This window comes from Tasmannia lanceolata, unplaced genomic scaffold, assembly GCF_043159265.1.
Source record: "Tasmannia lanceolata isolate RefF3 unplaced genomic scaffold, GAP_Taslan_0.1 ptg000013l, whole genome shotgun sequence".
In the NCBI taxonomy this organism is placed as follows: domain Eukaryota; kingdom Viridiplantae; phylum Streptophyta; class Magnoliopsida; order Canellales; family Winteraceae; genus Tasmannia; species Tasmannia lanceolata.
Window position 1 is genome coordinate 17137385 of NW_027518690.1, and position 54257 is coordinate 17191641.

A 54257-nucleotide genomic window follows, 5' to 3' on the forward strand; every position below is an offset into this window, starting at 1 on the left:
TTTCGTCACAAAAAATTCATCATGGACATCAATTCCTAAATAGACATGAAAATGCATGTAAAGAAGCAATTTCAAAACCAAAAGCTTTAAAGACCCTTCTAATCCAATGAAGTAATGTGCTCTATACCACACCCCATTCTCTCAGCTGATCCATAACCAAGAATATCCTCCCTCTTAAAATGCAAACAGTAAAAAAAACGAAAAAACTACACTACAAAAAAGACTTTAAGAGAGGAGGGCACTTCGGTCCAATAAGTACTGCAACTAAAAAAAAATTGTATGGAGAAAAAAGAATACACTGGGAAACTACTTGCAAACAAGAGATAGGTCTAATGTACAATACAGTCAACCGGCATCCATCTATAATGGTTAGATATGCCCCTGCTCCCTAACAATCTAACTTCTATGTGAAATTAATAAGCCTATTTTACAGATGAGTTAGTGGGAGACTGAGAAACATACCATCCATTTGCCACACCAATGAGTAAGCCAGTGTGTATTTTCCAAACAATTTGGACAAGTTAGGCATCATCATCATTGTCCGGCTCCTCTGCACCTTCATCCCCTTCCTCTGCATCATCTTCTTCACCTTCATCTCCATCCTCTTCATCATCAGTCATATCGTTTATCACTTCTTCAATTATTTCCTTCACTTCTGCTTTTTTATGCATCAGATCCATCTTGAAGTGCACCCCTAAACAAGAGTAGACTCCAATGTTAAATCTAGAGCTATCCATAATCGAAAATAAATGCTAAGCATGTTTCTTTCCGTTGTCATTCGTTTTTTTCAAGAAAAAATTTTATTTGAAAACATTTTCTTTATACCTCGTGGGGCCCACTATTTTACACCTCATGCCATGATGGTGAGGCCCACCAATTTACATCTCTAACCAATGCATTAGTGTGGGGTCTACCATTTTGCACCTCATGTTGTTGATGGATGGGGCCACCAATGTTTTATAGGATGGGGGGCCTATCATTTTACACCTCATGATTTGTTGGTGTGTGGCCCACCTTTTACACACATGTTTTGATGTTGTGGGGCCCACCATTTTACACCCATGCATAGCATGGACTTGGGGATACTAGTAACAGTAGATAATCATAATGGACAAAAGCAATGCCTTGACATCAGGAATACCAGCCAAAATAAATATTAATGGGTAGCACATTAAATCTTTTCAAACACAGGAAAGAAATATTTCAGAACAGGCTTTAAGAGTGGGCACACCATACCTAGTTGCTTGAGAATATCAGACAAGGTTGCCTGCATTTCAAACAGCAAAGAAGTTTCAGTGAAAAACCAAAAAAACAACTGAAATAGAAAACACCCATAAAAACTATATTGTGTTGGAATTACTCACAGTATTGAAGTCCACTTCTTTCAAAATATCAGCGACTGCAGCATGCATCTCTTCCCTGCTGGGTTCTGCCTTGGCCTTTCTGCTAGCCTTGCCTTTTCCTGATGCCACAATAAAAAGTTTTTGCTTTATTGGTTACAGTTTATTATATTATTAATTAAAACTTTGTTGCTCTTGCTACAGTGTAATATAATTTAAGAACTAGTCTTTGTTAAGAAAAATTTTCTCCAATTATTGTTTATAGTCAATGCAATTTCAGAAACACCGGACCAAAGACATCTATGGATTAAATTCCGGCTAGGGTTTTATAAGTAAACTGCTTGAATTACTGTAAATTGGACACTTGATTTTTTACATAAATATGTGAGCCTTCCCAACGGTTTCCACATGCTTACTTGAGTTAAAACCCTAAAACCCCAAGGGAAACTTTACGTCCTTTTTGCATAGCTTTAGAAATTATATGCATATCTTTTTTTCTTTGAAAATTGGCATTTATTATTCCAAAAAGCTCCAAATAAGGGATAAGTTATCCCCTACAGGCTACAACAATATCGCCCCCTACATACAATAGAAGTAGCTTACATATCCAATTGCCTACTTGTATCGAATCCCAAAAAAGTGCCATATTTGTGGGCCCCATCAAGTCATGATACGTGTCCACCATGCCACAAAGACTTCTCCACCAGCTACAGATTTCGATTTTCAAAAATCCCGTTCGAAGACCTAGAGCTATTGAGAGCCCCTAACCGTGCACGATAGCCATCTTCACCACCCGATCTCTGGCGGCCTCCACCCCGCACCACCGCCGAGCTCCTACGGACCCCATTAAATTCGGCACCAAATCTGTTTCTTCCATCCTCCTCTTCATTGCTATATCCAGCAACCCACGGGCTTCTCACTACCTCCATGGCCTCCCACGACCTCCCCAACCTCTACGGCCTCAACATCCTTCCAGCTCCGGCCTCTAGGGCCCCCACGACCTCTAAATCCATCCTCCGGCCAAAAGCCAAAGCTTCTGAGTCATAGCTTTGGATCAAGCAGGACCTCCGGTCAGATCCAGCCTCCCAAAGGCCTTCCAAAGGCCTCCACCAGCCAAATTCGGTCTCCCCGGCGATGTTTTGGTTCTCACTATGGTCTCTTCCTCAAAAAACTCTGAATCTGACGACCTCCATTGCCGCTAGCCACGAAACCCTAACCTCAAGCCACCAAGCCCCTCCATTAAAACCAGCACAATCATCTCCATTTTCATCCACAGGAATCCGAAATGAGGGTTTCAAGATGAGAAAAACAAAGAAAGAAGGGAAAAAAGCAAGGGAAGATCCGACATTTGGCCGTAGTCCGGTGACCTTCGCAAACCGCGGTCTCCTTACCCGCCGCCACAACCCTCTCTGTAACCACCACGCATCCAAGACTCCAACATTCTTCTCTCCTTCTCACTCACAAACCCAGATCTGTTCTTTTTCCCCATTGTCCACCCACCCACGCACCCACCCAGCCTCCATCATCCCCTAAGCTTAATCTATGTGTAAGTGAGAAGAGGTTTTCATCTTGGGATATAAAGGTCTACAAAAGGAAAATCCGATTTAGGGTTTGTGCAGTTAGAAGAGAAGAACCCTAGAAGGAAGAAGCAAGTGAAAAAGGAGGAACGAAAGCAGAAAGGAGGCCTGCAGACGGCCGATCTCTCTCTCTCTCTCTCTCTCTCTCTCTCTCTCTCTCTCTAGAAATTATATGCATATCTTATATGCTATTTAGCTTTGAAGTTTAATACGAATAATTGTGAATAAGGGTTGAGATGGTTTTACAAATGAAACGGTTCATGGCTTCCAAAGAGACATTAATGACCCATTTGGAAATAAGTTTAATTAAAATAATTGCAGAAGCAAATAAGAACCAATTTTCAATTTTCAGAATGTAAGATCAAGATATTGAATGCAACGAATTTGGAAGAGCAGTAACAATTTATCCATTCTCAGCCATGACATTTAAATGAGCATGGGTTGCAAAATCTTAGTTATCCATACTACAGGGCCAACAGGATTGTCTTTTATCCAATGAGAAGGAATATCCAGAAGCTTGGAACTACTGTTCCTGGAATTATTAGAATAAGAATGCTCAGATGACACTAGAAACAGGTAAAGGCTAAAAAAACTGCATGTATAGGTTATTCTAAATAAGTGTAATTCAAAAGCCAATACAGTACCAGAATGTGCATGCACTGCGTTTAAGATAGCCATGAAATAGGAAGGTACCACACCTTTCTCCTTTCCAGAAACTATTGCCGTAGACTTGCTCGACTTTTTATCCTTGGCAGATTTACTCGGACTCTCGCGGCTTCCCTTTTTATCCTCCTCTTGAGTTTTACTTGGCAAGCCCTTGGATTTGGAAGATGCAGCTGGGGAAGAAGTGCTAGCGCCAACTGGCTTACCTTTTGAAACAGATTTACGAGAGGTTCTAATGGCTTTTGCAGGTGGGGCCTTTTTTACAGGAATAGCTTTTTCCTTAGTCTTGGCCGCTGAGGCTTTCTCTTCCTCTTCACCTGATTCACTGGCCACGGAGTCACTCTCTTCTTCCTTCACTGCGTCACTATCATCTCTATCAGAAGGAGCACTTCCCTTAGAAGCAGATTTAGGACTTTTCACAGGTTTTGCTGGGGAACTCTTTTTGACTGGTGTCACCTTTTCCTTTGTCTTGCCCCTGGATCCCTTCTTACTTTGCTGCTTAGCAGAACCTTTTTTGGTTTCGACATTCACATTTAGATTCTCTTCCTCTTCCTCTTCCTCTTCCTCCTCTTTATCACTATCATCTTCATCAGAAGAGACGCTTTCCTTTGAAGTAGATTTAGAACTTTTCAGAGGTTTTGCAGGGGAACTCTTTTTGACTGGCGTCACTTTTTCCTTTGGCTTGGCCTTGGACCCCTTCTTCATTTGTTTCTTGTCAGAACCTTTACTGCTCTCCACATGCTGCTTGGATTCATCTTCCTCTTCCTCTGATTCGCACTCCACACGGTCACTCTCTTCTTCCTGGATTGTGTCATCGTCGTCTTCATTAGAAGCATCACTTTTGGTGCTTGCAGGCTCACCTTCATCTTCATAAACAACTTTTCTCTTGGCTCTGGAATAGTCTTTTCCTGTCTTTTTAGCCTCAACAATGTCATGGCTCCTTTTTTGTTTCTGAAGGTAGGATGTGTTCACCCAAGACAAAAATAAATAAACAAGCAAAATGGTGAATATAATGGTTGAGCAGGCATAGGAGATAATTTGATGGCACTACAAAAACACTAAAATGGTTGTAATGCAAGTAACATGTTTCATATCGGAACTCACCACACAAAAAAAAAAAAGAAGTTAAAAACGGAGGAACTCACTCCCAAAAAAAATTGTCAAAAACGGAGGCCAGTACACACAAGCATAAGCAGATGCCTGTCATTGAGGGGGAAAATTCAAAACCTAAAATCACTAATTATCAAACATAAAACTCCCATCTCACCTCTCCCCCTAAGGTAATTACTTTCTACTTGCATCTTCTAATAATTTCAACATGGGATTTTATTTCCAGTTTGTATAAATAACTCTAAATTGTGTTGATAATTTTTTTGAAATGGAAAAATAAGATAATACAAATGTGTTGATAATTTGATTTTCAATAATCACAGCTAACTTTTTTAATAAAATTATGTACATTTTTATAGTTAAATTCTCTATAAGTAAATACGCTTTCAAACATGTTGACTAAAAAGTTACAAATTTTACTTCAGACTCAATACTTCTCAATTTCATTGGAATTCAAGGCATACAAGTACCCGCATAGCGCAACTAAGCAGTGCTAAAGTGTTGGTCAGCAGTTAAGGTTTAAGGAGGAATTGAGCATGAAAATTTTGAGTGTTTGCAATTCTGAACTTCCCATATTTTAGAAAGATGAATCCATGTAGAATGGCATCACTCATCCCTCAAATGAATAAATTGTTAAAATACAACAGGAGCACCAAGTGAAAGGTAGGCTAAATAAGAATAGGTGTATATGAGCTAAGCATTTCTACTCTATGATATTAACTTCTCTTTTTTCCTTTTTCTTTTCTTTTTGACACAAGTGAGAAATCTAATTGCTAAATGATAATTCCACACTAGAAATTCCTAGTTGAATACTAAATGAAATGGATAGACTTAACAAGGACTGGTCATAGATGGGAAACACGTTTGGCACTCCTTCAAAATGAAGAGGTGGCTAGCAGCAAGCAAAACCTCCCATTGGATTTGTACTAGTTAATCATTTTGTCAATTTCTTTACCATCCATAACCATCACAATGTTGAATGCTCACAAGTAGGGTGTCATCTCTAGTCATTGAAAATCTTTCCGTAACATTGTACAAATTCACAAGTCTCATGGGGCTCCAAATCATTTCATATACATTCATCCTTGTATGCTAATGTAAAAGTAAATATAGCAATCTCAAATTCTCAAATACTCATGAGATCATTAGAAAAGCATGGTGATTATATTGTGTTATTCTTGTATGCATAAGTGCAATAGAAGACACCCAATGAAAAATACACCTCACTACACTAGAGGAGACAAAAGCAAGATGCACAAGCTTGGAATTGAAGGAGACAATGACCTTAGCTGATACTTTGGTAGTGTCCCCGGCAGATATCGTTTCTTTGGTCCCTTTGGCTCTCCTCTTACGTTTTTTACTTTTACGTGACTGAGAAAAGTAATAAATCACATCAGATAGCTACCAACATAACAACTTAACCTCAATAAATACATTAGTAAATATAAAACCTGCTCCTTCTCAGCAAGTGAAACTTCTGTGGTAGCATGTGGTGATTCCAAAAATTCTAATAATCTTGTAGAGAGCTCTTCCTGAAAATGAAAACAATGTGATAAAATAATTCTTCATAGCAATAAATGGGATAGACACCAGAGAGCATAATGTATGATGGACCGACCTTCTTTGTAGTAGTCTTATTAACAGGGATATCAAGCACATCACAAAAATCCAGCAACTTATCCTTAACACACTTATCAAGTTTTTCTTTTACTTTTACTCTTTGTTTTTCCTGCCAAAAAAAAAAGGGTGAACAAGGTAATGGCAGAAACAAAGATGAGACATTCATGATGGTAGTATATGCTCAAAGTTATGCGCATGAATACTAATATGGCAAGGAAAAGGTCAAAAGGATACTTCGTTAAGATATGGGTTACAAACTTATAATACCTCATTCTCAACCCAGACAAAGCCAGAAAACTGGAATATATTTTTCTTCAAATGAAATATCTACACGAGAAAAATAAATAACATAAACAAGAATTGTACAACAAAGTCAAATCAGGCTAGCAAATATAAGAGACAAAATTAAGTCAAATAAGAAAGCATGAAAAATGGAACTTCACCTTCGATCTTTTTCCAAAAAGAATATTGTGAAGGAGCTGCAGGCTATCATCGGCTTTTCTTTTTGACAACTTGAAAGCCACTGAAACATTTCACAATGCCAGAAAAATAAGAAACATCCCAATCAGCTGTAAGAAAAGAAAAAAGAATTTAAATCGAACAAGGATAGCGAAAAAAAAATCAATATTTTGCAAAAGAAATTACTACTGGGCATGTTATCCCTGCTAAATATGAATATCATTCATGTTAGAGCAATCTTAAATGCTGCAATCCTAATTGGTGTTTTCAAAGACTAGAGCAATCTTAAATGCTGCAATCCTAATTGGTGTTTTCAAAGGCTAAGGGGTAAGCCTCGGGGCGAGGCGCTCCAAAAATGCAAAAGGTATTGTCACTGAAATGTAAGCCACAAGGGATGAAGGCATAAAAGGCGTACGGCTCCGACAAAAGGCCTTCACACATTCACAGAATAAGTGTTTTTTTACGGCCCGAAGTCCCGAACTCCTCAAATTTTAATTTTTAACCCATTTTCATTTTTTTCTTCCCCTTATCACCCATTAATACTTTAGATTAAATATGGGCTATTATGAATTTATGACCAATTTAAGGAATAAAGAAGGGTTTTAAAGAAATTTGAGAGAACTCATTTTCATTTTTTTTTTCTTCTCCTTATCACCCATTAATACTTTAGATTAAATCTGGGTTATTATGAATTTATGACCAGTTTAAGGAATAAAGAAGGGTTTTAAAGAAATTTGAGAGAGTTTGAGGGGGTTCAGGAACTTTTTTCCCTGTACTTTGTTTTTGTGAATTCTCACCAACCATTCAACGAAATCAAAATCCGGCGCATCATGTGGTTTTATTTCTTGAAAAATAAGCTTGGGGTGGAGGAATAGTATGTGATTGCGCACTTCTTCACTTGGTGATAAAAAAATTCCTAGTTTGTATGGATTTTTCCTTGTATACATCCATGCAAAGCTATTTTACATCAGTAAGGGTATGACTACATGACCGTGGGAATCTGACACTGGTATCAAGTGTCATATTTGGCAAACTACGAAAAAAAGCTCACGGATTTTCCAAAATATTTGAACCAATTCTCAATTTTTTTATTATAAGAAGCAATATATTAAAACTTTAGATAGGAAAGAAAATATAATGTTATATTTTCATATAAAAAACTTACTCTTAGGATGAATAAAACTCAAAACATATCGTAATTATAAAGTTGCAGTAGTAATATTTAGAAAAAAAATAACAAATCATAGAGACATAGATGCAAAGCTATTCTGTTCAAATAATTGAGGCTAGTGGAGAGATTTGATCTTTTTGATCTAAATGGAGGTGATCAGAAAGACTTCAAGGGAGATATGCAAAGGAAAACTAGGGGGCTGGGAAAAGAGGATATAATGAGTGGCTATTTGTGACCAAAGGTGAACATGGGGTATTAGCCGCCTCAAGAATCCTTTATAGTGAAGGCTATTGTAATGAATAAGTACAAATTATGTGACGCCGCAAAATGCCCTCCTTGACCTATTCACGGCAACAAAGGCTACTTTAATAACACTTTAAACGTTTCCCTAAGTTGATAAGGACGCCCCATGCAGGCCCCACCATCACTTACAACACTGGTGGGACACTCGCAACCTTTCCCCCACGGATGCATTTGGATTGTTGGAATCAGGCGTTGGAATCGGGATCTGATCCAATTATGCCGATTCTGCCATTTGATTAAAAAAAGAGCGGAATAAAGACGGTGTAATTGACACCAGAGCAGAATTGGAGGGAGGAAAATGCTTGAATTTGTTTCCCACCCCAGGAGGTGGTATTCTGATTCCGCCCTGAGCCGAATGAAATTTTAATAGAATTTTTTGAATTAAAATTTTATTTTAATTTTTTTTTTCATTTCATTCAAGTGAGAATCAGAATAGGAATCAGAATATTATGGCAATTCCTATTCCTGATTCCTGCAATCCAGACAAAGCCTAAGTTGATAAAGACACCACCTGATAACACATATTGGAACAACACGTGTGTAGATGTAGAAGTCTGGGAGATTTTATTGGTAATCCCTTAAGTTGATAAAGATACCCTCTCTAGGCTCGACCATTGGTTATCAGATCTCTCGATCATTAATGGTCATGCCCTGCTCTGGATGCCGAGCAAAAAGCCGACTAACAAAGTTGATTGAAAATAGAGCTTTGTCTTAATCTCTCCATTGTGAAATTTGAAAATCTATCAAGTGGGTCCCATTTATCTGAGTTCCCTCCTCTGATTTCCTCTGATTGATTAACACCCCATCAATGTGCACCACATCACATTTGTTGTCACCAACCAGCCTTGTCTGGTTTCAATTATCATCTATCTTCAAATGTGGGGGTGTTCCCCCAAGTCCATTTTATTCTCCCATGAATTTTTCTCTTTCGACCATTGGGTTGTATGGGTTTGGCCTTCTTCCATTATAACCTTCACCGAGAAGGCGATCTCCTCAACCTCTACACTAACGAAATTAGACGGTTCTCAAATCTACTGGCGATTGCACAGGGACCCTTGCAAATTCTACATGCAAAGAAACCATCCACTGTGCTTTCACCTTGCCCAAGCTAGCTCCAAGGGCCATAATCGCTTCATTACACCCAACTCTATTGAAACCAGTTACCTGCTTCAAATACCTCTCCTCTGCATCCTACCTAGAGGTCACCCATAATGGGATTAGCTTTTTCCATCTCCTAAACCGCGGAGAAAAGTGTATTTTCCATGCTTCTTGCTTTGAAGACGTCAATTTTAACCCAAATAAATGACTACCTTGATTGATGTTGCTCCTCCTGCAAGGCACCACGGGTTCTATGACTTCTATCCCTGCTTCCATGGTCATTTTCGATGGAATAAGAATTCCACCGAGAATTTACCTGATCCAAGACCATGGGATCTGCTTATTCCTATGACAAGGGCTTCATGTTAGTGGAAGTCCAATCTTGAGTCTCTTTGAGAATTATCTTTCACTTGGGATCCTAACTCTAGCAAATGGTTTCTGGTTTGAACTTTCAAGTGGTGCATGCACAATTTGCAAATCAGAGGCATCTGAAGTTAACTTTGTCACTTGTTGCAATTACTGCTAGCCCAAATTGGCATTCATCCACGATGCTCTATTAATGTGATTCTCCAAATGCCTTGTTCTTCTACCCCCATCTTATTGTTCCCCATCCGTCGGAAATGTTGCATTGCAGAGGAAGAAAGAGGAACCGGAAAAGAGTCAAGTTAGTGTGGTGACCGGCGAGCATCAGATTTCATATTCGATGTGAGCCTCCTTGATAATTGTGTTTGTTCTCAGAAAGGAGCATGCTATATAGAAAATTCAGTTCTCAGAAAAGTTTGTTACCTTATCTGTGATGGCCTGATGGGTATATGGACCATCCACACTAGTTTTCGAATGAATAAAAGTCGCAAACAGTTACAGAAGCATGGTAGTTTTAGAATGCTAGTTTTCAGATCTTTTCCCTATTTGGATGCACTATCAGAAGCATGGTAGGGGCAGTAGGCTATTACATTCACTGTAGGTGTGCTAGGTAACTTGATTGGGAAGCTCTTTGCCACCATTAGTATGAAATGCATTGAAAAATATAAGAGAGAATTAGACAAGACATACCTTACGATTGAGGCAAATGCTCAACTTGAATGGTTAGAGACAAGAACATGATCAATATACACAGAACCTTTGAGATTTCGTACATAAAGAGTGGATAGTTGTGTTTTGTTTTTTTTTTTATATTAAATTTAGGCAACCTAAAGATTTGCAACTTTCCCTCTCGAAATGGTGGCAGTTACATGTGAGATCAAGCATGAAATACTTGTGAATTGCTCGAATTTATGTCTTATTTTTTTAATCAATTGTCTTCATTGCCATCGTCAGTACCATCATCTCAACAATCTGTGAATGAAACTAATCCCTCAAATCTTGCAGAAGTAGTGTTTGGTGAGAATGTAAATGTTGAGAATGTGAATGATGATGATAATCTGCAGATTTCTGATAGTGAGAATGATACAACTCAAGATATTGACACGAATCTAGACAAAAAAGTTGAGGAAAAAAATATAATGTTTGGGTTTGTTTTGAGGATAATAAACTTACAGAGAAAGGAAAGAAGGTTATAAAACATAAATGCAAAGGTTGTAAATCAACATTTACTAAGATGAGAGGTGGTACCACATCTATGCTTAAAAGGCATATGAATTCATGTCAAGCTTTGAGTTATAAAAGACCCAATCAATCAACAATTTCTTTTCCACCTGTTGATGGTAGTGGGATTGAATTTAGAGGTTTTGCTATAGCTTCCTATGACCAAATGAAGATTAAGAAAATCATTGACAAGATGATCATTGCGCATGAGTACCCATTTAAGATGGTTGAACACACATAATTCAACATCTTATTTAAGTCTTAAATCCTAGCTATGAGAAGATGTCAAGGAACACAATTAAAGTAGAGTGCATGAAGGTTTATTAAACTGGGAAGAAGTTGAAAAAAAAAATTTCAAGGGTATTGGTAGAATTTCCCTTACATTTGATTGTTGGGCATCAAACTTCACGTCAAGCTTTGAGTTCGAAAAGACCCAAACAATCTACAATTTGCTTCTACCTACTGATGGTATTGGGATTGAATTTGAAGGCTTTACTATAATTTCCTATGACCAATGAAGATTGGGGAAATCATTGCCAAGATGATCATTGCGCATGAGTACCCATTTAAGATGGTTGAACACACATGGTTCAACATCTTATGTAAATCTTTAAATCCTAACTATGAGAAGATGTCAAGGAACACAATCAAAGTAGAGTGCATGAAGGTTTATGAACTTGGGAAGATGTTGAAAAAAAAAATTCAAAGGTGCTGGTAGAATTTCCCTTACATTTGATTGTTGAACATCAAACCAAACTATTGGTTACATGTGTTTAACTGCTCATTTTGTTGATTCGGATTGGAAGTTACATGTGTTTATCATTAGCTTTTGTGATTTGGAGCCAATCTATTTTGGAGTTGTCATAAGTGAAGCAATTTCAACATGTGCAATCCATCACATTGGATAATGCATGGAATAATAATGTTGTTGCCGATCAATTGAAGATCAATTTCCAGTCAAGGAATAAATTGCACTACAAGGGAAAGATTTTTCACATTAGATGTTGTGCCCATATTCTTAACTTAATGATGCAGGATGATGTTAAGGAAATTGATCCAATCATTCAAAAGATAAGGGAAAGTGTTAAATATTTAACGAAATCTCCATCCTGTCTTTTCAAGTTTGGGGAAATTTCAAGACAACTAAATGTTCCTATTTTTAAAGGGTTGCATATAAAGGTTCCTACTCATTGGAATTCTACTTATCTGATGCTTGACCATGCCTTCACATATAAGCATGTTTTTAGTAAATATGCTACTAAGGATGCAAATTACAAGTGCCTTCATACTCCCCTTAATTGGGACAAGGCAATAAAAATTTACAAGTTTTTTAGGGTTTTCAATGGAGTGACAAAATTATTCTCAGGAACATCTTATCCCACTGCAAATGTTTTTCTTTCTAAAGTGTGGAAAATTAAACATGAGTTGACTACGCACTTACTTTTTGATGATGAGTATATGGCAGGAATGGCAATGATTATGGGTGAAAATTTTACACGTACTGGGGTGACTGCAATTTGTTTATGGTTATTTCCAGCATCATTGATCCTAAGTACAAGATGAAACTAATTGAGTTTTGTTTCCCAGGAATCTATTCAGTCTTTGAGTGTGAAACTCACATGAAAACAATTCGGGACTCATTGTATGATATTTATATAGTCGAGTCCGAGCACCAATCTACCGTTGAGCAAAATTCACAATCATTTCAAAGTGTACAAAGAGTTGATGAATTTGAAGAATTTTGCCAATCTACTGAGATTGTTAGACTTTCCAAGTCAGAGATGGACACTTATTTGGAGGAAATTCGCTTGAAATGCGACAAAACACTTTTTGATGTTTTGACTGGTGGAAAATGAACACTCAAGTTTCCTACCCTTTCAAGAATGGCAAGGGACCTACTCACTATACCAATCACTATAGTTGCTTCTGAGTTTGCATTTAGTGCGGGAGGAGGGGTAATAGACTAGTATAGAAGTTTTCTACTTAGAAGGTCATCTCTCCCCCTTCGGTAAGTGTCATATCATAACTTACAATTTTTTTATTCCATTATTTTATATATTACTTGCTTATATAACACTAAACTTTGCAGTGTGATTATGTCAAGGAAGATACAAGAGTTGTTATTCCAGATGGTGGCGAACAGGTTGTAATATGTAGTTGGTATTTTGAACTAATAGTCATAATTTATCAAGGTCTTGTTTAATGATCATTGTGTATAACATTAAAGTTGATTTATTTTTTTCTTGATTTGTGTAAGTCTGATTATCTTTTGAAGTTTGGAATTTGCAAGAATAGCAAGCTGAATTTTCTTTGGAATGATTGTTGTAGTTTGGTAGTTCTTTGATTGTAATTTAATTTAGAACATGAGAACTTATGGTATTTAATATTTGTGTGAAATGGCAGTGCAATTTAGAAACAAGTAAAACTTTTTCTAATGTAGTTGTTGTAATTTACAGGTTATTAGAACTTATATATTGTAATTTACATTATGCATTTAGGTTGGATTGTGAGAACCTATCACATATGTCATGTGTGGTAATTTTCATGTTGTGTTGGATTTGATTCAACATCTTTAAAGGTTATGTAAATATTTAATTTGGTTGTACAGGACAGGTCCAAAAAAGCCAAAAATATGTAGGATTTTGGAGCCCAATTGGCCAATTAACGAGCTCGGTTAGGCTCGCAAGACGCTCGTGAGCCAGGCCGAGCCAAGCCCGAGCTTAGGTATTGAGCTTAACGAGTCAAGACGAGCCGAGCTTTATCGAATCGCGAGCCTTAATGGGCCAATTGGGCCTCAAAATCCTACGTATTTGAGGCTTTTTTGGACCTGTCATGTATAATCAAATTAAATAATTACATAGCCTGTAAGAATATTGAATCAAATACAAAACAACCTGAAAATTACAATACATGACATAAGTGATAGGTTCTCCCAACCCAACCCAAATGCTTAATGTAAATTACAATACATAAGTTCTCATAACCTATAAATTACAACTGCTTAGAAAAAGTTTTACTTGTTCCGAAATTGCATTGCCATCACACAAATATTAAATATTATAAGTTCTCATGTTCTAAATTAAATTACAATCAAACAACTACCAAAAAACAACAATCATTCCAAAGAAAATTCAGCTTGTCATTCTTGCCAATGTCCAAACTTTAAAAGATAATAAGACCTACAAAAATCAAGAAAAAAATAAGTTAACGTTAATGTTATACACAATGATCATTAAACAAGACATTGATAAATTGAGACTATTTGATCAAAATATTACAACTTGTTTGCCACCATCTGGAATAACAACTCTTGTATCTTCTTCCTCGACATAATCACACTGCAAAGTTTAGTATTACATAAACAAGTAATATATAAAATAATGAAAACAAAAAATTGCAAGTTATGATATAACACTTACCGAATGGGGAGAGATGGCCTTCTGAGTAACTCTAAGCAAACTACCAAAGCAAATCAAAGCATCCCCTGTCTTTGGAGCTAGAGAACTTCTATACTGGTCCAATACCCTTCCTCCCGCACTAAATGTAGACTCAGAAGCAACTATAGTGATTGATATAATGAGTATGTCCCTTACCATTCTTGAAAGGGTAGGAAACTTGATTGTATTCATTTTCCACCACTCCAAAACATCAAAAAGTGTTTTGTCACATTTAAAACGAATTTCCTCTAATTAAGTTTCCATCTCTGACTTTGAAGGTCTAACGGTCTCATCAGATTGGCAAAATTCTTCAAATTCATCAACTCTTTGTACACTTTGAAATGATTGTGAATTTTGTTGAGCGGTAGATTGGCGCTCAGACTCGACTATATAAACATCATGCAACGAGTCCCAAACTGTTTTTATGTGAGTTTCACACTCGGAGACTAAATAGATTTTGGGGAAACAAAACTCAATTAGTTTCATCTTGAACCTAGAATCAAGGATGATGGAAATAGCCATAGACATTTGCGGTGGGATAAGATGTTCCTAAGAATAATATTGTCACTCCATTGAAAACCCCCAAAAACTTATAAATTTTTTCTGCTTTTCCCAATCAAGTGGAGTGGGAAGCCACTAGTAATTTGCATCCCCGGCAGCATATTGACTAAAAACATGTTTATATGTAAAGGCATGGTCAAGCATCAGATAAGTAGAGTTCCAATGAGTAGGAACATCTAGTTGTCTTGCAATTTTCCCAAACTTGAAAAGACGAGATTGAGATTTCTTTAAATATTTAACACTTTCCCTTATCTTTTGAATGATTGAATTAATTTCCTTCAGACCATCATGCACCATTAAGTTAAGAATATGAGCACAACATCTAATGTGAAAAATCTTTCCCTTGTAGTGCACTTTATTCTTTCACTGGAAATTGATCTTCAATTGATCGGCAGCCACATCATTATTCTGTGCATTATCCAATGTGATAGATTGCACCTTATCATGAATTCCCCACTCCGTTAGACATACTGAAATGACATCACTTATGACAACTCCAAAATGAGGTAGCTTCAAATGACAAAAGCTAACGATGCGCCTCTGTAACTTACAATCCGAATCAACAAAATGAGCAGTTAAATACATATAACCAATAGTTTGGTTTGATGTCCGACAATCGGATGTAAGGGAAATTCTAAGAGCGCCCAAGAAAAAATTTTCACCGTCCTTAGTTTCATAAACCTTCATGCTCTCTACTTTAATTGTGTTCCTTGACATCTTCTCATAGCTAGGATTTAAAGACTTACATAAGATGTTGAACCATGTGTGTTCAACCATCTTAAATGGATAGTCGTGCACAATGATCATCTTGGAAATGATTTCCCCAATCTTCATTTGGTCATAGGAAGTTCTAGCAAAGCCTCCAAATTCAACCCTACTACCATCAGCAGGTGGAAAAGAAATTGTAGATTGTTTGGGTCTTTTCCAACTCATAGCTTGACATGAATTATGTCTTTTAAGCGTAGATGTGGTACCACCTCTCATCTTAGTAAATGTTGATCGGCAACCCTTGCATTTATGTTTTATAACCTTATTTCCATTCTCTGCAAGTTCTGTATCCTCAAAACAAACCCAAACATCAGATTTTTTTTTCCTCAACTTTTTGTCTATATTCGTGTCAATCTCTTGAGTCGTCTCTTTCTCACAATCAGAAATCTGCAAATTATCATCCTCTTTCACATTCTCAACATTCACATTCTCACCAGACACTACTTCTACAAGATTTTGAGGATTAGTTTCATTCACAGATTGTGGAGATGATGGTACTAACGATGGCAAAGAAGACATCTGATAAAAATAAGACATAATAAATTCGAGCAATTTACAATTATTTCATGCCTGATTTCACATGTAACTGCCACTATTTCGAGAGGGTGTAGACACCCCATTTTGACTGAACCCCAAATAACCCTTAAACATCTTGTTTGAATAAAATCCCATCAAACTAGAGAACTAGAGTCCCAAATTTTACCCTAGAGTAGGTTAGGATCCCAAATAGGTCCCTGTAAAATTTCATTAGATCTGTTAAGAATTTCCTAATAAGACGAGCATAGTTAGAATGATAGTGTAAAAGGAGAGTATTATCCTATAACCCAGTCAGCTTTTACACTTGAGCAAGGAAGGGGTTGAATTATCCATCTTAGGGGTTGCCCAGTAAGAAAAATGACAATAGACAAGGAACAAATATCTCATGCAGGGAGTCTCCAGTAACTTAAAGGGGGTAGATCATTTTAGTATAATTTTTATTAAACCTCTTTCCTATGGACCACCTCTACTCTAACAAAACCAAAGAGAAAATATAAAAATGGGGGGTGTACCAAGATAACTTACGGGGGTAATAATTTTTTGAAAAACTATAAATAAAGATCAAAGGCCTTCATTTGGGCATCTCATCTTAAAATTAGGGTTTCTAATCTCTTTTAGAGAGAGAGAGAGAGCTAGAGAGAGAAAAGAGGGTTCTTATTCATCTTCTCCGGCGAGATCTCGCCGGAATCCGGCCATCGCAAGCCATTGTCGCCTTTTCTACATCCTCTTTACTTCTACACTCATCAAAACCTTAGAGCCACACTTTAGAAACCTAGATCTGCCATTCTAAACCCTAACTTCTTCTCCGGCGAAATCTCGCCGGAATCCGACTGTCCCGTCGGAGATCCAACCGCCGGAATGCCACACATCACCACTACCTCCTTTGCTTTTGTTAATTCGCATCACCTGCAGCTCCAAACACAGATTTGACAATCTCTGCAAATCTGGCAAGATCGCCACAAAGAGAGCAAAGGATTAGAAAACATAGAGAGAAAAGAAGAGGAGATCTGGTGATTTTCTTCGTTTCTCCGCCATCTCACAATTAAAATCATGTTGAAATCATCATAAGTTGGACGATCAGGATCATCTTATAGGGAAGATTTTCCGGGTTCAAATTGAGGTGCAGTAAATGAATGAATGATCTGGATAGTTAAGTAAAGTGATCTTGCTTTTCTTGGATCGTCAAATAGTATAAATCTGTTGGGTTTCGACCTTCAAATAATATGACCTTATTCTTGGAATTTATCCCAACAATTCCTAAATGATAATATCTTTGTGATTTGGATAATATTCATATAGACCAATAGCTTTGGTGTAGGTTTTCTCTTCCAAGGGTCCCCTTGAATACTCTAATTTTTTTTATATAGAATGAAATGTCTTTCCCATTCTAAAGTAATTTGTAGTATGTCTTTGATTTGCTTCATATTACCATCACGCCAATTTTTCCTCCCTTAGTCTGCTCATCGAGGTATGATGACATCTGGACAATTTTTTTTTCCCTTTGTGATAAAGAATGAAAGAGGGGTTTGCTAATATTTTCCACTAATGCCATTTCATATAAAAGCTGTTGTATGAGGATAATTACACAAACTCATCTTGACCATAAACTCTTTGGTTGATATGTCTTTTTGGAAAAGATGGTAATATTTTGACAGCCTTTTGATGTTAAGGGGCAAGATGGATCTAGGAAACATCAAAATATGGTTGTGTTGACATAAGCTTGTTGCATAAGCTCGGCTTGCTATTTTAACTTCTTTTTGCAGCTAGTGCGAACTTCTTTTAAAACCTCAAATAATACTAGAACAAGGAAGCAGGATTCGCACCTGAAGGTGGGGATTCGCGATTCCCCGAATCGCGAATCGGAATCGTGATTCGATTCGATTCCCCGATTCTGGGGAATTCCGAATCGATTCCATCGGAATTGGGAATCGCGATTCTATTTTCACCGGAACCGTGATTCTGGAATTGTAAATACACGTTTTATGAAAATAAAATCCGCGGTTTTTATTCGTAATGATTCGGGAATCACATAAGTTAAAACTGCGATTCCCATTACATTAAATCCGTTTTTTAGTACAGGGAATCGCAAATCCCAACTTTTTGACAGGAAATTACATTTATGGCCATTTTTTAACAGTAAGGGGGGTATTTTGAGTGGGGTTTTTTTTGTAATTTCATTTTAAAAGCTAATAAAAGTCAACCCTAAAAAAAAAGGAAAAAAACCCTTTTCTTCTTCTCTTCTCCTCCTCACTGCCGCCCCTCTCACTCCCCTTCTCCTCTCTCACTACCGCCGGTCTCACCGTGATTCTCGCTGACAAGAAGAAGAAGAAGAAGAAAGAAGAAGAAAAGGTATGTATTTTATATTTTTTTCTATTTTTTTTTAAAAAACTAAAAAAGGGATGGGTTTTCTGTGTGGGAATGGTTTCTCACATAGAAACCATTCTCACACAATTTCTGTGAAATTGTCGGTTTTTTTGAATGGCACTCCTCACTTTATTAAAAAGTATGGCATGGCCCGCACCATAGGATAATCCAAACCGTCCATTAGATGGGCCACGGCCTAAAAAGGTTTTTGCCCCAAAAATCAATTCCACAGGTTGATCCTAACCCTCCGATCTATAGAGGGTTAGGATCAACCCTCAAACATTCAGATCGGAGGGTTAGGATCAATTTTATGGAAATGATTTTTGGGGCCCAACCTATTTAGGCCGTGGCCCATCTAATGGACGGTTTGGATCATCCTGTAGTGCAGGCCATAGTGTCATACCATACTTTTAAATTTTTAATAAAGTGAGGAGTGCCCGCATCAAAATACAGTAGTGCTTTTGGCTACCATGTTTGGGTTTTGGCCGTGGCCCATCAAAATACAGTAGTCCTTTTGGCCGTGGCCCATCAAAATACATTTGAGTTTGGCAGTGGCTTTTGGCTACTGATGTTAGCACTACCATGTTTTAATATTGCACAACTGACTGACTGAGTGATTTTTCAAAAGTACAGTGGAGCCCACTTGATAGGATGATCCAAACCATTCATTTGGTTTGGACTTTGGACTTTGGAACTTTGGTCTTTGGATCATCCTAAGAAGTTGCCCCTATACTTGGCTAAATAGGGGGCTGATGGATGATCTTGTTAGTGGCACTAAAGGTGTTGCAAATTGATATTCCTTATATGAGATGTGAATTTTGATTCCAAAAGTGTTTACTGATTCAAAATTACATTTAGGAATTTTAGAATTTGAGAATTGAGTTTGAGTTCAAAATTGAATATTATTTAGATTGAATGAGCTGATTGTAGCATTGTGCAAAAATATTTTTATCAAATATTGTTTATGATTGAATGCGCTGAATTGCTGATTTTTTGTCTCCGACTCAAATTTAATGTGCTGAATTGCTGATTATAGCATTGTAGTTGTACAAAGTACAAACTCAATTTGGCTCTAACTTACGATGGGCCTATCTTATTAGCTTATCTTTTGAGCTAATAAGATATATTGTTTATCATTTGTCATTTGATAATAGTATGAGACTACATACGAGCCTACGTGGGGCCTTTACGAGTGATGGCGAGTGGAATGGCTGAAGTCTCCAACAATGGTTTACTGGCATGGATCCATGGGTTGCATCAAGTGGAAGGAGTTAATCTTGGCACGGTGGGCCTATGCAGCTTACGCAATATTGCCACTATCTGTGTTGATTGGGGTTTGATTCGTGCCGCAATCAGTTGTTAGGATCTAGCTTTGCATGTGTTTCATTTTGGAATACAAGAGCTTTGTCCGACTCATGAAGATATTTGCATGATGCTCCGCATTTCTCCTGATGGTCCCATGTTCAAGCCTTCCTTTAAGGAAGGCTATGATAAGGCATTGAGCCGTCTGATTGGCGTGCCACAGAAGTCCCTAGGTCACTACCGTCAGGCAAGTAGTATCTTCGTGCATAAGCTAGTACAAGTCTTTTCACCAAGTAGAGAACTGGATATGGAGCATCGTCGTTGCCGTGGAAATGCATTAGCATTATGTGCTTATCCAATGTTTCTCTTTCCGGGCCGATTAGAGTCATCAGACTTGATTCCATTATATTTTGTAGACTTGGTTGATCAAGTTCGTCAAGGTGCAAATCTAGCTCCTACTGTCTTAGCGGAACTTTTTGATAGCCTAGATAGTGCTCGCCGATCTACTGGATCTGAGTCTGACTTCTCGGGAAGTTCCGTCATTCTTTATGTAAGTATTGGATGATTTATTAAAAATGCTTGAATGATGTACTTAGTTATGGATAATTAGTATTTCTAACTTTTTTTTATTTAGGTTTGGCAAGTGGAGAGATTACGAATTTTGGCTCCACCACCTTTGCCAAGACGAGCCTGGACGAGGAGTTTTAATACTCGGGAGGTGTTGGTTTCATTCGATGATCGCGACAGTTGGGCTATATGGCTTGAGGGTCGCGAAAGTAAGGACATTGAGTGGACTCTCCCATGGGCTCTCATTTCCTCTGCAATCCTTGAAACTTCTGATCAGAAGTGCGTTCGGATAATGGGGTTCCAAAGCACTTCCTTTTACTTGCCTCTGCGGATCCTCCGACAGTACTTTGGAGCCCAACATCACATAGCGATGATGGATGTTTCGGTACCGGACTCCATTCGCCCTCAATCCTTGAAGATGAGGACAGTGAATGCGATTGATAGAGACTGGAATCGGCGTACCATCGTTGTCGTTCAGAACAACCCCACCTCTGGAGAGGTGAACAACTATTTTTGGGAATGGTATGGGACTGGTGAGGCAAGTGGTGCTCCTGAGTCAAGTGCTGCTTCTAGGAACGGTGCAAGGGGGTGATTTATTTGTATTTTGATGATGTATTTTGTTGAACGGGTAACAGATCTATGTAATAGTTAATTAGTTGATTACTATTTTGTATTCTCAAATAGGGCTTATGTAATGGTAGTAAACTTTATTGTTCAATTATTGCTTAATGTTATTTCTTATCTTTGTAATGTTTCATGTAGTTTTATATTTTGATGAAAGACATATTATACAGTCTCTCAAGTACAACATACCTGCAAAATAGTGAATACGCTAGGGAATTCCCACGTAAGACGGTCTGTTGGATATAAATCCAATGGATTCGACACTGCGCCACGGGAAACTCAACCCTGACCTTACCCCTGAAAAATAGTGAATACCCTTGGGAATTCCCACGTAAGACGGTCTGTTGGATATAAATCCAATGGATTCGACACTGCGCCACGGGAAACCCAACCCTCACCCTACCCCTGCAAAATAGTGAATACCCTCGGGAATTCCCACGTAAAACGGTCTGTTGGATATAAATTCAATGAATTCGACACTGCGCCACGGGAAACTCAACCCTCACCCTACCCCTGCAAAATAGTGAATACCCTCGGGAATTCCCACGTAAGACGGTCTGTTGGATATAAATCCAATGGATTCGACACTACGCCACGGGAAACCCAACCCTCACCCTACCCCTGCAAAATAGTGAATACCCTCGGGAATTCCCACGTAAGACGGTCTGTTAGATATAAATCCAATGGATTCGACACTGCGCCATGGGAAACCCAACCCTCACCCTACCCCTGCAAAATAGTGAATACCCTAGGAAATTCCCACGTAAGACGATCTGTTGGATATAAATCCAATGGATTCGACAGTGCGCCACGGGAAACCCAACCCTCACCCTACTCCTGCAAAATAGTGAATACCCTCGGGAATTCCCACGTAAGACAGTCTGTTGGATATAAATCCAATGGATTCGACACTGCGCCACGGGAAACCCAACTCTTGACCCTACCCCTGCAAAATAGTGAATACCCTCAAGAATTCCCACGGAAACCCAACCCCTGCATACCCTTGCATGCATGCATGTAAGACACTCACAGTAGAAAATATCTATCATACTTATTCAAATATTTTACAATTTGATTTTGTCAGAGGCAATTGAGGAAAGATGGTGGACGAGACTGTCAACCAAGAATTTCAAGGCCAAGGTGTAGGTGATGATGACATAGTTTTTGAAGGGGACCTAGAATACAACTATGATGAAGAATATGTGGAAGAAGATTATGATGAGGACATAGTGTTGGGTCCGAACGTAAGGTAAACGACAGTTTTATGGTCACACGTAGTCAAAGGAAAGAAAGCTTGCGAAGGACATGGGGGAACCAAAAAGTAGAAATGTAAGCACTGTAAGAAGGTTTACACTAGAACTTACACAAGGGTGCACGCACACCTTGTGAAAGCACCAAGAGGTCGAGGTCGAGGTCGAGGAATAGCATATTGCAGTGCAATTGCAAAAGACAAACAATTACAAGAGCACATCAGAAGCCAAGTCCAAAGAGCAGAGAATTTACCTGGGAGACTGTCACTGAAGAAATCACGGTTAGACATGCTTGGCAAGTCTTCCAGCTCCGGTGCGACTTCTTCAAGTAAGGTTGGTAAATCACCAATTGGCAAGTCTTTTAGAGCAAAAGATAGAGACGATGTTGATCATAAAGTGCTGCGATTTTTTTCCGCCAATTGGATTCCCTTTAACGTCCTCCGATCTCCATATTTTCAAGAGATGATAATTGCCCCCAATTTTGTGCCTGGATACAAGTTGCCTTCTTATGAGAAAGCAAGAACAACTTTATTGGACCATGAGAAAGAGAATGTAACAAGAGATCTAGGTGTTGTGAGAGAAAAATGGCCTGAACATGGGCTTTCTATTGTCTCTGATGGATGGACAAACGTGAAGAACAAAGCCCTGATTAATGTACTGGCATCGATTATGTTTGGTTCAATGTTTCTCTTTGCGCACGACTTCTCTGCCGTGGAGAAATCAGGGAAAAACATTGCAAAGTTTTTGTTGGATGCCATTGAAGAAGTAGGGCCTTTTAATGTTGTGCAAGTGCTGACAGATAATGCAGCCAATTGCAAGCTTGCTGGGACAGAGGTTAATAAAGTTTATCCCCACATATTTTGGTCTCCTTGTGTGGTTCACACATTAAATCTGATATTCAAGGACTTGACCAAGCATAACCACCTAGGTTGGATTAGAGAGACTTACCGTTCCTGCAAGGATGTCGTCAAATATATTACCAATCATTCGCAGGCTCTTGCTATATTTAGAAGCAATTCGAAGTTTGAGTTGCTAAAAGTTGCGAAGACTAGATTTGCAACTCATTATACTACACTTACGAGACTTCTTGATGTAAGGGAGGCGTTGCAGATGACACTATTAACAGATGCTTGGAAAGATTGGTTGAATGCTTGCACCGACAAAGTGATGATAGAGGGGCGAGATGACAACTACTTGTGTAGTCTCTGATGAATTTTGGACGAACATAAAATTGGCATTATTAATTACGAAGATGTGCAATCATATTCATGGTATTGTGGTGGGACGATGGGGGAAGATGAATGTTCGAATGCATGCCTTGGCTCATGTACTCACTCCAAAATATTATGACCCTGCATATCTCAATATTCCAGCACCAGGCAGTGGTAAACGAGTCACCCCAGGTATGTAATTGTTTCTCATATTGTGAATTTTCATAATGTAATTGTATTTATCTTCATTTATGTTATCGACTGATCAATTATTCAATTTTATTTTCAGATAAGGACCCTGAAATCATGGATGCTGTATATGAAGCCATTACGGATCTCTCCCCTGATGATGAGATGAGTGGTACGACTAGACGTCGGTTATATGATTTAACAGGAAGGGTTGGAAGGTTTTCCAGTAAATTTGCAGGGAGGATGCGAAAGATCCCAATGTGTGTGTGACCAAATGGTGGAACTTTCATGGAAGTCATGTACCAGAGTTACAGTCAGTGGCCATCAAAATTCTCTCACAGCCTATTAGCACATCTTCTGTAGAGAGAGTATGGAGCACGTATAGCTTCATTCACAATGAAAAGCGTAATCGCTTAAATTCACATCGTGTTGATACCCTTGTGTACATTCACTCAAATCTTCGACTTCTATCCAAGTTTACGTTTGTTTCGTTTTTGCATGTAATAATTGTTTTTTATTACTTATGTCAGATTATTTATTTAATTTCGAATCTATTATTTAGATTTAATGTGGCTGCATATAAAGAAGGACCAAATAGAAAATGGGACATCAACCCAGAGTTCCCACTTATGGATGACTCCTCTATCAGAATGGAGGATATGCGATTGCAGGATCTCGATGATGATTTCCTTAGACCTTCTACATTTCGTGCGTCATCTCAGTCATTACCTTCAAGTCCTTCACTCACTATTCGTGACTTAGATGACAATGACAAAGCTACAGGATCTGGGACTCCAAGAGTGGTCAGTAGCTCGGAACTTGAAATTGGACGACCATCCAACACTCAAGGTCGTATTACTAGTTTCTTAGGGCGTGGAGAACGTACAAGGGGAGGTACAAAATCTTTAACACTTTCAATTTCCCAGTGAAGATATTAGCCTTATAAATATTAATTCATTTATTTAAACTTTTCCTTTACAGAAAATGTAGAAGGAAGAGGAGAAGGAAGAAGACGATCTGATCATGTTTATTCGAAGGGAAAGAGAAAAGCCTAACTTTATTTCTTTTTATTAGAAAATACTGGAGAAATTCTGTAATAATTTTGATATTTCGCTTTTTGGAAACTGAATTTTTTGTTTAATGGTGGAGTCCTGGGCCTCCTGGCTCCTGAATGAAAAACTGTTATAATTTCAGTATTTGGAGAATCATGTTTATGTTTAATGGTGTACAGTTGAATGCTTAGATTTTGATTTTCAGGTATTTTTCCTTAAATTTTATCTTTTATTAATTTTTTATCGCTCTCCGACGACTCTCCGGCGACTCCCCGGCGAATCCCCAGCGAACAATCGAATCTCGCTCCCAACCATCCCCGGAACCTTCGAATCCCGCTTTCGATTCCCGAATCGAATCCCGATTTCGAATCCCGCCCTGGCAACCTTGTACTAGAAGACAAGTGTAGGTGATGTCTATATGAAAGTACAGTCATAAAAACAATGAAGGAAAGTGTTCACACCATTATAATTTGATAATGACACTCCCCCTCTATGATGAGATCACTTGGAGTTTTTATTTTTTCTATTCCTTGTCTCCTCCCTTTAGGTTCTTTGTCAATATTCGAGGTTGTTTCAGAGTCTTATGGGTTCTTCTTGTTGTTGGGATCTTTAGTAGAATTCGTGGTAGTCACTAGAGTTTAACATTGTCAGAGGTTTTCGAAAATCTTTCGTCGGGTTAGGGCAATGAAGGAGTCATCCCAAGCCCATCCTTTAGGGAACTCGCTCGGTCCTAGTAGCATTCCCCACTTTTTCCTTTTTATTTAGAGAACTTGCATAGTCCTTAAAGATATTTTTAGTTATATATCCCCTCTACTCATAGCAAGGGCTATGATGGCGCTAGATGGAGCCCTCCTTTTTAGGAGACATGATTTGTCTCGTTAGTGAGTTATTCTCTTCTAGGAGACAAGCTTTGTCCCATTAAAAAATTTCCCTTTTGAAGAGACCATTTTGGTCTTAGTAGAGAGTTACCCTTAGAAGACTATCCAAGTCTCACAAGTTGCACCTCCTATTATTGTAAGACTAACTCAGTCTTTTAGACATCTTGTACCCTTATTTATCATTGTATGGGCAATGATAGGGATGCTTGGAGCCCACCTCTGTGTCTAGGAGACTTGCCTGGTCTCACTAGCACCTCATTATTTTCTCTTCTTTTAGGAGAAATTTTTTCAACTTATTAGCTCCCCATTTATAAAGTCAGACATGCTTTGTCTTATTTGCACCCCCTCTTTAATGTTACGTGTTTAGGAGTTTATTCTTATAGACTAGGAGCATGTCCTTTAAACAGGGAGTCAGCCCTCTAGTTAGAAATTTATCCTCTAGTTAGGAGTCTGTCCTATAGAGTTTGCCTTTATAGATTAGGAGTCTATCCTTTGCTATAGATATTTCTTTCCCTTTTAGAGACTATCTCAGTCTTATTATAGCTTACCTACTTGGGATCTTATCCATTTTCATTTCTATCTTGGGATACTAGTTTCCTTGTTTGTGGATCATTTTATTTTCTGGGACACTAGTTTACATGTTTAGGGTTACCCTTTAGCTCCAGAGATTTTGTCCTTGAGTGTTTTCTTATATGTTCCCTTTAGCTAAAAGGTTAAAACATTTTAAAAATCCAAAAACATCAGAAATTTGAAACTCAAAAACATTATAAAACATTTTAAAATTTTAAAACATATGAAATGTCAAAAGATTTTAGGAGCGTATTAGGAAAGTTTGTTTCCGAACTACGTTGGCTTGATCCTCTTCCACGGAGCACGTAGGCAGCTTGAGATCCTTATCTCAAGTCCAGTTAAACTTTTCAAAGAAAATCATTCAAACCTTTCAAATAAAACTTTACAAACTTTTCAAAAAAACTTTACAAACCTTTCAAAAAATCATTTAAACCAAAAATCTTTCAGTTTCAAAACCGTTTTCAAAAAGATATTCCTTTAAAGTTAGGAGTTTGTCCTAGATGTTTAGAGTGATTTAGAGTTAGGAGAGTCCTAGAGTTAGGAGCCTTTGTCTGGTTAGTTTGACTATACAGTTTCTCGTATTGTCAACTGATGGCTAGAATATGATTCACTTAGTTAGCCTATTGTTTTCCTAGGATAAAGCCTAGTTGCACATAAGAAGTAGGGCCCATCTGCATCAGTTTAGAAAAACTTGGATCTAGTTAGGGCATATAAAGAGTCATAAAATGAACAATTCACTTCAATTTAACTAATCGTCTTCAAGAAGCTTTAATCAAAAGTCAAGTCCGGTCTTTTAGGTCGAGTCTAGTTTAATGGTCTAGGCACAAATAGGCATTGTAGCTTAGAATAAGCCACTGAACTACATTGAACTTGATTCCAAAAAGAGTCTTGGATACGTAGGCAGCTTGGATGGCTTCAGCGACCATCCAGGTCTAGATCATATTGTTGCACATTTTTTTTAGGGTTTTCAGAATCTTAGGGCTTGTTGTTTATTGATTGTTATGATTTTTTTTATATAGGGACATGTTAGTGTGTTTTCTTCCTTTATCTTGAGTGTTCATTCTCTTTAGATATATCTCTTATACGATTTTACTTGTTCATTCACATTCTTAGCTGTAGATCTATATTGTCACTTGCTTATTATCTTGATTATCTGCTTAGCTGTAGCTCTTTACTGCTTTTTTGTTTATCTTATTTTGTCATATTTACTAGCTTATTTGCTTAGTTGTAGCTCTTTATTATTTTCCTGCTTGTTTTATCTTATCTCATCATATTTGTTCATATATCTGTCATTACCTGCTTAGCTGTAGTTGTGCATGCATATGTTTACCGCTTTCTTAGATGTGATGAATTATGATGATGGGATGAGTGGAGATCGGTAGCATAATTATCTGGTGTTGAATTAACACTAGTCTACGGCAGACTCTAGTGTTTATTCCAATGTCAGGTGATTCTGATATCAACCCTCTTTAGGCATGGATGTTTTTGTTTTTCTTTTGTATGATATAGCCCATCCCCGGGTAATGCATGTTTAGGTAGACATTTTCTCGGGGATGTTCATTCCCTTTTGTATGATTTTACCCAAAACACTTCAAAGTTAGTAAACATGGCATAAGAGACAAAGTGCGCTCAGGTGAGTAGGGTGCCTAACACCTTTTCTACTCGTAACCACGCACGGACCCAATTATCTCTGGATTTATCCATTGCACAGAGTATTATTTTGGTTTCATGGCCTATCCATGGATGACGACTTTAAAATTTTTAGGTATGTCTTGGTTCTGGGCTCTGTCTCATGATTAAGAGATATCTCATATATCGCCACTCATGCTGTGAGGGCACCGTTTCGAGAGTTCCTTGGTAGAGCTCTCCTTCACATGTGGAGATCTAAAGGATGAGGAGGATCCGTCCCTCACTGTCCTCGGGAACAGGGTCCACAGAGGGAAAATTGTAAATCTTAAGGGTGCCTAAATTTAATATAAATAAAAACAAAACACAACTATCCACCCTTTACATACGAAATCTCAAGGGTTTTGTGTATATTGATCTTGTTCTTATCTCTAACAATTCAAGTTGAGCATTTGCCTCAATCGTAAAGTATGGCTTGTCTAATTCTCTCTTATATTTCCCAATGCATTTTATAATATTGGTGGCAAAGAGCTTCCCAATCAAGTTACCTAGCACACCTACAGTGTAAATGTAAAAGCCTACTGCCCCTACCATGCTTCTGATTGTGCATCCAGATAGGAAAAAGATCTGAAAACTAGCATTCTAAGACTACCATGCTTCTGTAACTGTTTTGCAACTTTTCTTCATTCCAAAACTAGCATGGATGGCCCATATATACCCATCAAGCCATCACAGATTCACAAACAAGGCAACAAACTTTTCTGAGAACTGCATTTTCTATATAGCATGCTCCTTTCTGAGAACAAACACAATTATCAAGGAGGCTCACGTCGAATATGAAATCTGAAACTCACCAGTCACCACATTAACTTGACTCTTTTTCGGTTCCTCTTTCTTCCTCTGTAACCCAACATTTCCATAAATCCCTAGCAAAAAAAGACAAACAAAAGAAAAAAATTGAAGCTACATACCTCTGTGGTCTATTGCGATAGTGAGAAGGAAGATCAAAAGGGGGAATGGCCATCGGGGAAAGGGCGTCCATGTCGGCGTTGGTGATAGATGGGGACTGGGGAGAGAGGAAAAGAATACGGGGGGGTCCACGTCGTCGGGAAAGAAAGGGGGAGGAGAGGAGTCGGGGTCGGGGGAGGGAGTGGGAAAGGAGAGGGGAGGGGAGGGGAGGGGGCGTCGGCGTCAGCTTGAAAGAAAGGGGGAAACCGGAGGGGGGGCGTCGACGTCGGGCGGGGGAGGAGAGGAGAGGAGTTGGCGTCGGGGGAGGAAGAGGGAGAGGGAGGGAGAGAAGTGTGGGGAAGGGAGTAACAACTGTTAGGGTTAGGGATTTAGGGTTATAACTTATAAACTTGTATATGTGTGTGAATATAATGTGTGTGTGTATTTAAATATATTAAATCCTTAACGAGCCGAGCCTGGCCTAGCTCGGGCTCGGCTTGTTAAGGATTCGAGCCGAGCTCATGCGAGCTTATGAGCCATTAGATAATGGGCAAGGAAGAAAATACACGGCAAGGAATAAATGAACGTAACAAATGATTCTAGGAGGGATTGCTCGTCTTACTAATCTTCGACACAAGAAAAATTAGCACTGACGGTGCGAAAATGTATCACTGTTCAAACAATTATTTCTTGCCCTTTCCTTTCTTTACTATATCTGGGAAATGTTCCCAAATTACTTCTGAATAAATTAAGAAATCATATGTAAGAACCATAGCATTTCGTGACTCATTGGTAAATCGAATTTGATTCTCTATCAACCCCGAGCCCAAACTAATACCCTTAAGCTTTAGAAAACACCATTTTTCTCTCCCATCCATAAGATGGTCACTCGGGAGAGATGCTTCAAGGAAGAAGGATATATGTAAAGAGGGAAAATGGTTTTAAGATGAGAGAAAGGGGGAGAGTGAGGGAGAATGATGGGGAGACGGAAGAGCGAGAAGGCAAGATAGAGAGAGAGAGAGAGAGATGAGGATATGGACGAATCGCGGGCATTTTTTAGACATATAGTCCAGTCAAAAGTCCAAAATACAATTACGGCACAGCCCTATAAAAGCTTAAGAGTTTTTGTAATACTTTTACTCTGTAAAGCTTAATTTACGGCAATAGGAACAGACCATAAAATCAAACCCTATAAAAGGTTATTTTACAATTCTTTTACAGTGATGGGTAAACAACAAAACTTCCCATACTAATTTTATGCATGTTAGTAATACTCCCTCTATTTTTCACACAGGTAAACAACAAATCTCGCTACAGATCAATCAAAACAATATGATAGAAAAAGCGTAAATTTGTTGATAAAATATGCCAATATTATTAAAAAATGGATACATATGACATATTACTTCTATCACATTATTAATATTCCTTTTATTTGTCATATCGGTAAACAACAAAACTCGCTGCATATCGATCAATGCAACAAGATAGAGAAAGAGTAGAATTTTTTGGTTAAGTATCACAATGTAGAATTTTTTTGATTAAGTATGCCGATGTTATTTACAAAATTGGATGCATGACATTAATTTTATGCAAGTTAATATTTTTATTTTTATTTTAAAGTCAGTTCTATGCATGTTATTTTGAAATGGCCTTTATTTGTCATGTTTGTAAACAACAATAGAAGTTTTTGGTTAAGTATCCCAATGTTACTTGCAAAAAATGGACACATATGGCATACTTCCCTCTCTTTGGCTGATTGGTAAACACAAAACTTGCTACACATTGATCAATACAATGTCATATTAGAGTTTGAACTGCATCTATGATGTTTTCACCTTTAATTACAATCAAGCTTGTTCATGAATTGCTAATACATGTTTTAGCTATTTAAATCTTTTCAAAACTACTGTATTAAATTTGAAATTTATCTGAAATTTTAAATTGTTTGTTGAAGCAGTTCTATCCAACTGGACTGTAAAGCGTATTTTTGAAAGAGAAGAAGAAAGAAGAGGCTTTGAGAGGAGGAAATTGGTGTTTATTGGCAACTCTATCACATCACCGAAAAATAGAGCTAGGACTCGATCCTAGACGCCTAACCGAGAAAGCTACAAATACCAGTTTGGTTGTCAGTCGAATTTCTACAAATTGATCTCAATACTTGAGAGAAGGGTTTTCTTTCAATATGGGGAGATATTAAGCATATGAGAAAGAAACTAGGTACAATAAGCCTTCGGCCATTACAAATACTCAACTCAACAAAGCCTTTGTCCCAAACTAGTTGGGGTTGGCTAAATGAATCCTTTAGAAAAATTTCTTGAAGAAGGTGAAAGGAGTCTACCCGGCTCTAATCCTGGCTCTAGTTGGGTTCTTCCACGTGGATCATTTTCTTCCATTCTATCCTATCAAAGGTCATGTTCTTTGTTATGTTCCTAGCTATCAAGTCTTTCCTCACTGTTTCTACTCAAGTTGTTTTCGGTCTTCCCCTACCTCTTTTTACTCCATCATTTGGCACGAGTCGCCTCTTCTCACTGGAGCATCCAAAGGCCTACGTTGGATATGTCCAAACCATCTTAAGCGGTGCTCTCTCATCTTCTCCTCAATTGGTGCCACCCCCACATTTTTCCGAATATCTTCGTTTTTAATTCTATCTAACCTTGGGTGGCCGCACATCCATCTAAGCATTCGCTTCTCCGCTACACTCATCTAAGCATTCTGCCATTACAGATATTTAAAGAAAAAGGACAGTCATTCGGCAAGATATACTAACAGAGAAATTGAAAACTCAATTGGTCAATCATTGACTCAACCAATTCATTCTGGTTTTGGCCCCACCAATTCAAATACGCAAATAACACAGCTGATCAATGAAATAGAAATACTGCTTCCACTCAGCCAAGTCAATCATTGAAGCAGCCATCTCAAGTTAGTCTGGTCACTATGCAAGCCCAAGTTTTTAAAAAATGGAAATGGGGACAACAGGAAAAAAAATGGTAATATCACCCTGCTTGAATAAAATGGAGACCCAACAGATCATCTGTAAATGTATCAGCATAGGTCCCGTTAAAAATTTTGGGTGAGCTTTCAAACCCTAACAACCACTGAATTCCAACAATGATAAATAGGAACAGCAGTAAAGAAAGTATGGAGGGTTTTGCGAGAAAATGCCACTAGCACAGCAGTAGACATGTGCTGTTTGGAAAACAGATTCCACAATTCTACCTCTGTAAGATGATGAATTGATGATGCTATTCAAATATAAAAGTCATGTGAGTTGAACCAACTTTAGCATATCAACAAATCAGTCAATTTTGAATTAGAAAATGCCTCGTAAATGTTACAATTTACTCACAATTGATGATTTTAGTCTAGGGTTCAGTGTTTTTGTCTTGGGGGGGTCAAACACAGCTCAAATAGATTTGACACACTACCATAGAAACGTCAAACCACCAAAAAAAAAAGCAGAAAAAACTTTAATAATTAATGATTTTAATGTCAATTTAAAGAGACATAATGATAATAATAAAAATAAATTAACAAAATTTTCATCCAAAAAAATCAAGAAAATCAAGAAGAGTACATGACCAGGTACATGCAATTAAAATAATACTTTATCCATAAACTATTACAATTAAAAAAGAAAGAAAAAAGAAGAAATATAAGAAAAAGAAACAGAAATGTACCATTTGGGATGTCTTTTAGCCGAGTTCCGCTACCCTGAAATTCCAAAAAACCCAAAATTCTATTAGAACAAACCATCAAAAAAAAAAAAAAAAAAACAAAGCAAAACAAGAAAAAAAAAATAAAAAAATAACCAACTTACCTTCTGTATAGACAAACCCTTACTCACAGAAACCTTCTCAGAAGACGAAGCCGAGTACCGCTCCACTGTCTTTCTCTCACGTGTAGGTCTCTCTACCCTCTCTACAGGCGTAACAGGTTCTTTAGAACTCAAACTCCTCTTTCTCCCCCTCTTTTCTCCTGATTCACCTCCCTCTTTCTTCCTCGATCCACCCCCTTTTTTTCGTTTCGGACTCTTTTTCACAATCTTTCTCCCCTCTTTTTCCTTCTTCATCTCCTCATTTTCTTCGCTCTTTTCTTCCTCCACCTCTTCATTTTCCTCAGAAACATCTTTCTCTAGGGTTTCAGACTCCATCAATGAAGAAAAAAACAGAAAGAAAATAAAAGGAAAAAGAAAAAAAGAAACCCTAGATTTGAAACCCTAGCGAGGTCTGTGACTTATCTGAGTAGAAGTAGAAGCACTTCGTTGGAATCTCTGGCAGTGGTTAACGTGCGCACCCGAGGTGGTTAACGTGCGCACCCGAGGTTCTTAGTGACACGGAATTTCAGGAATCGGAGAGGGAGAAAGAGAGAGAGAGAGAGAGAGAGAGAGAGAGAGAGAAATGAGGTTTCAATTGTGGGAATGGGAATTTAATAAGGGCGGGCTGAAAAGGTAGGTTTTGAAATTTGGGTGTGAACATTTTTGTAGTGTTCGAGCGGGGATCAAAAATTAAAGTAGTCCTTCGTTTCCTTTTTGTGTAGTTTTGTGCTAGGGTGACTCGCGGGATACATAGTTTTTTCACTTCTCACCCTGGGCATGTGGCCCCCACCATCTTCGTTATTAGTTACTAGCAAGGTTTTAAATTTCGACCGAAATCCGAAATTTGGGGTTTTGGTCAAGACCGACACCGAAATCGATTATAGCCGAAATGGTCGTTTATTTCGGTCGAAATTTCAATATTTTGGTCGAAATTTCGTTTACCCCGAATTTTCATTTTAAATTTAAGGGATTTCCCCCAAAATTCTCGATTTTAGATAATTATTTAATATTTCCTGAAATTTCTGTCAAATTTCCACCGAAATTTCAGTGGAAATTCTGTACGAGATAATTACGCGTTATTTTGATTTCGTCGGATTTTTGGCCGAAATTTGGGTTTCGGTGAGGACCGAAACGCATTCTAAAACCGAGATTTGAAACCATGGTTGCTAGTAATGCCCATAGATCCACTTGGAACCAGGTCCACCTATGTCTTGCTTACAATCAGTTTGGATACGTATGTCTTGTTTACGTATTGCTTACAATCCGTTTGGATACTTATATTTGGATCCCCTAATATAAGTTTGGAACCTTTTTCAAAGTGTTTTAGAATCCTACTTGTTTAGTTTGTGTCACGATTAGGACCCATGAAAGTGTTAAAAGTATAAAAGATGAATTAACGCCAACCCCGACTTAAGCTCTTGAAGTAATTGGAAGTGTCAAAGTATAAAAGATAAATTAACGCCAACCCCGACTTAAGCTCTTGAATTAATTGGTTGTTTCACATGCTATCACGGCAAACGTCCTAGGTGTGAAATTAAAGAGAAGATATCACTAATTCTTGGATGATATACAATGGATCTCAAGGTGTGCTTATATAGAGCACATGCATGATAAACATAGAAAGAAATCATGCAAACTATCGAAAGAGATTAGGATGAAATATTCTAATATAATCTACTTACTAATTAAACCCAGCTGCCTATTCTAATGGGTTGCCTCATTAACCAACTTACTAATCTACCACAAGAAGATTCAAAGGTGAGATCTACACCCAATCCAATAGTTGAATCTTACATATTCTAATACTAGGTTCAAAACTCCTTGATATTAAAAATCCACATGCAATTGCCAACCCAAAAAAAAGGAGGGGTTGGCATTTGGAGTGATTAAATACCGTCATCTCCGACAGCTTAAGCTTTTGGAGTGATTGGTCGTTTCACATAAAGTGTCCTAGTTCCTACTAATGTTGTTCATCATTAGCGCATAGGATGAGGAAGGGGAAGGGGAAGAAAACTAGAAAAGAGACAAATTGTCATCAAAGCAAAAAGTTAGATAATGAAATGTTTCTTTTTGGGTCGGATTTTTAAATATAATGAAAATACTCCTAACAAATAGACAAAAATGAATGAAAAATATAAAGGATATTTTCAAAAAAATCGCGCTCTCCATTAGGACCGAGGATGCTACCTATTGGTTACATGCTTGGAGAGCAATGTATGAGAATCAAGGCCGTTAAACTAGCGGGCCATTGTATGAATTGAAATATCGAGGTGACTGGATGGGTTATGATTACGTAGGAGTCTTATTCAATGACACAAATTAAGATTAAGAAAAATAAGCAATGAATGAATAATTATCCACATTCAATGGGGAAAGGTTGTAGTAAAATATTATAAAAATTGGATTCGGAAATAATTCAATCAGAAAAATGTTTAAAAGATTGGAGAATGTATGAAAGATTGATAAAATTTTGGAAAAAAACATATGCTTTTTCTATTTATAACACACAAGTAAAATGTAGATGTTGCACTTTTTTTTTTTGGGAAAAATTATTAAAAAAAGGCAAAGTTTTGGTTATATTGTGAACAAAGGATAAACATTTCAATTTTATAAAAAAGGGGCTGTCAGTGAGAGAATATGGCTTTTAGGACAAATATACCCCCCTTGCTTTTTCCCATCACTTTTTGTAGTTCTAATCCCTATGTTATTCACCTACCCATTTGACCTTTTTCTTTCTTCTTCCCTAAGCCTTCCTCCTTCCAACGTGAAAACTCCATTGGCATAGTGAAAAAGCTCCATTGCCATACTGGCTGCTCTCTCATGCAACTCCACCCACGAAATGCCTTCATGCGAAAGTCCCTACCAAATCCCATATTATAGTTAGACAGACGGTGGGGATCTAAGGGAAAAAATATAGTGGGGCCTGCTTATTTCAGTGATCTAAACTAGACCTGGCAAACGGGTGGGTCGGGTCGGGTGAGGAAATGACACGCATCTTTGCGGGTCAGAATTTAGGTTACCCGCGCGGCCCGCGGGTGGGACGGGTCGACCCGCGGGTCACCCGCAAATATGGGGATTGTAATAATTTTCCTGATTTGACCGCATCTGTTTTTTCCGTAATTGTCATAACTTGCTATATTTTATTGGTATTTTTTCGTAATTTTACAACTTTATAACCATTTCTAGGTAATTTTTCATTTAAAACTTTATAATTTTAGCTATTTTACTTTTTTGTGTAATGATTACTTTTTTTGTTTGCTAGCAACATTTGCCATGTGAGTATCTTTGCACCACGATGGCCACATGCCGAGAAGTTGCCATAGGAGAAGTTTGGTTGCAAATTCTTATAAAATAAAAAACAAAAGAAAATGTTATCAACACTACTTTTTTCTTATGAGCGCACTCTCACTTTATTAAAAGTATGGTATGGCCCACACCATAGGATGATCCAAACCGTCCATTAGATGGGCCATAGCCTAAATAGGTTATGCTCCAAAAATCATTTCCATAGGATGATCCTAACCCTCCAATCTGAATGTTAGAGGGTTGATCCTAACCCTCTATAGATCGGAGGGTTAATCAACCAATGGAAATAATTTTGGGGCATAACCTATTTAGGCTATGGCCCATCTAATGGACAGTTTGGATAATCCTATGGTACGGGCCATACCGTACTTTTTATAAAGTGAGGAGTTCCCTCATAAAAAACAGTAGTGCTGATAACATTCTTAAAAAAAATTAAAAAATAAGGTAAAAATGCGGGTGCCCGCGGGTTGACCCGACCCGACCCGTGTTTTTGCGGGTTGGGTCACCCGCGGGTTAGTTTTGACGGGTCACTAAAACTTAGACCCGTGTCCGCAAATTTGCGGGTGGGTCGAGTCGACCCGCGGGCACGGGTCGCTTTTGCCAGGTCTAATCTAAACCATTTACTTGTTGGGCCCTTTCATGTAGTGCCATAAAATCTTCTCTACAGGTTGATCATAGCCCTCTGGGTGCGTTTGGATTGCCGGAATCAGGAATCGGTATCAACTTCACATTCCAATCCTATTCCAATTCCCCCCGTAAATGGAATGATTATTCCGATTCTAGTGTTTGGGTAAGGATTTGGATTCAACAAGGGAATCAATCATGATTCCAATTCCAACGTTTGGTAATGTTCGGACCAACATTGGAATGGAATCAAAATTTTAATAAATTTTCCATTACATCGTCAACCAACAAGACATTTTCTTTTGCTAAGCTTCAATAAGACTTATCGTACTAAACTCCAAACATTCTTCTTTAAATTTGAAATCCAAGCATCTGGCAACTTGGATATAATAGCAATACAAAATGAAAGGTATTCAATGTAAAAAAGATAAAAGGGGAAAAAATAATAAGATCAACTTATGTTACTTGCAAGTTTCAAAACAACAATAATACTGATCTCATCAAGTTCATGGCCATCAACTTCATCTGATGGAAAACGTCCAAGGCATCAGAGTAGCAACCAATTCGAAAATATCAAGAAATCAATGTGATTCAATGAACAACTGTTATCTCTAGCAATGAGTTGAAAATTGCTTTGCCTTTTTCATCAGTCATAATTTTGCAGGTTCTTAATCTGAATATTCTTGAGGCGATTTCCCATTTCCAGCATCCATCTCGTACCATAGGCACCACCATCGAAATTTAGGAATTCCAACAGACTACATCTCTCTCAAACAACTCTCTCAAACATTCCATCAAACACTCAATGTGCAAGAAATAAATCATCACATTTTGTGTAAGATAGTGTGGACCCCGATCCGAGAGGACGGTGCCGAGGGACGCGAGATCCCTCCTGCAATCCTCTAAGATCTCCACAATGTGAAGGAGAGCTCTGCCAGGGAACTCTCGAAACGGATGCCACCCTCACAGCATAGCATGAGTGGCGACATAAAAAGAAAGATACATCCTGATCCGGAGCCAGAGCTCGAAACCAAGATATATATGAAAATATAACTCAGAGTCGCCATCCATGGACATGCCATGGAACCAAAAACAAATGCTCTGTTTGCAATGGATAACCAGAGATACAGAAGGTCCGTGCCTGATGACGAATGGAGAAGGTCCGAAGAGCGCCCCCAATTCGCCCGAGTGCGAACACTTGGTCTCTTATGCCATTTATTATTAACCTCGAAGAGTTTTGGGCGAAAATCATATGAAATGGGAACACACCTCCCCGAGAAAACGTCTATCTAATCATGCATGTCTCGGAGATGAAAATAAGCACACACAAAAGAACCGAAATAAATGTCACCTAATGACAACTAGGTTATGAGTGACAGGCCTAACAGGTGTCTAAGTTCTGGTGGACGAACGCATGCATGCTACAGCTAAAGGTATAGGGTCTGCACAAGAAAGTAAGAAAACACAACAAAATACACAATATAACAACACAACAAATCCTAAGACTCTAAATGATTAAGCCCGAGTCCTCGGATGGTCTGGTATTCATCCAAAGAAGCCTACGTATCCCCGCCTCCACGAGAATCAAGGCAACGTAGTTCTTCGCGTCTATTCTAAGCTAGGATGCCTTAGACACCTAGACCTCTATCTTAGACTCGATCTAAAAGACCGGACTAATTATTAAAGCTTCTTGAACGATTATTTAAATTCCAGTGAATTGTAGATTTTAGGACACCCTATATGCCCTAACTAAATGCAAGTTAGCCTTAAGCTAATGCAGGTGGTTCCTACAACCTACGTGTAACTAGGCTGTATGCCCTAAGGAAAACAATAGGATTGCTAACGTATCCAAGACCTACTCATCAGTCGGCGATGTGAATCGCCAACTAACCGGACGGAGGCACTCCTAGCTAGGACAAACCCCTAACTCTAAAACAAACACAAACAAGCACACAACAAATCAAAGACGAACTCCTAACTCTAAAACTCTCTATCTAGGACAAACTCCTAACTCTAGAGGAAGATTTTTGTTAAAAACAAGGTTTTAAAGTTGAAGGGTTAAAGCATTTTTTATTTACAAAGTTTGGCTGGACTTGGGATGAAGATCCCAAGCTGCACTACGTACCTCGTGGAAGAGGATCAAGCCAACGTAGTTCGAAACGAACTTTCCTAATACGCTATAAACTCAACACTTTAGATTTTTTAAAATTTTTTGATGTTTTCACCCTTTTGGTCAAAGACCGGAGGGAATATACAAAACAACAACCTAGGGACGAACCCTAGAGCTAAAATGGGAAACTATGCTCTAATAATACCATTATAAGAGCAAATGAGTCCAAGACTCTCTAATAGCAGTAACTGACGAATAAATGAGTCAAAGACTCTCTAATAAAAGCAACTGAAGGATAAAAGAGTTAAAGACTCTCCAAAAAGAGCAACTGAGGGATACAAGAGTCAAAGACTCTTCAAAAGAGAGCAAATGAGGGATACAAGAGTCAAAGACTCTTCAAAGAGAGCAACTGAGGGATACAAGAGTCAAAGACTCTTCAAAAAGAGCAACTGAGGGATATAAGAGTCAAAGACTCTTCAAAAAGAGCAACTGAGGGATACAAGAGTCAAAGACTCTTCAAAAGAGATGGAAACACGAGTCAAAGACTCCACTGACAACAACACAAGTCAAAGACTCCACTGATAACAACATCACAAAAACAAATGAGCCAAAGACTCTCTTAAAGAAATGGAAACACGAGTCAAAGACTCGAAAAAACACCAACTAAAGAATAAATGAGTCAAAGACTCTCTAAAAGAAATGGAAACACGAGTCAAAGACTCCACTAATACCAACTAAAGGATAGACGAGTCAAAGACTCTCTAAAAGAGAAAGAAACACGAGTCAAAGACTCCAAAAACACCAACTAAAAGATAAATGAGTCAAAGACTCTCTAAAAGAAAAGAAAACACGAATTTGAACATTTGGCAGAGGTAAAACACCCAGCCGGGCCGGACAGCTACCTAGCCCTAGGGTGCAACAAATGTGCAACCCAATACCCATAAGGGTAGGGGTATGAAGCCAAGCCGAGTAGGGTGTTCTCCCAAAACCAAACGGCGCACAAAGAGGAGGTTTAGCAAGAGAATGAGACCGGGCGGGTCTAAAAGGAATAAGAGACCTTGTGCATATTTGGCAAAAGTAAAACACCCAGCCGGGCCGGACAGCTACCTAGCCCTAGGGTGCAACAAATGTGCAACCCAATACCCATAAGGGTAGGGGTATGAAGCCAAGCCGAGTAGGGTGTTCTCCCAAAACTAAACGGCGCACAAAGAGGACTAACGAGAGAATGAGACCGGGCGGGTCTCCCAAACACACACAAAGATGGGCTCCAAGTAACCTTATCATTGCCCTTGCAAGGGGTAAGCAAGGCTAAGACAACTAATTGACCAAATTGGTCTCTAATTAACAGAGGAACAAACTGAGGTGCAATCTCAGAGAGGATTCTACAAATGAGGCTTGCCTCCAAAGGAGGATTGCCTAACGAGACAGAGTATGTCTCCTAGTACAGGTTCTAATATCTAAAGAAGTCTAGAAGACTGCGCTAGTCCACCAAGAGAGTAGAAAAGAATTACTAGGCAATCTCAAATTTCCAATCAATTATTATAAAAACAAAACAAATATCCGCAAAGTGTGATTTACAACTAAAGAGTGCACAATCTGTAAGAATATCAATCATAAAATGGTAAACAACATTAATTAGCCCAGACCAGCCGCTGGGTAGCCTAATGAAGTAAAGAAAAAAATGATATTAAACACTTCAAAGCCAACCACAAACCCCAATACGGGGACTCCAACGAAATCAGATGATGCCAAAGTAATCATCTGATTTCAATACACATATAATATTTCTACAAACCGCCTTGAAATCAGACAGTACTCATGTCGATAACATCGAATAGAGTAGTCATCTGATTTCCTTCTCCACTTAAACAATTTATTTAAATAAATACAAGTATGATAGGCCTCAAGATAGTCTCACCTGAACAGTCCATTCATTATTGTCTTCAGAACCTAACTCAATGCTTAAGATAAGAAGAGTATTAGAAATATCAAAAGATTATGATAATTCCAATTAGTAAAAATTTCAGTGCATGCAGGGGACATCAACTTGTGCAGATCCAAGTGCGAAGCGGTGAGCCACAAAACATAAAGACGGGCTCCAAGTAACCTCATCATTGCCCAGAGAAGGGTTCTTTAAAAAAAATGGTTAAAAGAAATCCAAAAGGCTGGGTAGGCCTACTAAACAAAAGAGGGGAGCGCTACTTGGATTGAGCGAGTCCCCTAAGGATGGGCTTGGGCTAGCGCCTTCATCGCCCGGCAAATGAAGAAAGGCTACCGATATAGGTGGGTGCCTGTAAAGTGATACTGCCAGGGATGCCTTGTACAACCAACATGAGAATTGAAGCTAACATATGACCAAGAATGGGTAACCCATAATCCTCTATGCTTCTATGCTCTCATATACATGGTAGTGCAAATGAAATGCGAAAAAGAGGTGGGTCGAAAATGCGTGCATTAATTGTGCATCCTCTGAACTCAAATATGTTTAACTTTTCCCCTCTTATGCCAACAGGCATGGGGCCAAATATCTAAAATATTTAACCAAGAAGGCCATAAGCTCAGCAAGGCAAGATATAATAATGAAAACCAGAACTCGAGGGGGGCACATGAAAGCAAAACATTTTCATTTGTCAAAGAACCACTGAGAAAGGACCGGTGATGAACAAGGTCATTGCTTGACAAGGACAAGACTGATATAAGAGGTGGGTCGAAAAGACCTTAAACCTCTTCTGGATAGCGCTTGCCATAATCCAAGCAAAGCAAGTTGTAACAACTGCAAGCAGAGGAAGGATAGAGGGTGGAACCGAAAACATTGAGCTACAAATCTTTCACAATTGCAATACAAACACCCAACATATGACCCATCTTATGCTGGTCACGCAGTGCTACCCCAGGTCTATCTTTTCCCAGATATTTTTCAGAATTAAACCACATGGGCTGCCCCCAGGATCTAGGTTCGATCCCCAATCGCCATTCACAAGATAAGAAAATTTCACATTGGAAAGAGAATGGGGTCAAGTCAGCCCTCTTGATCTAGCTAAATGCGAACATTCTACAAAGAAAGAGTCACCATTAAACAACTCCAATAACTAGGCCTCGAAGAAGAAACTGCGATGAAAACTGTAAAGAAAATAAATCTCTATCCCTGTCTTCTTCCCAAGAGAAACTTAAAATAACAGCTTCGGGTAATCCTAAAAATTAAACCCTACTCTTAGTGCAAAACAATTCAAACATTGGGATCATTATGACTCAACTTCAGATTTTCTAAAGCGATTAAAGGCGTAGAATGAAAATTAGCTTCAAGCAGCCACGGAGGTGGAGTATTGCAAATGAGTTACCCGAATATGAGCTTGTCGAGATTAATGGTCGAGGATCCCGGCGGTTGGATTTGGTGACCGGAATTGAGACGGCGTGGAGCCGACGGCCAATGATGATCAAAATTGTAAAAAAAAAAACATGAAAAAAAACCTTCTTCTCCTCTGCTCCTTTTGCTAATTCCTCAAACCCATAATGGCAGCCCTCTCTTTCTCTTGCTCAAAATGAAGCCACAAAGGCCATCAAAGGTCCTTTAAAGACCAAACCCTACTACAATCTCCTCTCAAACCCAGCTTCACACACTCGGCTTTCTTTTTTCTTTTCTTTTTTTTTTACAGAGAAGGGTTAAAGGGCATGGGATCAAATAGAGATGGAGGTTGAAGTGGGTTTGGGTAATAGTGGTGGAGCAACTTGGAATCGAGGTGGTGGAGGTGGTGGCTTGAAGGGATGGGGGTAAGGATGGAGGTGGCCGGCCGATCGGATTTCCGGTGAGAATGATGCCGGATTCCGTGGAGGTTGTGGCTGGAATGGGGTTTGTGGAAAAGGAAACAGAAGTGGGTTTGGGTTTATGGAGAAGGTGAAAATGATGGTGGGATGAGGGTGGAGTTTCGGTGACGGAAAAGTTGCAGAAATGGGTTTTTTTTTTGGGTTTCGGATTTCCGATTGGGGGTGGAGGAAGATAAAGATGGGGTCGGTGATATGATGGAGTGGTGAAGGAGAGGGAATGGTTGTCGAACGGTGGTGTGGAGATGGTCGGATTTCCGGCAGAATCGTCGGAGAAGATGGGTTTCGGCCGTGGGTTACAGAGGTGGAAGATGGTGGCGATTGGTGGTCGGATAGGACGGTGGTGGTGGTCGAGGTGGAGAAAGGAAAAGAAGAAAATGGTGATGGGATGAGGGTGGGGCTTCGGCCGGAGATGGGGTTCGGATTAGGGGTTTGCAGAGGGGGAGGAGGACGGTGAGAGTGGTGGTGGGTGCGAGGATGAGGAGGCCGGAGATGGTGGTCGGAGGTGGCACGGCCGGAGTCGGCGGCTCCCTTTTTCTTCTCCCTCCCTCTTTCTCTGCAGCTGCCCTTCTCCACCTTTCTCAGAAAAAAAAAAAAATGGCTCCCTTTCATTCACGAGCTCCCGTGGAGTTTTATATCTAGGGTTTTTCCCTCCTCATCCTAGCCATTCATCTCTCCCTTTTTCTAGAAAATGAGGCACACCCCCTCTCTTTTCTGGACAGCCCTCTCAAGCGTATATTTTAAGATTTTTTTTATATTGGCAGGGGGGTGCCAAGCAGAAAACAGGGGGGATTAGGGTATGGTCAAAATGGGGTGTCTACAGATAGCAATGGGAATTTCCAACAAGAGCATTCGAAGCAGTCCTAAATCTGTATACAGGCCATGAATCAGCTTAACGAAGCCCAGGTATGCAAGGTCAGTGCAGGCTTTCGGCACCAAGGGAATGTAAACTTGTTGGAAAGAACATGACCTCTATTAAGGGCCCTACATGTGAGAGATTTTTCAACCCTAACAACATGCTCTCCCATCTTCTCGTTAGCGGCTCTGCTAAAATGGAGGGTAGCGAAACATGCCTTGGAACATCTAGACTTTGCCCTCAACCATGTGCTGAAACAGAGAGGGGAGAAGAGAGGAATGACAATCGTGTGATGCGTGAGAAGGGCGCGTCTTTTTTATAGAATCAGAATACCACCTCCTTAGGTGGGAAACAATACGCCCCATTTTTTCCCCATTTATTTCTGCTTGGTATCAAAACCCGTTACCCATTCCTTTTCGCAAAACAACCCAAACGCGCAAATCCACTAAAAAGGAATCCAATACCGATTCTTATTTCCAATACCTGCAATCCAAACTCACCCTATGATTTGTTAAGGCTGTTTTTATGGGATCCATTCATTCTAACCCTTTATAATCCTAATGGTTCAGATAATCCTATGGAAACTAATTTGGAAGCAAGTCCTATCTATCTACACTAGGGCCAAAACAAATAAATGGTTTATGTTCACTGGGCCCCACTTGTGTCCCACCTAAGAAATATGGGATCCATAAGTTTGATTAGATTATCCTAGACCCTTGATCAAATAAGTGGTTCATCTAAGTTTGTTCCAAATGATCACATCTTATAACCCGGAACTACTAGGGAACCACATCTTATACTACGGAACCACTAGGGAACCACATTTTCTACCCCGGAACCACTAGGGAACCACATCTTATACCCTGTAACCACTAGGGAACCACATCTTATACCACGGAACCACTAGGAAACCATATTTTCTACCCCGGAACCACAAGAGAACCACATTTTATACCTTCGAACCACTAGGGAACCACATTTTATACCTCGGAACCACTAGGGAACCACATTTTATGCCTCGAAACCACTAGGGAACCACATTTTATCACCCCAGAACCACTAGGGAACCATATCTTATACCACGAAACCACTAGGGAACCACATTTTATACCCCGGAACCACTAGGGAACCACATCTTATACCATAGAACCATTAGGGAACCACATTTTCTACCCCGGAACCACTAGGGAATCCCATTTTCTACTCTGGAACCACTAGGGAACCACATTTTATATCCCTTAACCACTAGGGAACCACATTTTCTACCCTGGAACCACTAGGGAACCCTGCCTTAAACTCCAAGTCGGAAGTCCGAACCAATGGTCAGACTTCCGAATGGAAGCCAGTAGAAATGGCAAATGTACTGGTTTTCGTCGGAAATCCGAAGGTTGGTTCGGACTTCCGAGTCGGAAGTCCGAAATAGACGTCGGAAATCCGACGGAAACCAGTAGAAATAGAGCTTTATTACGTTGGCAATGAAGTTTTTTTCAAAACTACAAAGGCAATGGAGCTTTACCACGTTGCAAATGGAGTTTTTTTTTTAACACTACAATGGCAATGGAGCTTGGAAACGTTAGCAATGGAGTTGTTTTTCAAAACTACAATGGCAATGGAGCTTGGAAACGTTGCCAATGGAGTTTCACGTCAGAAGGCTTGTGGAAGGCTTAGGTAAGAAGAAAACAAAAAGATGATATGGGTAGGTGAGAAACATAGGGATTAGAGCCTCTGAAAAGGGTGGGAAAAGCAAGGGGTATAGTTGTCCCAAAACCAAAATTTTCGTACCTGACATCCCCTACTTTATGAATTTGAAATGTCTACCCTTGATTCACAATAAAACTACAACTTTGCATTTTTTTAATAATTTCCCCCTTTTTTTTATATATAGGTAAAGCTTCATTTAATTTTTTTTTTTGATAGGTATGTTGCACATATAGACAAGGAGTACGTCAAAAGATTGGAAGACAGTATAAAAAAGGGAAATCATTTGAAAACTACTTCATTAACACTACGTAACTTCATTTTGTCTTGATTCATTCAATCATTTTGTCTTGATTCATTCAATTTTATTTCTCTTAAACCTAGTGATTCTTTTATATCACATACGTATGTGACGGTTACCCGGTCCTCTTCTAAGTGCTTTTGTTGGTCGAGGTGGGAGGAAGCTTCAAGGTAAAGAAGATATTTGCCTATAGATTGAATGATGATTAACAGCTCAAACCGGTCACCAAAATTACAAGACATGCATAAGCAAGCCTCTCAGCAAACATTGTTTAGGGAACTTTTTAGGCCGCACGATGTAGTTGTACATAAAAAGGAACTTACGAGCACGTGGGTTTCGAACCTAGGGATATTTCCATGATTAGGGATTGAGTTTGAGAGAAAAGGTAAAACTTTGAAAGATTAGAACGTTAAAATATATTTTGGGAAATGATTTCAGCGCTCCAATGTTTTGATAAACATGTGCTCCCATGTTTGTCATGTAGAATTTAAAGAGCTGTTAGAGGAATATTACGGTTCACAAAAAGCTCAAAGCCCTTTAAATACTACACGACAAACATGGGCGCACACGTTTATCAAAACATTGGAGCACTGAAATCATTTCCCTAAATTTTTATTTGACAAACAACAACCCTGGATGTTATTTTGGTTATCTCGTAGAGTTGGGGTGTGTTTGGCCTACCGTTTGAAATAGCGTTTGAAATCCCGTTTTGCAAAACGGTGTTTTGCCAAACGGCGTCTTCATGTTTGGTTGGCCAAATCAAAACATCGTTTTAAACGACAAATGGAGGTATTGTATGTTTGGTTGCAAATGCCCCAAAACGGAGTTTTAATGGTAAAATGACCAAAAAGGGCATTGTTTTAGGGAAGTTGTAGAGAGAGAGAGAGAGGGAGGATTAGGGCAAAACAAAAGGTGTAAAAATGAGTTTTGGTGAGGGCAAACACGTAAAAACCCACAGCCCAAAAACTCCATTCAAAACGGCATTTTGCAAACAGACGTCCCCCTCCATTTGCAAAATGCGGTTTTGAGGGTTCAAAATGGTGTTTCAAACGGCGTTTCAAATGGTGGCTGCGCACCCAAACACTCCCAAACGGTGTTTCAAACACCAAACCGTGTTTTAAACGGTATGTCAAACACGCACTTAGTGGGAAGAGATGATAACTAGTTCATTGATAGGACTGTGACGCATATGTTATTGCTTATTTTTGTTGTTTTCTTAATCAACGCATCCTATCGACAATATCTTTCTTCAGTTCATAAAATTTGCTGGATAATTTCTTCTACAATGGAATAGTAAAATCATACACGTGTAGGTCTTCCATTGTCTTTTAGGTTAGTGATAGCTTTATGATTTTCGTAAAAAAATTATCACAGATGGAACTGACTTTCCAATCGTAACAATTATGTTTATGTGAGCATACCACAATATGAGATTGAGCCTCCAGGTCAATGGTCAAGGCTTTGTTCTTCAACCCGGAGGTTGGAGGTTCAGTCCCAGTTTACCTACAAAAAAAAAAAAAATCACACCCCAATATGGCAGCCTATGGACCTCCTTAAATTGCCATGTAGGTTTAAGTGGCAGTGGAATGTCGTTTAGGGCCCTAAAAATGTGAAGACATATTATCTTCACTGAAATAAACTCAGGTAATTTATATTTTGTTTGGCATTTCTTATTCATTGGAAACATCAATTTGTATATATATATATATATATATATATATATATATATATATATATATATGAGAGAAGTGTTTCTGCACAGCTGCGCATATATCTATCTGCGCAGCTTATTTCGAATTTGCTTTGCCTTATGTCGTAAATGCCTTCCATTCGTAAATGCTCTTTTATAAACAAGAAAAGTATCGTAACTCTCTCTCTCTCTCTCTCCCACTCCCAAAACGAACCAGAAAAAGCTAGGGTTTTTTTTTTTCTGTATGTTTCTGCGTTTTCCCTCTTTCCTCTTCAATCGTACATAAACAAAGAGGACAAAAAACTAGGGTTTCCCATAACCCTCGACGGAAATTTCTATCTCCACCGCGGCGGAAAGATCTTCCTCCACCACGAAAGCTTTGGCCGAGACCCAACTTTGGGCTTCCCTCTTCCCTCTTCGTCCACAGTTCTTCCCCTTCGTCAATCGTCTTCTCCACTCACGAGGATCCAAACCAGGTAAGCTCAGCTATTTATTGTTTTTTCATTTTTTTCCTAAATCTATTTTTCCTTTTAATCTATATTTCTTCTTCACTTGAGTTTCTAATCTATTTGTTTTTGTTTTCCTTCAAAACCCTAATTTTTGTGAGTTCTTTAGGGGTTTTAGTTGAGGATGTATTTTGGTTGGTTTTGTTCGACGGAAATTTCTATCTCCACCGCGGCGGAAAGATCTTCCTCCACCACGAAAGCTTTGGCCGAGACCCAACTTTGGGCTTCCCTCTTCCCTCTTCGTCCACGGTTCTTCCCCTTCGTCCATCGTCTTCTCCACTCACGAGGATCCAAACCAGGTAAGCTCAGCTATTTATTGTTTTTTCATTTTTTTCCTAAATCTATTTTTCCTTTTAATCTATATTTCTTCTTCACTTGGGTTTCTAATCTATTTGTTTTTGTTTTCCTTCAAAACCCTAATTTTTGTGAGTTCTTTAGGGGTTTTAGTTGAGGATGTATTTTGGTTGGTTTTGGATTTTGAGAACCGGTTCTGAGTCTTGAGTCCAATAATCAGTTATGGACTCCCAATTGGTTCTATATGGCTATTTGATGGAATTTTAAATTGCAATACCTTTTGAATGGAAATCGCTTATTTCTAAGTCTTGCATTGGTTGATGTTTTTATGGATTTATGTGTATGGATTCCTGCAATCCTTTTAAAACCCTCTAGTCATCTCTTTGGATATTTTTCAATCCTTTTAATACCCTCTAGTCATCTCTAGTTCTACATATCTTTTTATCGACACAATCAATTAGGATGATTTCAATTAAGGGTCTGTTGGTTTTGGATTTTGAGAACCGGTTCTGAGTCTTGAGTCCAATAATCAGTTATGGACTCCCAATTGGTTCTCAAAATTCATAAGGCTCCATTTTGTGTACTCTCTAAGTAAGTTGGGGTTTTCTCTCTGCTAAGTCACTCTTTGCATTTTTTCATCCGTGAGTCCAAAGCTGAGTTCAATACTGATTATTGGACCCAAAATTAAATGTAAAAATTGATTGAGGGTATCAATTGTATCATATCAGTTCTTTAAATGCATGGTATTTGTTACTTCAAATATGTTGTTTTGATCTTTTTTTATTTGTGGTTTGTTGGTGGTGGTTTGTTTGTTTATGGGTGGTGGTTTGGTGGTTTATGGCTGGTGGTTTGGTTGTTTCTTGGGTATTTGTTTGGTGGTTGATGGGTGGTGGTTTGGTGGTTAATGGCGGGTGGTTTGTTGGTTTATTGCTGGTGGTTTGGTTGTTTCTGGGTGGTTGTTTGCTGGTTTATGGTTGGTGGTTTGTTGGGTTATGGCTGGTTGTTATAGAGTAACCTTTGATGGATGATTCTTTGTCTCCCGCTCCTGTGTTTCCTGTCGACGAAGTATGTGGCACATCCTCAAGGTTTGTTGAGGATGCTGTGTCGCAAGCATGCGGCTTATCGATAAATGATATTGATGAACACGCCTTAATTTTTGGTGATCAAGTAGAAGATGTTGATGATGGGAATGGCGAGGAGAGTGTAGCGAAGAAGCCGTTTGTTGGCCAGGTGTTTGATACCTTTGACGGTGCCTACGTATATTATAATACCTATGCCCTGAGTAAAGGTTTTGGAGTGCGCAAATCTAGTACAAACAAGTCGACCAAGACAAATCAAGTAATATTCAGAAAGTATGTGTGCGACAAGGAGGGGAAGAAAGACCCTATTGATAAGAGACAGGCTGGTAAGGAAGTGATTCCGCGTCGCACTGCTAGGCTTGATTGTCAGGCGAAGATGGCGATTAACTTGAAAGACAAGAAGTGGATAGTGTCAGTCATTGAAGATGAACATTCACATGAACTCACATCTCCACTTAGAAGACGCATGCATCGTTCACATAACCGACTATATAAGAAGGAGAGTGTTAAAAATTTGATGGATAGTTACCATGGAATTGGGTTGCAGCCTGCTGGAATTGCAAAAGTCATTAATGTCCAATCCGATGGCGCAGATGGTGTTCTCTCACCACAGCAAGTGCAGTCCCATTTGAGATTGAAGAAGAAGAACAATATGGGGTTAGACGCTGGGATAGTGGCCGAGCGTCTCCAACGAAAACGAGCTGAAGAGCAGGACTTCTTTTTTTCTATTGAGTTGGACTCAGAGTGCACATTGAGATCTATGTTCTGGGCTGATTCGAGGGCAAGAGAGTCTTATATGACCTTTAGCGATGTGATTGTCTTCAATGTGACTTATAGGACCAATATGTATTTGATGCCCTTTGCACCATTTACAAGGGTGAACCATCACAGGCAGTCTATATTGTTTGGATGTGCACTCCTCGCCGATGAGACTGAGGAGACCTTCACTTGGTTGTTTAAGCAGTGGCTGCAATGTATGCATGGAAAAGTTCCAGGAACTATTATTACCGATATGGATGTGGCAATGCGAAATGCAATTAAGAATGTCTTCCCCAATACACGTCATCGGTTTTGTTCCCGGCACATAACAAAGCACCTAGTTGAGCATGTTCCTGCAATGAGAGAGGCAGATGGTGACTTTCCAAAGGATTACTACCGTTGGTATAACACGGGTGATATAGATGAATGTGAGATGGAATGGAGAAGATTATGTTTGAAGTATAAAATTGATGAGAATGATTGGCTAAGTAAGATGTGGGAGCTAAGGATTCACTGGGTCCCGGCCTATTGGAAATGTACTTTCACTGCAGGCATGACTTCTAGTCAGCGCAGTGAAAGCATGAATGCTTTCTTCGATGGTTTTGTTAACCAGAAGACTTCTCTGCGTGATTTTGTTGATCAATATGAGAAAGCGCTTGCTGACCGTCGTAGGAAAGAAACACAAGAGGATTTCAAGTCAAAAAATTCAAAGGCGACAATGACTACAGGTAGCCCATTGGAAGATGATCCTGGGAAATACTATACAAGGACAATTTTTGGCCTTTTTCTGGCTGAGCTTAATGGTAGTAGATTATATTGGGGCAAGAAACATAGTAAAATTGGCAACGAGACTACCTTCAATGTAAGAAGGAAACGTGGGGATAATGAAATGTCAAAAGGGTGTATGGTTGTGTACAACGATTTCGATGGTGTTAGTGCGACTTGTGATTGCGCCATGTTTGAGACTTCAGGTATATTATGCAGGCATATTCTGGCCGTATTTGACCAGAAGCAATTAACTTTCATTTCCGAGCGTTACATTCTAAGGAGATGGACAATTGACGCTAGATATCAGTTGTTGGGTGGAGTTCCTACAAGTCAAGTAGGTAACGAAGGCACAACCCCATTTAGAAGGTGGTCCGTAATGACAAAACGACGAATAGTGGATGAGGAACTCGATAATGACGACTTTATTTTAAAGAAGTTGGATGAATTTTACTCTAGATTGGTGGTTGAGATTGAGCAGAGAAAGAAAGACAGGCAAGTTCACGTACCAGTATTTACCAGCCAAGTGCAGTCTAACTCTCTTCTCACTCAGGCACCTGGGATATGTATTCGAAACCCTGAAGTTGTGAAAACCAAGGGCCGGCCGAGGGAAGCATCACGCTTGCAATCTTCATTAGAGCTCTCCCAATCTAAGATGGGAAAACGGAAGTGTAGTGGTTGTGGGGAGTTGGGACATAATCTGAGAACATGTAAAAAGAAAGCCAAGGTTTGACTTTGAGTTCTTCTCTATATGCACATACTCTCTTCTTTCTATGTTGCAATTTTCTCTCCGATTATTACTAAATTTTTATTGGTTCTAATAGATGGGTACACTGCACGAGGGGGAGGAGGAAGAGGAAGAGGAAGAGGAAGAGGAAGAGGAAGCGGAAGATATCGCTTCGTGATGTTGCTCCTTTCACTAGGTATGTGGTAGTATCTTTGTGAATGTTTTGTTTTGTACATTGATATTTTGGATACATTGGAAGATGGTGTTTTGATTTTCATGGTGTTTTGTGACTGAAAAGCTTATTTTAAGCAGAGTTAGCTATTTTTTTTTATTAGTTATTGCTGACTGGACTTTTTTCTCTACTCTCCCAATAGTTTTTTTTTTTCCTCATGAATTATAGGATTGTGAGGCTCAAATGGATACAAGGGTTATACTTGTTGATTTTCACGGTGTTTTGTGACTGAAAAGCTTGTTTTATAGCAGAGTATGGCTATTTTTTTAATAGTTATTGCTGACTGGACTTTGTTCTGTACTCTCAAAGTAGTTTTTTTCCCCCTCATGAATTATAGGATTTTGTAGTTACTGTAACACTCAGTTTGTATGATGCACAACACTTTACAAGGCAATAAACCAATGTAAATTCATCAAGGAAGCTTAATACTTCCCAGGATCTTTGCTTGAAAATACCCACTTACACCAGCTAAAAAAATTCATGAGAAATGGGGGAGAAAAATATACCTGAATCTAATTAAACTGGGTGATTCGCATGGGACTTTTGAGCGATTATATATCTCTTTTGTGACCGAAAGCTTGCTATGTAGCAGAGCATGACTATGTTTTATCCTTATTTCATCTTATACTTCCATCTATTTTTATTTTCTTCCTTTAGAAGGTGAGTTTTCTACCTATTCCATTCCCGGTCTTACCTTTGCTTGTATTATATGTGCAGGGATCGCGACAAGTGTTTTTTGAAGCAATGCCTATTTGAAGCACTTTCAAGTTGAAGAAATCAACTGAACTGATGTGAAATTTTTGAACTTCTATCTTGAGTTGTATGAACTGAAAAGAACTGCTTGTATGTACTAGTTCTTAGTGAACAAAATGAAATGAAGGCGAAGTCTGTAATGTTGAACTTGGTGTAGCTGCTAGGCGGTCACTTATTGAACTACAAGTTGTTATGAAAGCCGGGCAAGATTTCATCAATATTCCAATTTAAGGGAGAGTTTTGAGAGAGCAGCGAAATAAATTTTTTGTCTCCTATCAGAGTTTTTTGTCTCCCATCACAACTCAAACCTTTAGATATGAGTTCAATATATAGCTAACTTTTTGAGTCATCTATATAACTGCCAACAATTTTTTCTTTTTGAAATGGATAACTGCCAACAATTGTTCTTCTCTTAAAGATATAACCTTATTAGTTTCAAATGGATTCCATGTCTCCACTTTTGTTTTAATTGCTAGACTCCTTGACGAAGCTACTTGTCTCTCCCGAGTGCTGACACAGAAAGAGTTTACATTGTGGTCTGTTGACAAATAAGATCCCACATCTCTTGGTACTCCTCCCAGTCCCAGACACGTTGATTAAGTGGTTTTATCTGGAAGGACGTTTTTGGCCACCAAATTTACACTGGCTGAAAATTCATAAGGCTCCATTTTGTGTACTTGCATTCCATTTGACAAGGCTCCATTTGATTAAAAACAAACTAGTGTTGCTGCAATTCGAGCCTAGTTACAAGGTGGACGATTCATTGTACCATATTCCTCAACTCTAGTAACATGTATTTCAGAACCATTCAAGAGAATAAGCAGCAACACAAGTCAAACCATTCATTAAAAATTTCATAAGGTTTTTCACATTTAGTTAGATCTTCACTTCTCTTTTAAAATCAGGAGTACAAAGAAGATGATTAAAATCAACAAAACAAATACAATGAGATATATGATCCATTGGAAATGTCCGCAATCATCTTTACCATGTAATAAGGGTTCACAGGATTCGTTGCAAAAAAATGTGATTTTTACTTGATTTCAAGGACATTGATTAAGTATACTAGGTGCGAAATCTTGATTCGTAATGCAATAGAAAAAGAAGGTCCCAATTTACTTGCTTTTTTAGGAGAAAAATAAATTCACACCCCTGTATGGCAACCGTGATTGATGGCAAGAAGAAGAGAAATGGACAATCTCACAGTGAAAGGTGGTACCCTCAATATTGTTAGGTGGTTGGATCAACCCTCTAACATTCAGATCCGAGGGTTAGGATCAACTTACGGAAATGATTTTTGGGGCACAACCTATATGGGTTTTGGCCCATCTAATGGACGGTTTGGATCATCCTATGTTGCGGTCCATACCGTACTTTTAATAAAAGGTTGTGCCCCATCTAATGGACGGTTTGGATCATCCTATGTTGCGGTCCATACCGTACTTTTAATAAAGTAAGAGTGCCCTCATCAAAATAAGTAGTGCCGATAACATTTTCCTTTTTTCTTTTACAGGAATTTGCTAGCCACCTTCGCCGATTCCACTTGCTTGGCTTGTGGCCCGTCCCGATGCAAAGATTGGAAGAAGTAAATGGGTGCAAATGTTGCTAGGAAAAGTAGAAAAAAAGAAGTAATCATTACCGTTTATTAGATTTGTGATAGAAATGGTAAGTTTTAAATGAAAAATTACTAAAAAAGGGTGACAAAGTATGACAATTACAAAGAAAATACTACGACAATTACAAGCTAAAAGCTAATGGAATAGTGCGCAGATATCTCTCTACGCAGCTGCGCAGAAACACTTCTCTCATATATGAGAGAACGGTTCCTACACACGTGTGTAGATAAGTTAAGGCCATCACATAGAGTGGGGGGCCACATTATTTGGGTGATCCAAACCATTCATTTTTAAGGCCATCACATAGATAGGGTGTCCACAAAAAATGAAATCCATAGGATCATCCTAACCATTCGAACTGTGGAGGCAAAAATTGGACTAATTTGTGAAGGTTTAAAGACATCCATTTTACCTCCACAAATCGTAGGGTTGGGATGATCCTATGGATCTGATTTTTTGTAGACACCCTATCTATGTGAGGGCCTTTAAAATG

General features: G+C 38.8%; 2 protein-coding genes across 2 annotated transcripts; one reads left to right on the plus strand and one right to left on the minus strand.

Moving 5' to 3' along the window:
• Window positions 1-242: 242 nt before the first annotated feature.
• Window positions 243-33261, minus strand: LOC143889907 (DEK domain-containing chromatin-associated protein 2-like). Its single transcript, XM_077394304.1, has 11 exons — window positions 32633-33261; window positions 32493-32526; window positions 6754-6833; window positions 6578-6637; window positions 6309-6419; window positions 6142-6222; window positions 5975-6061; window positions 3616-4531; window positions 1365-1462; window positions 1237-1267; window positions 243-694 (listed from the first exon to the last, which is right to left on the minus strand). Exons 1-11 carry the CDS (start codon window positions 32963-32965, stop codon window positions 522-524), a joined length of 2004 nt encoding a protein of 667 aa, XP_077250419.1. The 5' UTR covers window positions 32966-33261; the 3' UTR covers window positions 243-521.
• Window positions 33262-48853: 15592 nt separating this feature from the next.
• Window positions 48854-51341, plus strand: LOC143891025 (protein FAR1-RELATED SEQUENCE 5-like). The gene is made up of 2 exons (XM_077395683.1): window positions 48854-51163; window positions 51261-51341. Exons 1-2 carry the CDS (start codon window positions 48854-48856, stop codon window positions 51339-51341), a joined length of 2391 nt encoding a protein of 796 aa, XP_077251798.1.
• Window positions 51342-54257: the final 2916 nt, after the last annotated feature.

What these genes read in the sequence shown, in the direction of transcription:
- LOC143889907 (XM_077394304.1), bottom strand. Translation starts at nt 32,965, where the DNA reads ATGGAGTCTGAAACCCTAGAGAAAGATGTTTCTGAGGAAAATGAAGAG. An exon ending in GCTAAAAGACATCCCAAATG is followed by an intron (nt 6,834 to 32,492) that starts GTACATTTCTGT and finishes GAAATGTTTCAG; the next exon opens with TGGCTTTCAAGTTGTCAAAA. An exon ending in TTGTCTGGGTTGAGAATGAG is followed by an intron (nt 6,420 to 6,577) that starts GTATTATAAGTT and finishes TTTTTTTGGCAG; the next exon opens with GAAAAACAAAGAGTAAAAGT.
- LOC143891025 (XM_077395683.1), top strand. Translation starts at nt 48,854, where the DNA reads ATGGATGATTCTTTGTCTCCCGCTCCTGTGTTTCCTGTCGACGAAGTA. An exon ending in CATGTAAAAAGAAAGCCAAG is followed by an intron (nt 51,164 to 51,260) that starts GTTTGACTTTGA and finishes TGGTTCTAATAG; the next exon opens with ATGGGTACACTGCACGAGGG.